Source organism: Mya arenaria, chromosome 13 (assembly GCF_026914265.1).
Source record: "Mya arenaria isolate MELC-2E11 chromosome 13, ASM2691426v1".
NCBI classification, from domain to species: Eukaryota; Metazoa; Mollusca; class Bivalvia; order Myida; family Myidae; genus Mya; species Mya arenaria.
In genome coordinates, this window is record NC_069134.1 from 26,879,911 (window position 1) to 26,951,999 (window position 72,089).

The window sequence follows — 72,089 nt, forward strand, 5'->3', positions numbered from 1 at the left end:
TGCCCTAAAACTTTAACCGGACACCGACACCAGAGCGAATAGTATAGCCCACCTTATTCTTAAAATAGTCGAGCTAAAAAAAAAACACAAATGTGATAATATATTTATAACATGTGTTTTCTCTTCAAAAACAGTGAAACAAGGTTATGACATCACCACAAAATATATGTATCACTTTATCGAAAATACTTAAGGCTTGCTATTTCATCGATGTTATGAATCAAGACTCATTTTCCCTTTTTTTAGCCAAAATAACCTTGACATTGATCTTACCTACACTACACACTATATGTATAACTTTAACAAATACTCTTTTATTATGTTCAAATATTCGAGAATATTTTAGGTTACTGATCATACAACTTGTATTTCTATATTCTTGACCAGTGGTTGTGTACAATTTTAATCAGATTCAACATACCAGTCAGGTAGCGAGAATAACAAATTGCCTTGTATTAACTTGATGTAGTGTCAGCTAAAGCATTGAGATATGTTGTTTCGTTAAGAATCAATTGGTCCTTTCACACTTGCAATGACATTTTTTTCATTTTCAAACTTTGCTCTAGCATTTATCGGGAAGAGCACTGTGAGGTAGAAGTGAAGTGCAGGATCATCACCGATTGTTTTCAGTTCAGGTTTTGTGATGAGGAGTAACTCAACTGTTGAAGATCAAGTTGGAACAATTTCTGCATTTCATACCTACTGCTGCGCTTGATAACAACCTCAGCTGTGCAAAAGTAGGCCACTTGTGTAAGGGACTGGCTCTAACATAGAGGACATTTGTCAAGGTCCATTTACTTGTTGCCAAACTCTAAAAAGATATGAAAGGAGTTTGTTATGATATCATGATAAGTGAATGTAGCACTGAAGACCTGATAACATGAGACATGAGAAATAAAATAACTCTAAACATTAAACTGAGGTGAATTTGTTAAGTTTCAAGGTTGATTTCATAAGCTTTATTCGAAATGTGAATTGACAGGTAATTTGCAATTTGATGTCAATTCTGAATCAGGTTATACAAATCAAACATTAATGCATGAATTGCAGAATAATAATTAAGATTAAGTATTTATATACAAGTAATGATTTCATTCCTTTATTTAGCTATTGAGTTAAGCAATTTTGTTAGAAAAAGTGAAAAAATGTTATTAATTTTTAGGAAGGCTTGTTTATAGGTCATGTATTTTGTGCAAAATAAATATCAAAATGTCTAAAAAAAGATTATATTGTGAAATAATGTAAGCTTGTAGAGTTATTTTTTTTAAACATTATATGAAATTGTGAATAATTGTAAATACATTCAATTATTTATTGAAATGCATTGAAACATACATATGTTTTTGTTTTATTAAAGGTTGAATGTTAATACCAAAAGCAATGCTATTTAAAGTTGCAGTTAAAAACTTAGCAAAATATTTGCCTAGCTTTAGTTGTGTTACATAACAACACAAAATGCAGAAGGTTTGGAATTTCATTTTTAATATAAATGCTGGCTATTGTTCTGAAACCATAAAGTTAACAGGAAACTAAGAAAGAAAACAAACCTGGTTTTGGGCAGCGGGGCAGCACTGATATTTGTGGGCGGAAGAATACTCATTTCTTGCAACTCCTCAGTCCTGGCCCATTATTCTTGGTGGCCATTTTTTGCAGTTTTCATCTTGAAGATGAAGCCCTTTCTATTCAATATTTACAACTCTTGTGGTAGAAACTGGAATGTAGGATGATAAATATAAATATACATTTTATTGAGACAGAATCCCGTAAAACATGTTTATTATTTTGAACTAATGCACCAGTCAATTGTAACAACGACCCCCAAGGTCCGGGGGTATACCGGGGATAGCCGGGGAAATGGACCATGTTTTTAACTTTCAGGTGGCCCTGCATTGCCGGGTGAATGGGGTGGTTATGTCTCGTTTTAAATATAGCAGGGAATGGGCCTTACCTAGGGCCCCTGGGGTGCGGGGGCATTTGGCGAGATTAAACCATCTGTTCATTCCCGCAGGACGTGATTTTAGCCAAGATTGGCTGGACCTATGGTCAGGGTCCTCGCTATTCCCCTGACCGGGGGGGGGGAGGCGTGGTTTCAATTGACTGATGCGTTAGTCTAAAATAATAAGTTAAATAACTGGTGCATAATGAAAACGATGCAAAAATTTAATGACTACGAACAAATCACCTTAAACTCGTTACATACAGACTGACATGCAAACTTTGCGCATGCATTACAAAGAAGGGCTTGAAATATCATCCCTACCATTGTGACTCATTCAGTTAGACGCGTTAATGTCCAAATCGAACGTTTTTGTTGCAGTATTACACTTCGAATCACCCTCTCGCAATTTTGACCTTGACCGCACACTCGCCTATATCTGAAATGCAAGAAGCGTTTTCATTGGACGGCTATCATTCCTGGTTTTAATGACGCAATTTGGAAAAGCCTTCAAATGTTGTCCAAAATGAAAGTAGGAATACCGCAAAAAAAACGTGCTACTGTTTAAATCGGAAGACACGAAACCTGCTTTTAAAATGATAAATATAAAATAACAATAGTTTTTCAGTTCACTACGTAAAAAGAAAATGAAAATACCTTTCCCCAACCGCCAGCGTGTTGACCTCGAATGACGATATCCCTAGTCTACTGGACGCTTGCATCTGACCCGTACGTTTCATAACCGGGTAATCAGATAATAGACTGGTTCACCGATTTTCTAAGATTATTGTAAGATACATTCTGCGCATTCGTGGTTTATTCTTTATGTAAAAATATTTAAATAAAAAAGAGAAGTTTTCTCAACAACTGTGCATTTATGATATTTTTTCTCTAAAAGAGTTATTTAAAAAAAATCTCTGGTTTTAATTTGCCTTATATTTTCAAAGCTTCACATATTAGAAGATTACCAATCTTCTATTGCAAAATCGAACAGGAACTAGTCTAATGGCGAACTGCTTCGGAATTATCCGAGAGCGGACGGTAAGAAACGGCGCATGCGCGATCAAAACAATGGAAACGCCGCATGCGCAAGCCCATTGCACCAGGGACACTTCTAAAACAATCAATATATGCGCCGGGCGCCGATGCGCCCGCGCAATAAAGGACTAAATGGAAATTTGTTGGTATTCGGTTTAAATCTGCTTAATGGACTCTTGTCTGTCACCGCTCTTCTAAATGATTAACTGTGTATTTGTCCAGCGAACCCTTTGGCAAAGGTGGCATGAGTCTGGATACTTAAAGTACTAGTTGTCATATCCTTTCGAACGCTTGTACATTATTACGAAACATGTGTTAAGTGGGATTCTTTCATCGAAATATGCTTTCAAATTAGCAAACGCTGTCTTATATATGCGGCATTTTAAAAGAAAAGAGAACATGTTGTTTTAAGCTATCCGAGTCTCTAACTGCACAAAATTAGATTTATTTGCTCGAAATAGTATTGGTAACCTCAAGTGCAGATATGTTCATTTAAACGCAAATAACAACATGAGGATTTTACCTATGGGTATAAACTTGTATGAATTATTGAGGTGGGGTAAATTTCACCCGTGGTATTTCATGTGATGTAAGCACACCAGTTGATTTCGGTGTATTTTTTTAGTTTGGCAGGGGTTTACAGTAAAGAAAAGTTATTAACAAAGAAAATGTTATTAATACAACTTACTGTAAAACCTTTTTTGAGATTTACCGGATTTCCCTTTGTTTCTATATATAAAGGATTAAAATGTTTGAACTATCATGTAAATTTTGAGATGAATATTTTGTTTTTATCATTAGCTTTCTGTCCGTTTTGTAGACTCTAAACTATCACAATGAAATGCTAAACTTTAAAAAACATTTTCAATTAACATGACACGACCTGTCAATCACCATCTAAATTAGGCGGGGCTTATCAGTAACCGTTACCATCTGTCATGACCTCCAACAGTCTACACTTATCAACAGTAGTTTATTTTCGCTTTATATGCAAATATTTTCTCGTAACTGAAATATAGTTAAGACAATTAAAGAAATCCGAAATACTGACATTTTCCCTTAATTTTGCTCAAATTATGCATTTCATTGTACTTGTGTGATAACAAAGATACATTTAAGTAGACTATTTGAACCCTCCAAATGTATTAATCGTTAATTTAACCGTACATAATATACGTATATTATCCGTTAGTAAATAAATAGGAAATTATATCATTATCAGTATTAGTGTAGAATATTGACGATATCATGCGATTTTTTTTTTCCTTTTAAAATTTGTCTTCTTTTTGTACGTTAAATTTTGAATCCGAACATATACATTTACTTTAAGGTTTTCCCGGACATACCTTGAGGAGAAACGACTAAGCTGATTTGAGTTACATTTTTTAATTTAGATAAAAAGATTTAATATCATCACGGATCTATAGCCTATAGGTTCGTGCTATCATATAACTTAAGATCAAAAAACGTATAAACGAATAGATAAAACAAAATCATCTTTGTAAATAACGCAGATCGAATTATAAACATGTGATAATGACTATGATAATTCCTAAATTCCTCGTTGCTTGTAAGAACAGTTTTGCAATTCATTTAATATTGGTATTTGTGAAATTTAATGTTAATTTTGGCTAGAAGCACGTATTACCTGATATTGCCAATAAACTGAAACAGAACTCGAAACTGATATTGATACATTCAGATACACATGAAGGTAGTTATATTTATACTAATAATTCATTAAACTTGTGAAAGATCAGGTGGTTTTAAATGGAGAAAGGAAGGAAAACAGCAAAATCCGTTTGAGTTTTGACATTTGATATAAGCAAACGTCGTTTTTTAACTTTCGTAAAGGAAATTAATACAAAATTTGTTTCCCTAAATTTGAGTTTTAAAAAGATGCTTGCTGTAACGAAATACGGATGTTATTTTGAAATTATTAGTTTTTAAATTTCGACATTAAAACATTTCTATCTAAATCATACATTACATTCGCTAAATATTGATAAACGGATTTAATGTTATCCTTGCTTTAAATGCTATGTTTAACCAAGTTCCATGCTTTTTTTTATCTGATTGTCAAGTAGTATTTCTATATTATTATCGTCTGATTCTGCCTATTTATCGGAGGTTCCTTACAAAGGAGTCACGCGACACTGTAGGCGTAGCCTTATCGCTATCGGCGTAGTGTCAATTGTGTCTTGGTACCTGCCACCATTGTTTCTGGGTAACTGCCCCCAATGGGTCTGAGTACCTGTCACCATTATGTCTGGGTAACTGTCCACATAAGGTCTGGGTAACTGTCCCAATTACGTCTGGGTACCTGACCCCATTAAGTCTTGGTTACTACCCTCATTGGGTCTGGGTAGCTGTCCACATTGAGTATGGGTTACTGACACAATTGAGTCTGGGTAACTGCCCAAAATGAGTCTGGGTAACTGTCCCGATTAGGTCTGGGTAACTGCCCCGAATGGTAATGGGTTACTGCCACCATTAAGTCTTGGTAAAAGTACACATTACCCTTGGTTTCTGACAACATTGGGTCTAGGTATCTGACCCTATTGGGTCTGGGTAACTGTCACCATTGGGTCTGAGTCACTTTCCATAATAGATCTGGGTTTCTGCTCCAAATCGGTCTCTTTTGCTGCCCCCAATCAGAATGGGTCTGGGCAACTTTCCCCATTGGATTTGTTTTACTGCCCCAAATGGGTATGGGGTACTGCCCTAAATTGGTCTTGGTTGCTGCCCCCAATAGGTCTGGGTAACTGCTACCATTTTGTCTGGGTAACTGTCCCCATTGGGTCTGGGTGACTGCCCCCAATGGGTCTGGGTTACTGCCATGGGACTGGGAAACTGCCCCAAATGGGTCGGGGTAACTGCCCCAATTGGTCTGGGCTACTGCCCCAAATGGGTCTGAGTAACAGTCAACATTGGGTCTGAGTAATTAACCACATTGTTCCTGGGTAACTGTCCCATTTGGGTCTGGGTAACTGTCCCCATTGAATCCGGGCAACTGTCTACATTGGGTCTGGGTAACTGTCCACATTACGTCTGGGTAACTGTCCACAATGGGTCTGGGTAATTGACCACATTGGGTCTAGGTAACAGTCCACATTACCTCTGGGTAATTTTCCCCTTTAGATCTGGGCAAGTGTCTACATTGGGTTTGGACAACAGTCCACATTACGTCTGGGTAACTGTCCACATTGAGTCTGGGTAACTGGCCCCATTGATTCTGGGTAACTGTCCCCATTGAGTCTGGGTAACTGGCCCCATTGAATCTGGATAACTGTCCCCATTTAGTCTGGGTGACTGTCCCCAATAGGCCTGTGTGATTGCCTAATTGAGTCTGGAAAACTCTCCCCATTGAGTCTGGAAAACTCTCCCCATTGAGTCTGGGTAACTGTCCCCAATGGGTCTGGATAACTGCCCCCTAATAGGTCTGGGTAACTGCCCCTTAATAGGTCTGGGTAACTGTCCCCATTGAGTGAAGGAAACTCTCCCCATTGGGTATGGCAATCTGCCCCCATTGAGTCTGGCAACCCGTCCCCATTGGGTCTCGCTAACTGTCCCAATTTAGTTTGGTAAACTGCCCCCATTGAGTCTGGCAACCCGTCCCCATTGGGTCTCGCTAACTGTCCCAATTTAGTTTGGTAAACTGCCCCCATTGAGTCTGGCAACCCGTCCCCATTGGGTCTCGCTAACTGTCCCAATTTAGTTTGGTAAACTGCCCCCATTGAGTCTGGCAAACTGCCTCCATTGTGTCTGGGTCAGCAATAACTAAACAACATTACATTAACGATCTTGTAAGGTGGAAGATAATCGGTCACAAAAAGAGTCCAAAAGCAATCTACAAATTAATGTCAGGTGCAAAAAAAAATAAGAATAAGACGGGAAAACGGAAACGGAAATATCTCTTTTGTCACACGTTTTTGGAAATATATCGATGTACATGAACAATGCACTCCTGAAAAATAAGTCCATCATCAATCTTATAGTTAAGTTATAAACAGTACAATGTGCTAAGAAATGTTTGAACAACAAAATATCTGCACTTGAAATCAGAATTGGTTAATTAATAAATACTGGCTATAAAAAAAGTTACCTATATTTACCACAAAATTGTGTAACCTTTGTTTATTTTATCTAAGAATTTTAAACTTTTCTGACAGGTAAATAATTTTGTTTTGTGTATCTTAGTTACAGTCTGTAAATAACTCATACATTATGTAACGAATAAACTATTATTTGCTGAGATTTTCACAGATGTGCAGTAGTTAACTGGTTTTGCAGGACATGTGTGTATAAATGTACCAGTGGATCGATACATGTGGATGCGCTACTCTCCAGGTTGTGCCTTAAAACAATGTCATCGTTAATGTTTAGACTTCTGGTCATCTCACTTAATGTTTCATTGCTGTCCCGGTTGTACCTTCAAACACTAAATAAATAAACAATGTCGTAGTTAATGTAAAGACTACCTGGCTTCTCCCTGTATATTTCATTGCTGTCCCGGTTGTACCTTTAAACACTAAATAAATAAACAATGTCATAGTTAATGTTTAGACTACTGGTCATCTCACTTAACGTTCCATTGCTGTCCCGGTTGTATCTGTAAACACTAAATAAATAAACAATGTCATGGTTAATTTTAAGACTACCGGGCTTCTCCCTGTACATTTCATTACTGTCCCGGTTGTACCTTTAAACACTAAATAAATAAACAATGTCATAGTTAATGTAAAGACTACCTGGCTTCTCCCTGTACATTTCATTACTGTCCCGGTTGTACCTTTAAACACTAAATAAATAAACAATGTCATAGTTAATGTTAAGACTACCGGGCTTCTTCCTGTACATTCCATAACTGCCCCGGTTGTAACTGTAAACACTAAATAAATAAACAATGTCATAGTTAATGTAAAGACTACCTGGCTTTTCCCTGTACATTTCATTACTGTCCCGGTTGTAACTGTAAACACTTAATAAATAAACAATGTCATAGTTAATGTAAAGACTACCTGGCTTCTCCTTGTACATTTCATTACTGTCCCGGTTGTACCTTTAAACACTAAATAAATAAACAATGTCATAGTTAATGTAAAGACTACCTGGCTTCTCCTTGTACATTTCATTACTGTCCCGGTTGTACCTTTAAACACTAAATAAATAAACAATGTCATAGTTAATGTAAAGACTACCTGGCTTCTCCTTGTACATTTCATTACTGTCCCGGTTGTACCTTTAAACACTAAATAAATAAACAATGTCATAGTTAATGTAAACACTACTGGTCATCTCACTAAACGTTTCATTGCTGTCCCGGTTGTACCTTTAAACACTAAATAAATAAACAATGTCATAGTTAATGTAAACACTACTGGTCATCTCACTTAACGTTTCATTGCTGTCCCGGTTGTACCTTTAAACACTAAATAAATAAACAATGTCATAGTTAATGTAAACACTACTGGTCATCTCACTAAACGTTTCATTGCTGTCCCGGTTGTACCTTAAAACACTAAATAAATAAACAATGTCATAGTTAATGTAAACACTACCTGGCTTTTCCCTGTACATTTCATTACTGTCCCGGTTGTACCTTTAAACACTAAATAAATAAACAATGTCATAGTTAATGTAAACACTACTGGTCATCTCACTAAACGTTTCATTGCTGTCCCGGTTGTACCTTTAAACACTTAATAAATAAACAATGTCATAGTTAATGTAAACACTACTGGTCATCTCACTAAACGTTTCATTGCTGTCCCGGTTGTACCTTTAAACACTAAATAAATAAACAATGTCATAGTTAATGTAAACACTACTGGTCATCTCACTTAACGTTTCATTGCTGTCCCGGTTGTACCTTTAAACACTAAATAAATAAACAATGTCATAGTTAATGTAAACACTACTGGTCATCTCACTAAACGTTTCATTGCTGTCCCGGTTGTACCTTTAAACACTAAAGAAATAAACAATGTCATAGTTAATGTAAAGACTACCGGTCATCTCACTTAACGTTTCATTGCTGTCCCGGTTGTACCTGTAAACACTAAATAAATAAACAATGCCATAGTTAATGTTAAGACTACTGGTCATCTCACTTAACGTTTCATTGCTGTCCCGGTTGTACCTGTAAACACTAAATAAATAAACAATGCCATAGTTAATGTTAAGACTACCTGGCTCCTCCCTGTACATTTCATTGCTGTCCCGGTTGTACCTTTAAACACTAAATAAATAAACAATGTCATGGTTAATGTTAAGACTACCGTGCTTCTCCCTGTACATTTCATTACTGTCCCGGTTGTACCTTTAAACACTAAATAAATAAACAATGTCATAGTTAATGTTAAGACTACCGGGCTTCTCCCTGTACATTTCATTTCTGTCCCGGTTGTACCTGTAAACACTAAATAAATAAACAATGTCATGGTTAATGTAAAGACTACCTGGCTCCTCCCTGTACATTTCATTACTGTCCCGGTTGTACCTTTAAACACTAAATAAATAAACAATGTCATAGTTAATGTAAAGACTACCTGGCTTCTCCCTGTACATTTCATTACTGTCCCGGTTGTACCTGTAAACACTAAATAAATAAACAATGTCATGGTTAATGTAAAGACTACCTGGCTCCTCCCTGTACATTTCATTACTGTCCCGGTTGTACCTTTAAACACTAAATAAATAAACAATGTCATGGTTAATGTTAAGACTACCGGGCTTCTCCCTGTACATTTCATTACTGTCCCTGTTGTACCTTTAAACACTAAATAAATAAACAATGTTAAGAGTACCGGGCTTCTTCCTGTACATTCCAGTACTGCCCCGGTTGTCATTTAAACAATGTCATAATGAATGTTAAGACTACTTCAGTACTTGGCTTCTGCCTGTACAATATATTACTGTCCCAGTTGTGTTCGTTGTCACATTCAATGAAATACGCCTAAAATGCAACATATCAAATTAGAATGATTAGAAATGTCTTTAGGGACTACCCCGACCCCCTCTTCTCTGCTACATTTTAAACCATTTAAATTTCGGTTCTTAGGGAGGTTGCATCACAAATGGTTGCACCACTAAGCTAGGCCCCCTCTAACGTCAATTTCTAGACCTTCCGCTGGTTGTGTCTTTCAACAACGTCATAGTTAATGTAAAGACTTTTGGGGGGGTTTTCCATGTACACTCCCACTTATAAGGATGGAACCAACACGAGGAATGCTATATACATACGTCAAAATAAAATATATATTTGGCGGCGTCAGCAACACAACATCATAGAATTTGACGAGATATTATACGATTTACATGATGCCGCTACTGTAAATATAACACCCCATATAATAAATCCAACGTTAACCGAAAGTACTTAAAAATGGAACTTCCCTTTTAACTCGCGTATTAGGTGGTAACAGTACTGCTGATTATCGTTATATTATTATGAATGATAATTATAACAGTGAGTGAGTGGGCGGTCAGGTGTGTCGGTAGGTTGAATGAGTGGATAGGAAGGATCGAGAGCGAGTGAGCGAGTGCCATGCTATCACTCACATATGATCTTGTTTTGAATATCACATGGAAGGAATCATCGCTCAAGCCATTCAGCACTATATCAGTGCTTTGATTTATATACCATTCGTCTGAGTCGAAAAATAAATAAAGCATATTGCTGTGACTCGTATTTGTTGACACTAAGAAAATTGTACAGAAGGTTAAGTTTTCCTTATACTCTGTCGTACGACACAGCGGGCAAATGTCCTTAAATCTGAAATTCTTTATTTAATTTCCTTCCAAGGGAGGTAAATCAATTAAAATTACACCATTTATCTAAATGAGTTGACGTTACTCATAATATCTGATGTTGAAAGCAAGTAGGCGTATTGGGTCTATCGGAAAGGTGTTCTTGGATAGATGGATGGATGGATGATTATGGATGGATGGATGGATGGATGATGGATGGATGGATGGATGGATACACCAAAACTTGTATCAAAGTTATTTATAACTATATGTTTATTTTGTTTCCTAGAATGGTGACGAGTAATTACTTATAAAAGGCTAATTTCTATTTTCGCACAAATTGCGAAATATTTCATTTAATGTTTTTATCATAAAACGAACTGGTATTTCTACATAAACTTGGATTTTGGATTATACACGTTATATGACTGGTATGTATTTCTTAAACGTTATCCATGGTTTCTATCGCGAAGAAGCACAAATCATGTTTGTTTTTCATGTTAAATAGTTATTGAGATTTTTATAAGCGTTATTTCGTATTTGAGTAAGCATTAATCAATGAATCATTTGAACGTTTTTGAACTATCAACAATTGATAAAACTGAATATGATTGTAAAATAAAACTGCACACGAACATTGCCATTTCAGATTTAAAGATTAGCAAGGGTAATAAAATAATTCAGTCATTAGATTATTTGGAAAAAAAGTGTCATCATCCTTATGAAACGACGATGGAAGCAGTAACAGCAATCAGCTATAGTGCAGAAGACACAAGTAAGAGCATTGGTTCCATTCCATGTTGTTGCTGCCTGGGCACGATCTTGACAGTTGCCTTTGTAGCAGTACTTATGTTCGTCTACTTCGTCTATATTCGGAATGACGTCATACATACCGGGTGATTTATCAATGTATGATTGTTCCCTTTTCTGCAAAAATCCTGTATGTCATATTTATGTATGTATATACATAACTATATTAAAGCATTGAAATATAAATCATTTGCAAATGTTTAAGTTGGGGCAATTATACGAAGAAATTTTGTATCATAGATTTGCTTAGATTCGGTGCGCAATTTTACGGTAAAGTGTGACACCGTTATAGCATCTGTTTTAAAATATCCATAATTTATTTTCTTTTGTTGCGTGTGTGTTCTATATGTTGTGTGTGTGATGCTTATACGCTTGTGTGTCTTATTCATTGTCATTTGGGTCCGTGCCGTGTGCCTCTTAAAAGGGATTTTTTCCGTCACTGTAGTTTTCATTGTATTATTGAAATATGAAGAAATGGGTTTTTTAAACCTCGTACGCTTTGAGTAATATAAAATACAAGTTTATAAGGAGTGCCTGTTTTCCAATAAATCTCCATATCTGTCAGCCTTGATGTATGAACACACAACAAACAAACAACCAACAACAGACGACGTAAAATACCCGTACATACAATAGTTTAAATACGGTTAAAGAGTTCGATCAAGAGTCAGTAAAAATTGACCAATCAGAGTTCGTTTTTCACCTTTCTCCTTTCGTTAGTGTTTTTAAACAATATTGCCAAAGGCTACTTATTGACCGGTTTGCTTGAATATTGTATGAACTTAAATAAAACAAACATTCTCCTATATGGTACACATTGGTGTTCGAAATTATCTTCGGCCTTATGCCTCATCCATTGGTGAGGCTAAATTCGCCTCCTTCCTGTAGTTAAACCTCCTCGGATGATGCGTTGGGTCAAGCCATAACACGCACTGAGCAGGGGCAGACCTTATATAATCTAAAATCAATACAAATCAATACTGTAAGGCAAGGGAAGTAACCGCTGCGTAATGAAGTTGGTGACTGAACCCGTTATACGTTTAAACCGGTTTTTAAATGTCTGTCGCACACGTAGACAAAATGTACATGCGTTATTGTACATGTAGAGACACATAAACGGAGAAGTCTGAAATGAATTTAAATGTGTACCTGTATCTTATGTGATCATAAATCCATTTCCTCGTGCTGATGTATTTCTTAACTTGTACAATATTGACATAAATTGACGACATAGTGCACAAAAAAGTAGTCCACACGTACCCGTACCGGTACAAGTAGAATTCTGCAACCTCACTATGTTATGGATGTAGCGGATACGTGGTTAAGTGAAAACACACTTGACCTGATGCAGGGGTCGCTTGTTTGATTCCCCTCTGCATCACTTGATATGCTAATCTTCTTCCGGGGGACGTTAAATGGTGTCCCATGTGACAGTGCTATACATTGGAACCAGGGTAACTCTAACCAGCGTTACATTTTGTCTGTGAAATATGCTCTAAAAACCTAATATGACTAACAATTTTATAAGAACACTCACCGGATGGGATTTTCCCGAGTACGAGTATAATAAATGTACACAGTATATGGATTATATGGTACACAGCTGTACACACTATTACGTTAACCAGTTAGTATGTAACGTTTTAAGTGGAATGCGCAAGCCATAACTAGATAACCTGTTAGCGCCTAAATCTGCAATGCATTTATAGCCAAGTGATAACACGAATCTAGTTACGTTAGCCAGTTAAAATGTCACTTATTGAGTGGAATTCGCAAGCCATAACTAGATAACCTGTTAGCGCCTAAATCTGCAATGCATTTATAGCCAAGTGATAACACGAATTTAGTTACATTAGCCAGTTAAAATGTCACTTATTGAGTGGATTCCGCAAGCCATAACTAGATAACCTGTTAGCGCCTAAATCTGGAATGCATTTATAGCCAAGTGATAACACGAATCTAGTTACGTTAGCCAGTTAAAATGTCACTTATTGAGAGGAATTCGCAAGCCATAACTAAATAACCTGTTAGCGCCTAAATCAGCAATGCATTTATAGCCAAGTGATAACACGAATCTAGTTACGTTAGCCAGTTAAAATGTCACTTATTGAGTGGATTCCGCAAGCCATAACTAGATAACCTGTTAGCTCCTAAATCTGGAATGCATTTATAGCCAAGTGATAACACGAATCTAGTTACGTTAGCCAGTTAAAATGCCACTTATTGAGTGGAATTCGCAAGCCATAACTAGATAACCTGTTAGCGCCTAAATCAGCAATGCATTTATAGCCAAGTGATAACACGAATCTAGTTACGTTAGCCAGTTAAAATGTCACTTATTGAGTGGAATTCGCAAGCCATAACTAGATAACCTGTTAGCGCCTAAATCTGGAATGCATTTATAGCCAAGTGATAACACGAATCTAGTTACGTTCGCCAGTTAAAATGTCACTTATTGAGTGGATTCCGCAAGCCATAACTAGATAACCTGTTAGCGCCTAAATCTGGAATGCATTTATAGCCAAGTGATAACACGAATCTAGTTACGTTAGCCAGTTAAAATGTCACTTATTGAGTGGAATTCGCAAGCCATAACTAGATAACCTGTTAGCGCCTAAATCAGCAATGCATTTATAGCCAAGTGATAACACGAATCTAGTTACGTTAGCCAGTTAAAATGTCACTTATTGAGTGGATTCCGCAAGCCATAACTAGATAACCTGTTAGCGCCTAAATCTGCAATGCATTTATAGCCAAGTGATAACACGAATCTAGTTACGCTAGCCAGTTAAAATGTCACTTATTGAGTGGAATTCGCAAGCCATAACTAGATAACCTGTTAGGGCCTAAATCTGCAATGCATTTATAGCCAAGTGATAACACGAATCTAGTTACGTTAGCTAGTTAAAATGTCACTTATTGAGTGGATTCCGCAAGCCATAACTAGATAACCTGTTAGTTCCTAAATATGCAATGCATTTATAGCCAAGTGATAACACGAATCTAGTTACGTTAGCCAGTTAAAATGTCACTTATTGAGTGGATTCCGCAAGCCATAACTAGATAACCTGTTAGCGCCTAAATCTGGAATGCATTTATAGCCAAGTGATAACACGAATCTAGTTACGTTAGCCAGTTAAAATGTCACTTATTGAGTGAAAACCGCAAGCCATAACTAGATAACCTGTTAGCGCCTAAATCTGGAATGCATTTATAGCTAAGTGGTAACATGAATCTAGTTACGTTAGCCAGTTAAAATGTCACTTATTGAGTGGAATCCACAAGCCATAACTAGATAACCTGTTAGCGCCTAAATCTGGAATGCATTTATAGCTAAGTGGTAACACGAATCTAGTTACGTTAGCCAGTTAAAATGTCACTTATTGAGTGGAATCCACAAGCCATAACTAGATAACCTGTTAGCGCCTAAATCTGCAATGCATTTATAGCTAAGTAGTACCACGAATCTAGTTACGTTAGCCAGTTAAAATGCCACTTATTGAGTGGAATCGGCAAGCCATAACTAGATAACCTGTTAGCGCCTAAACTGCAATGCATTTATAGCTAAGTGGTAACACGAATCTAGTTACGTTCGCCAGTTAAAATGACACTTATTGAGTGGAATCCACAAGCCATAACTAGTTGACCTGTTAGCGCCTAAATCTGCAATGCATTTATTGCTAAGTAGTACCATGAATCTAGTTACGTTAGCCAGTTAAAATGACACTTATTGAGTGGAATCGGCAAGCCATAACTAGATAACCTGTTAGCGCCTAAATCTGCAATGCATTAATAGCTAAGTGGTAACACGAATCTAGTTACGTTAGCCAGTTAAAATGTCACTTATTGAGAGGAATCCGCAAGCCATAACTAGTTAACCTGTTAGCGCCTAAATCTGGAATGCATTTTTAGCTAAGTAGTACCACGAATCTAGTTACGTTAGCCAGTTAAAATGACACTTATTGAGTGGAAACGGCAAGCCATAACAAGATAACCTGTTAGCGCCTAAATCTGCAATGCATTTATAGCTAAGTAGTACCACGAATCTAGTTACGTTAGCCAGTTAAAATGACACTTATTGAGTGGAATCCACAAGCCATTACAAGATAACCTGTTAGCGCCTAAATCTGCAATGCATTTATAGCTAAGTAGTACCACGAATCTAGTTACGTTAGCCAGTTAAAATGACACTTATTGAGTGGAATCCACAAGCCATAACTAGATAACCTGTTAGCGCCCAAATCTGAAATGTATTTATAGTGTTAACGAGAATCAAATTACGAGAATCAAATTACGTTAGCCAGTTAAAATGTCACTTATTAAGTGGAATCTGCATTCCATAACTAGAGAACCTGTTAGCGCCTAAATCTGCAATGCATTTATAGCCAAGTGATAACACAAATCTAATTATGTTAGCCAGTTAGAATGTCACTTATTAAGTGGAATCTGCATTCCATAACTAGAGAACCTGTTAGCGCCTAAATCTGCAATGCATTTATAGCCAAGTGATAACACAAATCTAATTATGTTAGCCAGTTAGAATGTCACTTATTGAGTGGAATCCGCAAATCATAACTAGTTAAGCTGTTAGCGCCTTAATCTGGAATGCATTTATAACTAAGTGGTAACACGAACCAAATTACGTTAGCCAGTTAGAATGTCACTTATTAAGTAGATCCGCGTACAATTACTAGATAACCTGTTAATGTTGTACACCTAAAAACGGGTAATAAGTGTAGGTTCTGGACACGCTCAAGCCTGTATAAGTCTTAAGATATTTATCTTACCAGAAAGGTAACGCGAATATTGACTAGATAGCTAGATAGCACGAAACAATTGTTATCTTACGGCAGTTATATGCCACCATATGATTACAAGACCCGGTGTATAGTATATGCCTTAGATTTTTATGATGTTGTTCATGGGCTTAATTTGGCCTTAAAATCTTCTATAAACGTTGAGATACCCGTGACCTTGAATGTTCAATGTCCGAAACAAACAGATGATGTAAATTGTATGCTTATCGTTCATCAGGAGTTACACTGAAGAATTAGGGTTCATAAACTAGAGAGGATGGACTTGAAATCTACGAAATTTTTTGTTTCTTTTTAAAAAATTGCTGCATAAATACATGAATAGTACATGTATGAAGACTTATATGATTTTACCATAGAATTACAGAAATATTACAAATAGTATACCATATTATATGTATCATTCCAAACATAGGTAAATATGACTATTAGAAAATATTAAAAGAATAATATTTTAGCGTTATTCTTGTTAGTTAACCGGTTTATGTATATCTATCACTAGTGGATATACGGAGGTTGTGGCTGAATTCAATTTCAAGATAACTTTATGTATGTCAATAAAGGTGACAAAATAATAGATTCATTTAAATAAACACAAAAATAATAGCACTAAAATGCACCATAAAAGACGGGAAATAGTTTTTATAAATATATATTTATAGTTCGATTATAAGGGAATAGCAGGATAGTCAGATCATAGATCTGATGTACCGTGTGCGATTTGGCTTGAATTATTTATGAGGCATATTCATTGTTTCCGTGTTACCATGCTTTTCCGCAAATATGCTGACGATTGACATAATTATACCGGGTCCGCATTATCAGTACAATAATTAATGTCAGCAGTCCACACCACTAGGCCATGGAGCCTACTGACAAGAAGATTTGTCTCATGGACTATGGGCTAGCTCTAACTGATTCAGGACAAATACATAAATACAATACGTTGCTGTTTCGATGTCTTTATTGAATTGAAATTAGTCTCAATCGGTACAGTTTTAAACAATTATTTGATACCAAGATAAAACAGGTTTTCCATGAAAGTTGCTTTAAATACAGGTGAGTATAAATCATATTACCATCGTTCTAAACTAAGTTGATATTAAGTAATATGAAAAAATTGCAATCAATGTTTGAGTAAATATTATATAAACTATTTATTAAAATATGCAAGGTGTGTATTTCAAAACCCTTGATTAGAAACTGCAATACTACCAAGATAAAACTTATTTCAAAATAAGGTCAGATATTACAAAATATGTCGATAAGTCAAAAAGCACACTTGCTGGTTAATTATCAAACATTAACAAAGAGATAACGTAAAAACAAAACAAATATGGAGTTGAGGAAAATAGTTTTTATTGTTTTAATCGTTGCTTTTGTTTGAAGATATGGTAATTTTTTAACTATTCTCAACGCGAATAAAAAACAACGCAAAACGACAAAAAATACTTGGGCATAAAGGTATATTTTTTAACCTAAACTTTCTGTAGCATTTGAACAGAGTCCTGGGACTCAGAACCTTAATCGGGGGCATAGCTAGACCTATTTTTATTTGGATTCATATTTGTTCGAGGGGGGCATGCATCCCCCCCCCCTGAAATTTATAAAATACAATGGGGCAATCTAGTGCATAATGACTGCTTTGAGGTGCTTTATTTAGTACTGCGAAATGGACAGTTTAAGGATATTTAATATAAAAAATCCTTTACTCGCAGATATATTTCTCTAAAATAGCAATCATAAAAGCCGCAGTTATGTTAATAACAACCATATTTTCTAACAGAGGTCTAAATTCCCATCCTTCTTGCCTTTGTACTGCATAATTCTATTCTCAGTGTCAATGCCCTATGTCTGTAACATCATGTAAAGCCAAATACGAATACTGTAAATGCTTTGTGAATTGTTTTAATTTTTGTCAGAATCATGTGTATTCAGTCTGGAACTCGGGAATAGGCAGCAAAGCGCCGGTAAATAGTTCCTTTTTAAATAGCGTTAACAGAGAGCTAATGGATGTTTATGTTTTCAGTATTGCGATTCAAAATAGAGCATATTCTGTCGCATTTATAAAACAATTATTTATATCTGAGCTAGCATAAATAATTTACGATAATTTGTCGTTGAAATAAGCATTTTGTTGACATTTTACAACAATTAATCACAAACAATATCTGGTGATCGAATCCCTTTCATTTGATTGCTAATAAGGCGTAAAAATGTTCCAGGTTTCAATAATAGGCTAGTGGTCGAATTTTTTTATTAGGTCAATTGTTTCTTAAGATTTTTCTGTTACCAAAAACTATAAATTATATGCTTAAGAACGTCTATTCAATCGGCCATTTAATGTTAAGGGTCGGGGCAAAAGGGGTAGTGAGCAACCTGAAACAAACATTAATATATTACGCCTTAGTACCTGTAGGCAAGTACCTGTTTAAAAACATACCAAATAGCAAGTATATTTAGCTAAAGAAAATATATTGCATAAAATATAAAACATCTTTTAGCTCTCTTTTGGGGAATACAGCTCTATATAAGTTAAATCAAACTATTCATACATTATTTGCAACAATATTTCGAAACCAAAGATTGGAAACGTTAATACTACCCGGATTTGTCGTATTTCAAAATAAACGCAACCATTTCCAAATATGTCGATATATAAATAGGACAAGTTGTACGATGTGTTTATAGTTTAAAAACACATATGGCGCTGAGGAGAGGAGTTTATATACTTTTAATCGTTGCTTTGAGCATTTTATTTGAAGGTAATTGTTCTTTTTATTATCAGTATTGCGATTATAAATAATTTTCTTCATCGCAAATAACATATATAGATATTGCTAATAGTTCACGTTAAAAGAAAAAGTGCATTGAGAGTGTTGTTAAAATAAAATGAAAGTATTTTTTATAGTGTGTTAAAGTAATAGATATCTATAATGCATAAAAAATAATCAATATAAGTTGTATATTGGCACTAAATTGCTGGATTATTTTGCAAACAAAATATGTTTATTAATTCAAAAACTTCTTCATAAAAAAGTTTCCATGTATTTTTTGTTCAATGTCTTTTCATTTAAACAGACGTCCATCCAAAACCGTTCAAAATACTATTCAAATACCCGTCATCTGGATAAAGGGTCTGGAGCCGTTTTGATACAGATTGATGAAGTTAAATTATCTTATTGCCATAGTTTTATTATTTTGCAACATATTTGAGTGAAATTAGCTATAAACAGTATATGAAATGAACACAAACATGAGGAAATAAAAATAATCAAATGTTACAATTTGTGACGTTTATACAGATTTCAGTTATTTGAAAAAGGTTGATACATTTTTTAAATTTCAAACATTATCATGATTAATATAACTTATTTGACTCAAATGATGAAAAACGCATATAATATGTATACAGATAAATAGGTATAGCGATATTTATTTAATTTTTTTTTTTGGGGGGGGGGGGGGGTGGGGGGGTGGGAGGGGGTTAACTTGGGAATTTGTGGCCGCGTATTTATTCATTAAACGTAGTTGTTATTAATAAAGGATGCTATTTTTTCATCTGTACACAAATCAAATTTTCTTTGTTTTGTTTTGATCATTTAAATGTTATGAGTTAAACATGATAAAGCATTTTTTCATTAACCTTTCTTGGGCGCCTTTAAAGTTACGACAATGATCCTGTTTTGAAATGACCCCCTGTTTTTCTTTGAACATTGCTCTTCTTATACTAATAATCGCGGCTATAAAAATAACTGCAGAGTCAAAGTATTTAGCTCATCAACCAGAATTAAAACATTGCTCTTAATGTCACAAATAATAAGGTTTCCTGATTAATTTAATAAATGATATCGATAAAAGTGTATTGGGTATGAATATACGACATACCTTGATAAATTATCTTGTAACCTTTGGATGAACTGTGTGCTCTCAAACTTAGGCCAAACCAATTATTAATGTTTGTTTTTTGGTCGATTTGATTGGAGTTATTAACTGAGACATTTAGCGCCATCTTATATGGAATTAGTGAAGTACAACAAAATAAAAAATAACCCTAACATATAATTTATCAGAGTTTTATTAAGAAAAGATTTTGTTAAAACGCACTCTTACTCCCAAATAAGACAAACCACAACTAATTCAGTTGCCTAAATTTACCGCAAAGGGTGAATATATACAACATTAAATCAATGGTTCTTATGAAGAATGTTTTTTGAGAGAAAGGTGCAAAGCCGCTGTATTTCTACCTTTTTTGTTGTGACGATAGTTGTTCACTGTTAATATGTAAGCACTCCCCAGTCATTTAATGTTTGCACGTTTTCAACTATTAAATACACGGTAAAAATCTCAATGTGTATACCACGTGATAAATTGCGTCATAAACGCTACGTCGGAAGGCAATATTTGGCTTCGACTGAAGACTTAAAACAATGATAACTTTTTATTTACTTTACCATTTTACATGAAACATAGCACAGTCTATGCCGATAACGGAGCCCCGCCTCTTGTCATTTACCAAATTTTGATTGAGAGTTAAGTTTCTTAAAACACTTTTTCACGATTCGGCTGTCTGACGGAGCACTGCCAAAACATTGTTTTGGAAACAGGTTTGTCGAAGTGTTTGATGAAACTATCCACCTTATCAAACTCCGGTTATAAAACAAAGGTGGGGCTCTTTAAGCCGCATAGACCGGCCTTTGTTTCATTTAAAATGGTGTAGTAAGCGAAAAGTTATCTTTGATTTAAGTCTTTAATTTAAGCAAAATATTGCCTTCCGGCGTAGCATATATGACGTAATTTATCACGTGCTATACACACACTGAATCTTGTTATCAGTTATTCATAGAGTCCATTAACTTTGGAAACTTCAGTTTGGAACAGTTTTGAATAATGAAAATTTGGCATATGCTGTATAAATTGTAGTTAATTCCAGCTTACCTTGTGTTGTTGTTTTTTTTTTAAATCACATTGAAATCTGTCTTCATTTTGTATTGTCGATTTCCAATGCAGTTAACATATACATATTATCAATTGAAGTCACAATAACTTGTATTCACTTTAAAACGTAAAACTGAAACACAAATGACAACAATTCATTTAACATATCATAAAATAACCCTTTGTTAAATGTTAATATATTTTTACGGGACTTGCTCACACAATACAAACAATAACAAGATCAATGATTTCCTGTTTATTGTTAAGAGATGATTCGCGATCCGAATAAATTATAAGATGTTCCGTTCATCGGATGATAACCGCAATTGCCCAAAAGGCAGTTCATTAAAGGAATGAAAGTTGAGGTGCAAATTAATATATAAACGGCGTCAGAACTGTCAGTGGTGTCCATGAACATTTTGATAACCTTGGTTCGTGTGTCTTACTAACGGCTTCCAAGACTCAAAACCGGAAGGCGGATACTGAACAAACAAAATCCCGTGAATAACGAACATACTAATGCCTTTTAACTAACCGTTTACAATACTTCCTACAGTTAGCGAGGTCGATTGTCGTGGCGGGCGTGGTGGCGGAAGCAGAAATGGTTCGAGGGTGAGGGGATATAGGGGTGGAGGCGGCGCTGGGGGCGGAACTTTAGCCTGGTACTGGTACCTCGTCATATTTGGGGGCGTGGCTGTCATAGGGGCTGCAGGCTATTTTATTTTGAAGTTCTGCCTCCGCAGATGATCCGGATGATGCATGCTTTAAGCTTAACGTAACTTATAAATCCCCTACACCCCGAAGCTTGTACCCGAAAAGTGTTAATCTACAAGATTTAAATGCGGGCAACCATGATAACCATGCCGCTGCATAGTCTTTGAAGAATTGTGTTCCTTATTTTAATGTGCAATTATCCCAAACTGTGACTGTAGCCGAACTACCTCGTTTTATCACCAGGAGGTGAATGTGTGCGGACAGACAAACATTCAATATAATTATGGTTTAGTGTATTTGAGTGTATTTCATTTGGACGCATATTCGGTATATTTTATCCTGTTTTATCAAAAAGCTGTAAAGTATACTTGTATACTGCTACTTCTTCATATTTCATACAGTTGTCATTAGTTATACGTTATCTCTTTTAGTCTAGTCATTTTAATAAGTTGGTGCTATTTTGGTTTGGTCGTCCTTAAAGGAACTCGCTCATGTTTTTGGACAAGCCATTAGTTGTCCCGGTAATGCAATTGAAAACACTTACTGTATCACTATTTTACTCTGTGTATGATATCGAAATTAAGTTTTAAAAGAATGGTTTTATTGGGGTGGGCTGGAACAGTCAGAAAACTATTTGAAAACTGAAAACAAAAACTCACGCACACAAGGACTCATATACAAACTCAAGGATAAATTAACTAGTAAGCCTTTTGTTGAATCGCGTGACTAATGCTATTAAAATCGTGAACTTCAAACACATTATTTAAGCATATACGTGTATCAACATTTGTTGAAGGGATCCAGTCGTCAGTATCTTAGTTGCATCTCTCCTAATGATTAGCCACACTTTTGTTCGTTATACAAAAGAAAAGTGCATTTTTTTTACAAAAACTTGAGCGAGACCCTTTAAAGATGGTGCTGATTATGAAATGACAAGGATTGCGTCGTTCTTTAAGTGCTCACCAGCTTCTATTGTTGCTGCATGTCATTATATTCTCATTTTTTAACACTTGTAGTTTATGTTTAAATATGCCTTCCACTAATCAGTTGCCATTTCAAATTTAAGGCAAAATCGGGCAACGATCGACCGACAGCTCTTTAAATATTTGTATTCGCTTGCTCATTACGTAACATATTCGATTTTTTATTAATATTATACTATATCCTACTCACTATCCAACTCTGATCATGAAATATTAATACATTTTTTAAATATGTTTATTATACGTACATTAAAATACATGTACCTCCTTTTGATTTCTATTAATATTCGTTATACGTACATTAAAATACATGTTCCTCCTTTTGATTTCTATTCATATTCGTTATACGTACATTAAAATACATGTTCCTCCTTTTGATTTCTATTTATATTCGTTATACGTACATTAAAATACATGTTCCTCCTTTTGATTCTACTTATATTCGTTATACGTACATTAAAATACAAGTTCCTCCTTTTGATTTCTATTCATATTCGTTATACGTACATTAAAATACATGTTCCTCCTTTTGATTTCTATTTATATTCGTTATACGTACATTAAAATACATGTTCATCCTTTTGATTTCTATTTATATTCGTTATACGTACATTAAAATACATGTTTCTCCTTTTGATTTCTATTTATATTCGTTATACGTACATTAAAATGCATGTTCCCCCTTTTGACTTCTATTCATATTCGTTATACGTACATTAAAATACATGTTCCTCCTTTTGATTCCTATTTATATTCGTTATACGTACATTAAAATACATGTACCTCCTTTTGATTTCTATTCATATTCGTTATACGTACATTAAAATGCATGTACCTCCTTTTCATTTATATTTATATTTATTATTCCTTATGCTGGTTATTGTGTTCATATTTACTTATATTAAAACCGTAGTGTAAAATGTCATGTTTATTGCAAGTCACATAAATTTGCATCATATTTACCTCAGGCATATGTTAACTTTAATATTTATATGTAATAAACGTTGCTATCTAAATAGTAGTTTTCACTTTTCTTACAAAACAGTGATATATATACACTATGGGCATATTAATTAATAAATCAGCCTGTATAATTTATCTTGATAACATCAGTGGTCGGAATTAGCACTAGTGCGACAGCAAAACAAACTACTATATTTTCTCTTGGGCTAGCGAAAATCCTCAAAGTACTAGCCCGAAATGTTAGTGACAAAAATCCTAATTTCACTTTTGTACCAGCCAAAACCCTAATGTTAATGTGCTGGTTAATACTTTCACTCTGGTTGACTTACAATCCGGCTCATATCAATGTGATGCTTCCCAATATCCAATGGTGATCGTTGTTTATAAATACAATTTGCGACTGAGATCACAATGCAAAATTTATTTGATTCTTAAACTTTCGGAGAATTGTCATCCTTTTTTTCAACAGATGGATATGGTGATATTCATTTTGATGATGTTAAATGCCAAGGAATTAGTGTCACATCAAAATTGCACCAAGATTTGAGGCTTAATCCAATAGACACGCCCATTGAAGCTTCAAGATGTGTTTCTCAAAAAGAGGTTGAATTTGATCAAATGTTAATTAAATTCAGAAATGGCCACACAATTGCAAAGCAATACATACGTTGTTAACTAGACAAAATGAGGGGTTTATCATTTCTTCGTTGAAAAAGTGAGCTCAATAAAAACGCAGCATCATCAGTTATTTTAACCCGTTGACATAAGAAAAATATTTGGGCTAGTGAATTTTAACTTAGGCTAGTTAAATTTGTGATTTACTGGCCCGACTAGCTGGTGACTACATAGCTTAATTTCTATGACTGTAACACATTGTCATATCAAATGTTTACTTATGAGCTAACAGTGACTTTATGTGTGCGTGGGGTTGGGGTCGGGATAAAACAACGATTTCCTATGGTATTTACATGTTAGGGTTATATTTACTGATAATGGACAAACATGGTTTTACCCAAAACGTTTGACATTCACCAAGTTAAAAGTATGTTTGATAAGGCGTTTCAAATATTTGTTATTGATCTTAAGATGGTCACATGGTAAGAATCTCTAGGTCAATCATATTAAAATGTTATCGTGAGGCGTAATGGCATTTAACATAGCTTAAGAAGAGTTGGTTGTGGAATGCCATAGTCGAGTGTTAACAATGCCTCCTGTCAATTTCGGATACTCATAACTAAGTCATCTGTCATCTGTCATGACTCATATATCAAGTATACATTTCTATCACGAGTATTTTACAAGTAAAAGCCGTTTTCGATTTAAATACTTCTGAAATACTATAAAAATGAACATGCAGTTTTAGTGGGTGTCTAAAATGGTAAAGGAGCCCTCTTCAGAATTAAATATATCTGCCTTCGTTGTTGGATCCTTAAGCGATGTGTTCGAGAATTATATGTTCGAAACCTGTCACTCAAACATGTTGGGTACCGTAAAACTCACCAGCTGAAATATAAATTGTGATGTCCTTTAAAGGCTTACCACATCTACAACGAAAGACACGCATTGAGACATATAGCTGCCTTGAAAATCATACAAAACGAACAACAAATTAAAAATAACATGACCTCATATACAATCATAAGGTAACCTCATATGATAACAATAAGGTTACCTCATGTCAAACCAAATATTATCCACATATCAAACAACACTGTAATCTCATACCAAACCATAATTGAACCTCATACCAAACGATAATGTAACCTCATATCAAAACATAAGCTAACCTCATATCACACCATGAGGTATCCTCATATCAAACCATGTGGTTATTCCATATTAGAACTCTTATCAAACCATAAAGTCACCTCATATCAAACAAAATATAACCTCATAACAAACAAAATATAACCTCATATCAAACTATAAAGTAACCTATTATAAAACCATAAGGTAACCTCATACCAAACCATAAGGTCACCTTATGTCAAACCATAAAGTAGCCCCAAACCAAACCATAAGGTAACCTCATACCAAACCATAAGGTTACCTCATGTCAAACCATAAAGTAGCCCCAAACCAAACCATAAGGTAACCTCATATCAAGCAATAAGGAAACTCATACCAAACCTCAAAGTAACCTCATATCAAAACATGAGGTAACTAAAAATTAAACAATAAGGTGACCTAATACCAAAACTTAAGGATGCTTCAAAACAATAAGGAAACTCATAGCAAACCATAAGTTAACCTTACACCAAACCATAAGGTAACCTCATACCAAACCGTGAGGTAACCTCATATCAATCCTTAAGATAACTCATTTCAAACCTTTACACGAGGTTACCTAAAATAAACCGGAAGGTAACCTGATGCCAAAACAATAAGGGAGCCTCAAACCAAGCCATAAGGAAACCTCATATTAAATCATGAGGTTACCTCATATTAGGCCATATGGTAACCTCATATTAAAGCATTTGGTAACCTCATATCAAAACATGAAGTAACCTTAACCAAACCATAAGGAAACCACATAGCAAACAATAAGGAAGCCTAAAACATGAGATAACCTAAAACCAAACCATAAGGTAGTCTCATACCAAATCAAGGTTAACTCATACCAAACCATACGGTTACCTTATATGCCTCAAGGTTACCACAAGACAACACCACTATCAACCAGATACCAGATAACATCAGCAACACAAGAGTTACAGACATTCATTGTAACCACTGGCGTTAAACAGCACCACCCAGCCATCTCCTTCCAGTGCGGAACTCAGTTGATAAAAGTTTAAATATTGAATATTGTGTAAATGTGCGTCGACATCCGGTATTAGTCCTTGAAGTTTTTGTTGGAAGTGAAATTATACCACTTTGTAATATTAATAATTCAGAAATCTAGTCCGTCATTTTTTAAGCATATGACTATTGTAGCCAACCAAATGATTTGAAACTCTAATTAATAAATATTTTCATTTTAGAAACACGATCATTATAATCAAACAAGGAAACGTGAAACTCTCGAACATAGTAAAAACAATTAAAAACAATTATATCAAACTGTACGATTGATAAAATCAACCTAGACTGTCATCTTGCTATCATAACGCGAGGATGTGAGTGGTTTAGTTTATTGTATGCCAAATAATTGTTAATTAACCACATCTGTAGATAAACTACACTCTTTGCATGATCCTGTAATATCGATATATATATTTCCAGCGAGTAATGTCCAGTGTCGCGGAGCGCGTGGTGGAGTGAAGGGTGGGTCAAAAAAGACAAATGTGGTGGGTGGTTCAGGCGGAGGGGGTCGGGGCGGAGGTGGCGGTAACTTGTGGTACTGGTTCCTTGGGATAGTTGGCGTCCTGCTGGCATTGCTGGCGCTTGTTTACATCGGGGAGGCTTGTGGTTGGAAAGTGTGTTTTATGTAGCTGAACATCAAAAAAGTCATCGACATATATGTTGATATTCAAAACCAGTTGACGTTTCGATAGGCGGTAGTCCTTCGCCTTGGTATCTGGAGAAACGTTTGTCAGACCATTAGTTTATCAGCTTGTGCATAGATGCCGTGGTTGGCATTAGCTCCTTATCTGCTTGCTATCAACCAATGAACTACATTGAATTCGGATAGTGAATAACATTGAATTCGGTTAGTAAATATCCTTGGACTCGTTAAGTGAATGTCATTTGAATCGGTTATTAAATATCATTGTAATAATTATATAATGTGAATAACATTGGAATCGGTTAGTGAATGTCATTGAAATCGGTTAGTGAATATCATCAGAATCGGTTTGTGAATATCATTGGAATCGGTTAGTGAATATCATCAGAATCGGTTTGTGAATGTCATTGAAATCGGTTAGTGAATATCATCAGAATCGGTTTGTGAATATCATTGGAATCGGTTAGTGAATATCATCAGAATCGGTTTATGAATATCATTGGAATCGGTTCGTGAATAACATTAGAATCGGTTAATAAATATCACTGCAATCGGTTAGTGATATCGGTTGGTTGAGCATACACCTATGTTATCAGAGCAAACGCAGGTCCATCGTTTATTCCTGCCATTATACATGGAGAATTGCTGTGTGTTGAAGTACTGTTTGCAAGGTGTTATTGTATAGTTCACATACAGGTTGTGGTTCAACACGGCAGTTTGAGGTACTGTCTCTTCCAAATAATCAATACGTGAATTTTTCTATTTATTATGTGCCAATTCTATATACTGTGATATTTTGTTATCAGCTGATCAGCTGCCCGACACGATGACTATGTGAAATGTCAACTTTATCGGTTTGTCGGACTTAGTTCTACCTTTTGTAACTAAACCATCGGTAGCTTATTTACTCAATTATGTTATGTTCAATTCAATTAAATTCAATTCAGTAATCTTTATTTCCACCAGATGTTGATGATTATGAAACACAGTAGGCGTACCACAATACTACAAAACACAACATATATTTAAGGAATGAATTGCGGGGTTGATGTCATTATCGAGGTATGAACGCAATATGGCTGGTCAAAGTGTGTGGAGTCCAAACCATATGCGGGGGCCGTTCGCCTGTTGGCGTTTGACCGTGAATTGTCACTCAGCAAATTTATGTTGTTGATATTTAAAAAATCCCTCCATTTATACTTTGAAATTGAAAGTGAGGCTTTCTTTCATTAGGTGCCAGCCTTAGGAAGTACTTCCGAACTTCCTAAAAATCTTTCATTTTCAACCAATATACAACGTTTATCCAACGTCAGTTTCTGACGTTGTTACAACGTCTTTCCAACGTCAATTGTTTGCTGGGATATATAATTTTCCTGATTGACATTGGATTTAACAAAAACATATGCGGGGGCCGTTCGCCTGTTGGCGTTTGACCGTGAATTGTCACTCAGCAAATTTATGTTGTTGATATTTAAAAAATCCCTCCATTTATACTTTGAAATTGAAAGTGAGGCTTTCTTTCATTAGGTGCCAGCCTTAGGAAGTACTTCCGAACTTCCTAAAAATCTTTCATTTTCAACCAATATACAACGTTTATCCAACGTCAGTTTCTGACGTTGTTACAACGTCTTTCCAACGTCAATTGTTTGCTGGGATATATAATTTTCCTGATTGACATTGGATTTAACAAAAACAATGGTAAATAACATGGGCCTTTCGGATCGTAAAATTACACAAAAAATACTAGTATTTACACACATTATTCAAGAGAACAATTAAAATTGGTCTACAAAAAAGTACAAATCGGCGCGATGTCAATTGAGGGCGAATCGGGTTGAATTACATGTATGCTAACATTTCATTGAAACAACCTTGTAAAACACCAGAAAATTATTGCTATAAACCGTTCATCATGCATTGTATCAACTTACCTTGTTGTATTATTTAAAATATGAACGGTCGAGTCTCTCTAATAGGAGTAATTGACTATTTCTCTCTCTTCAATATTCGTACACCTCATGAGCAATATGGCGGATCAAAATGGGTTCAAAATTGCGCGCGTCTATTTTAAGATAAAGAATTAAACATCCATTTTTTTCGGAATTATCTAAATGACATGATTAGAAGCTATCGATATAATTATTTATGCTAATTTTTGTTTAACAATATGAATTTTAACAACAACAAAAAAAAAAGAAAAAGGTCTATAAACATGCGACACTATGCGGAAATTCCAATTACAGAAACCAAGGGCACAGACAAGGGAACCAACTTGAATAATAACATGATCGAATTTTATTATTTATTTGCAGCAGTTTCACAATTTCCGAGCAACTTCTTGTTACATCATGTGTATATCATGTATTAACTTGAAAAATACAACCTATTACAAACAATAACCAAATCACAACGTCGGTTCGATGTCTAATTGCGACGTCGGACTGACATCGTTGATACAACGTTGTATTTAAGTCGCCGACGTCGCGACCTAAATCCAACCTATATCCGACGTTGATCCAACGTCATGTGTTTGCTGGGATATATTGTTATCAAATTTATATTATTATGTACCCCTTTCTGACAGGTTTATGACGGATGATGTTATGCCTAGCTTTACCGTGAAGGGAAAAAGGAGAAAATGACTTTCCAAAGTTTTTCAAGGTGTTCAAGGTAATACTTGCCAAGTCAAATCTGCTTCTTGACAGTAATCATTTAAGTACTGGTATGTTATTATTAAAGTGAGTACCAGGTAAAGTCTTGCGCATTCACCTCTTATAAAAATAGCACTGGTGCCCGCTCTAGGAAAACAAAGCAATTATTCACTGAAAATGATTTAATCCGCGATAGCTTTGATCACAGATTCTAGTAACTGAAATAAGTAAAACAATTAAAAGATAATGAAAAAATACAGCAAATATTGTACCAAAACTGGAGAAATTTTGTTGTGTGGAATTTGATATCAAAACTTTATTTTCAGCAGTTTCAAGTCCATATAATTTTATTTGACAAGATGGTTATGTATTTCAGCAAGTGTTTACTGCTACTGAACATGAGGTTGATGGGGCAATTGGATCCTGTCTGAAGTATGCTCCAACGTTGTTACAACGTCTTTCCAACGTCAATTGTTTGCTGGGGTGTTGCCTGCTACGCTTCAACAGTCAAATCGTTGACTGTCACGGAAGAAACCTTCTGAAACACTCAGACTAAGTAAAACTGAAAACATGATAACATCAGTTTTTGAGCCGGGAAATCAAAGCTTTTGGATTTTTTTGTTTAAAAAGTATTATAAAGTTGAACGGAAACTAATATCACAACTTTTTAGAGATTATTTGGCATTATTTGATAAAATAATGTCTCCTGTTAAGAGAAATATTCCGGACACTGGCAATTCGGATAGACAAAATGATAAACACTTTTGTTAGGAAATACAAAAAAAATGGGGATTTACGAACAAGTTTCACTGCTTCTTCTTATACCAGCTAATGCACTTTATGCCATTGAAAACGTTACGGATTCCTGGTTTGATCTTCCAGGAGTTGCTTGGTACGGATCATGGTGTGCCAAATTTTGCGACAATATAGGTGAATGCCATTTTGTTCCAACATTCTTCACAAATAAGCCAGGTAATTGTATAATTATATACCATTCATTGATCATATTAAAACACATACTAAGTCTTTACCATGTGTGCGGCAGTTAATACAATAATACCTCTCACACACTAGGGTTAGCTAACTTCATGCAAAACGGGCAGAGGAAAAAGAATTATAGCAATTTACTGTAGTTGTCATAATCGGTTGATATTTTATATCACCCCCGCCATGTAGAATTTGAGAAAAAAAGAACATTCAATGAGCGTCCATACTGTTGTATGTATGAGTGTTGTTGGTTGTTTTCATTGTGTGTTTATACATCAAGGCTAAGAGATATAAAGATTTATTTGAAAACCGGATTCTTTATATTATGCTTGTATTTTATATTATTCAAAGCGAACGTGGTTTGAAAAACTTAATACTTCAGAATTTAATCATACAATAAAAAATTGTTTAGAGGCGCGCGGCAAGGACCCAAACGACAATGAATATGAGACACATATAAACAAATACAAACACAACAAACAGAGCACACACGCATCAAAATAATTTGAGCGATAAATGATTGGATTACCGCCCTTGAACGGTAATTATCAAAAATAAAAATAAAACAACATATCCGTTAAATATGTTTATGTTTTGTAACACTTTTAATAATTGAATAACTTAAATCATTCATAGTTTTAAACAGATCCTATGACCGTGTCTGTCGTGCATAAAAAGTTATATTGCAAATATATGTATGCATTCAATGAAAGTCCAACAACATTAATTTTGTACTATAAGTTCACATCAACTGAATGAGCTTACACAGCGCAATAGTGGGCTATCTAGAACGACTAACGTCTGGACCAATTTTAATATGTTGTTAAGGTTAAATAAACACGCATTATACACACACATGTACTTCCGCATACATATGTAGGTTTTACAGAGCAGGTCTTTATATTTACGTTAGAATATTGATGTTTTATGCCGAAAAACTTTTTCTAAAGCGTTAGTAACGTTTTTTGCCATAACACTTTTAATTTCGAACGTAAATATAAAATCTGCGATCTGATATTTGGTCAGCAGTCTTAAATCACTGGTTTCCAGACATTTACGCTAAAACGGTTCATTCAAGGACAAGAAAAAAACGTTGTCCGAACAATACATCTGTGAGAGTGCAGCTTTACGGGTACTGCTCGTTTTTGAAAATATATATCATCAAGACATTTGTCAATTAGATGGTCTTAAACCTTTGACCCAGAAACATATTTATACTGTTTCGTAAAATTGCATGCAAAACCTAAACTCTGATACAATATATGTTTTAATGTTTGGCCTGCAACACCCACCTTTGTTGTGTGGAATTATCTTGATAAGACTTATTTTGATGCCGGGCATCAATTAAAGACGTCGCGAATGTTTTTGAAACATGACTTAAAGGAAGCAGATGCATTAAATCAGGATATCAAGTTTAAAGAACGTGGATAAAAGCATTCTTCAGTTATTGAACGATATCAGGTTTTAAGCTTAAGGTCACCACGACCTTGACCTTTGACCAACTGACATAAATATAGTTAGGGTACTGGTCATGTTTCAGGGATCTCTTCCAAGTTCGAGGTACTAAGCGTTTTTCATATATTGATTGGAAACCGATTTTAAGGTTATCACGACATTGACCCTGAAGGAACATATGTCGACCATATCTCATTATCCGGGAGTGGTCCCAGACCATATTGATATGGAAAGTGCGACTCGACAATTTTACGGAAGGGGATGGGGGTCGAGCGACCCGCCACTAGACCCTAGATCGAAATGTATATTTATAATAAGAAATCTATGAGTTTAATCATTGATGATTTAATGGACTTTTACTAAACTAAGATTTACACACGTGTATGTATACATATCCATACCTTTTCTTCTTTATTAAATATCACTTCAAATCAATAAGATTTACCTTCAATTTTATCACAAATATACAAGATACAATATTTTTTATTTAAAGTCGAGTATATATGATAGCAAGTAAGATGGATTTGAGCACTGAACACAGTACGTGGTAACATCAACTAGTTTTCCCGGCTGTACGGGCAATCCACACGCGCCCTGATCCGCTAGTTGACATACCACTGAAAAATGGTAAGTTTTTGCAAGAGTATAACTTAAAGGATAATCTTAAACATTTAAATAGCTAAATCATAAGTAGCATTATATACATCGGAATTACAGCACGCTACATTGATGTGTAGTTGGTAGAATATTATAATTAATATAGCTTGATAGGAAAAATCTTTGGAAGGTGTTACAAAGAGGAGGTATTTTATTTATCGTGTAATTTAAATACTACTAGATTTTGCTAATATAATCAGAAGCAGTAGCGTGTAAAAGCATAGCATAGTGTCTCCCATGGTTAGGTCAATCCCTACCCACAGGTAACCACCCAAACCTCTACCCGGCCACTGTTCTGGCAATATCAGCACCAAACACTGTGTAAGAATGTTAATATGTTGGTATATGATTATACGTATGAACCCCAGACACCAACACTCCTTCGCAAACTCTATTGCATATTTTTATGAACATTTAAGTGTTTTCCGGTTTTTCTGTTTTCCAGTTACCCACCGACCCCTTTCACAACAACTTTTTCTTGTGGGTAATCTTAAGACGGACGTATTTTTAACTGAAATTCCTTCGATTTGATTGGCTGACGGGTTGTCGTTTGAGCCTATGTAAATGTTGGATGACGTACAGTTCCTACATAATATCATTGGTATTTTATGGGTAATGAATGATCATTGACTTTTCATAGTTACCCATTCATTAAAAATCAGATTATTTACATCTTCAAACGTTTTATTGAGCTTTGATGAGCCGGGACTTAAGGTAAACCAAAATATAATAAAACCCATAGCCTTTGAGTTTGAGGACGAGTTATTAAATACCCATTAAATGTGCCCAAAGATTCGTAACAACGTTTTTTGGTAACTTGAAGTTTTCTTTTTCTTTAATCAGTGTAAACAATTATTTGTTTATAAAGGTTGTTCTTTATCAAACAAAATTTATAGTTTTATTTTATAATAATAATGTTGGCTGATCCATTTTGATATTCCATGGTACAACATTGAGACCTATCCCAAACTGACGTTTTATGTCAATGCCATCCCACGCTTTCATTGCTTGTCATAAAGAAAGACACGAATAGTAAAAACATGTCACATACAGAAATATTTCAGAAAAAACAAAAACAACAATAATACATTGATAAATCAAGTGGTTTGTACAGTCATATTCATTTTTTGCAATTATTATTGATAGTTCAGAAACGATCAAATGATAAAATGATTAATGCATACTCAGGGAATACGAAATTTAACGCTTTTAAAAATCTCAATGACCATTTAACATGAAGAAAACCATCATGGTTTGTGCTTCTTAAAGAAACAAACCATGGTTTACGTTTAACAAACTTTTTGATAATATAATATTTATTCTTTGGTATGTATAGATGTATACAGTATGATTCATTTATAACATAACGTCGTCAGCGAAAATGAGTCCTGTTGAGGTAATCACGTTACTGAGATAAAGCGAGATTAAAAAACAACACGTTTTCTGAGCAATTATCGTTTTGTCAATTAACTATTTTGGCATTATTTTTCAAAGTATTTACAAAATCGAAGTGTATACACTCTATAAAGGCACATCACTCTGCTATCAGTTGAATATTGTCGATAATATTCATGCTGCCTGACCTTAAATCATGATTAACCGCCCTTTCAAGATCTGAAGGTGTCGCTCTCCGCCATATAGATGAAAACATGTCGAAATCCGTACAGAAGATATGACGGTTTTGCCGGTTTATCCATACGGCATTAGAATGCTTTTCGGATTAATTACACGGAAACAATTATTTGGAAGGTAATGTATGCATTTATCTATGTTGTCATCCTTTATTTAAATTGTCATTTGATTTTTATTTTAAATAACCTTTTGACAGTTTGACCCGGAAGTATTTTTCCGTAACAACAGACGACTAATAGACCACTAATAGCAACAGATATTATGGCGGAAAATTTGAAAAACACTTGCAAATTTTATGAATATGTCGCAGTTGAGTCAAGAAAGCACCGTCTCCTACGAATGAAGCCAATACCATTTATTTCGCGAAGAGTTATTAGAAGTTGATACAGTAGACTTTATTTTCATGAGGTTTTGTGTCCAGAGAGTTCTGGTGCAAGTGAGATAGAATTTAGTAAGTCTGATTCAGAAAATGATTCTAGCCATGAAAGTAATTCTGTCAATGATGAATCAGATGGTGATATATGTAATACAGAGACTGTTCAGTGTGAAAGTTTTGACCATGATTTGGAACCTTCTGCACAGGATATAAGACAGAGAAAGAAAACTGATGATTTCTTTGCTCATACCTGCAGGTGTAAAAACCTCTATGGCAAACCATGCAGTCAAGTTGTCGATGCTAATGATATTACTGACTTACATATGTATTCAGCTGGTATGCAGACAGATGAACTTGATCTTGTTATTACATTAGCTACAATAATGAGCAATCAGGGATACTTTTTAATTATTTTGACATTTCATGTGTATCCCTGTAAAGAGTCTGCCATAGTCTAAAAATCGTCAAAAGACTCATTGACGGCCATTTTGGTGGACTAGTTATTACATCAGCCATGTTGTGCCACAGAAAAAATGTCCAACAAACTGAAAGTAGTAAGCATAAACGGCAGAAGAGAGGGTTAGGCCCAGTCAGAAGTTTTATATTAAGGGAGTTGAAGTTTGCAGTGAGGTATTCTTTTTTGCATACAACATCGGAAAGGAGAAACTAAAAATAATTGGTTGCTCTCTTGACAATGATGGATTGATTGCTAGGACTCATGGTAATACCAAAAGACTACCTCATAATGCAATCACATTTGAGGAAAGAGAAAACATAAGAAAGTTCCTCTTCTGCTATGCATCTGACAATGCAATGCCCCTTACCGGAAGACTTCCAAACCACAGCAATAGTAAAGTGTTGTTGTTGCCATCTGATAAGTCACAAGCAGACATTCATGTTGAATATGAAAAAATAGATGGTGCTAGAAGTATAAGTCTTAATACTTTTACCAGAGTATGGCGTTAGTTGTGCCCACATATAGTCTTAGCTAAACCAAAAACAGACTTGTGTTTTAGATGCCAAACCTTTTCTTGTAATACATGTATTTCACAAAGTGGTGCCCTTTCTGAAGATGATAAAATGACACTTCTTGATGAATATGAAAGTCATGTTGAAAGTGCTAGACATCAGAGGGAGCAATATAGAATGCAGTGTGGTGACTCTAAAGTTACATGTATTGAAAACATTACAGTTGAAGGTGTGCTTTGGTTAATAAATTTCTATCCGCTATAGTTTTAGCTGTCTTATGTCATGCTTCAAGATTTTCTAGTTTTAAAATTAAAATATAATATGTTAAATTCTATTGATTTATTTTAATTAACATGCTGGATATTCAGTTATTATCCCCCGCCTATGAAATAGGGAGGGGGATATTGAAATGGCGTTGTCCGTCCTTCCGTCCGTCCGTCCGTCCGTCCGTCACCTGCGTTTTCTCAGTAACTAGCCGGTAGAATTTCATGAAACTTAAAATAAATATGAACCACTATACTGGAATGATGCCCGTCCAAAGAAAAATTTGATCGGTCAATTGTCCTTGGAGTTATTGCCCTTGATTTATTAAAAAAATCATTGTTTGCAGCCGTTTCTCAGTAACTAGCTGCTAGAATTTAATGAAACTTGAATGTTATATGAACCAACATCCTGCAATGAACTTCTTCGGTGAATTTCTACGGCTACATTTTTATCTCAACTATTGAGTACTATTTTGCAATGATTGATGTTTCCGAGTAAGCAGTTTCGGAAAAGACAGTTTTATTTAATCATCCCTCTGATTTATTTCGTTAAAGTTTTTTATCATAAAGTAGTCCCGGTCGATATTTTATAATTTGGCTCGGAAAGGAATAAACCAATGTGCTTATCTTATTCTTTCTGAGATTTTGTTTAACCTTCAAGCACAAACAAGCCATCAAGCACAAACAAGCCATTGTTGGCGGGGGATATCTTTTCACTAAAAATGCTTGTCATTTTTTAGAATGTCAGTCTGCATCAATAAAAGTGACTTTTAAATTTTACCTAAGCTTTTTTTCATGCCTGTTATTCTTGTATATATATATACATGTAAACTTTCGAGTGTATAAATATTCAAAACATGGATAAAATTCTGAAACGGAATGAAAAGATCATTTTATATTACTTATATATTTCCTTCTAGGCCATCAATTTAAATGTGATTTTTTTTTATTTATGGTGCAGAGTCATGTTCCTAAGATGCAACCGTCCACTACAGCTGGGACTTTGCACAGCAGGTTCATAGTCCACACCATAGCCAACAGGTTAGTTATTTTTTTCTATCGAGTACAAGCAAATAATCAAATGGATTTTTTTACTGAATTTATCAACTTATTGCAAGAGATAATCTTTTTTTAAAGGATTTATTGTGCAGTAATTTGCACATGATGTATCATACTTGTGAGTGCCTAAGGTTTACTGCAGTTCTACTCAAATGGCTTCATAGTGTATTTATTGAATGTTAAGTGTTTATGTTAGAATTCTTTTTACATGATTTAGAAATTTAATCTTTTAATATTTAGAATAAAATGCTGGTTCTAATTACCAGATATTGTTGTCAAATTTAATGCAAGCTTTTATCTACTACAGGTTGGACCCCTGTATTTCAAAACTGCCAGGAGATGTGAGGTATTTGGAGTTGGCTGTGAAGGATCTGGTAAGCTAATTCATTTTGACTGAGACTCACTTCTTTATATATAAATCTGAATTCACTTTTTACAGTTTTAAATTGCAATGTGTTCTCTGTCATTATAAGATGTCCTGATGGCAAATGTTAATAATTGAGAATTGAAGGAGCACTTCTTAGCAATAAATGTTTTACTTCATTCAAACAAACTGATTAAGAACGTAACATTACCATTGGTCAATAGCCATCATGCACATCTCAAAATCTGGAATTGGATGTGTATCTGAACATTTATTATGCCCCCCTTGGAAGCAGAGGGGTATATTGCTTTGCACAGGCATGTCGGTATGTCGGTCGGTCGGTCCGTCGGTAGACCAAAGCTTGTCCGAGTGATAACTCAACAATTCCTGGACGTATGGTCATCAAACCTTACATGAAGGTTGGGCTTGACCAGTAGATGACCCCTATTGATTTTGGGGGTCATCGGGTCAAAGGTCAAGGTCACAGTGACCTTTAATGATAAAATAATTTTAAAGCTTGTCTAAGTGATAACTCAACAATGCCTGCACCAATGGCCCTCAAACTTGACATGGAGGTTGGGCCTGACCAGCAGATGACCCCTATTGTTTTGGGGGGTCATCAGGCCAAAGGTCAAGGTCACAGTGACCTTGAATGGTAAAAGGTCGTCCAAGTGATAACTTGACAATGCCTGCACCCATGGCCCTCAAACTTGATTTGGAGGTTGGGCCTGACCAGTAGCTGACCCCTATTGTTTTTGGGGCTCATCGGGTCAAAGGTCAAGTTCACAGTGACCTTGAATGGTAAAAGGTTTTCCGAGTGATAACTCAACAATGCCGGCACCTATGGCCCTCATAATTGAATTGGAGGTTGGGCCTGACCAGGAGATGACCCCTATTGTTTTTGGGGGTCATCGGGTCAAAGGTTAAGGTCACAGTGACCTTGAATGGTTAAAGGTTGTCCGAGTGATAATTCGACAATGCCTGCACCCATGGCCCTCATAATTGAATTGGAGGTTGGGCCTGACCAGTAGAAGACCCCTATTGTTTTTGGGGGTCATCGGGCCAAAAGTCAAGGTCACAGTCACCTTGAATGGTTAAAGGTTTTCCTTGTGATAACTTGACAATGCCTGCACCCATGGCCCTCAAACTTGACTTGTAATTGTGCCTGACCAGTACATGACCCCTTTTGTTTTTTGGGGGTCATCTGGCCAAAGGTCAAGGTCACAGTCACCTTGAATGGTAAAAGGTTGTCCGAGTGATAACTCGACAATGCCTGCACCCATGGCCCTCAAACTTGACTTGGAGAATTGGCCTGACCAGGAGATGACCCCTATGGTTTTTGGGGGTCATCTGGCCAAAGGTCAAGTTCACAGTGACCTGGAATGGTAAAAGGTTGTCCGAGTGATAACTCGACAATGCCTGCACCCATGGCCCTCAAACTTGACTTGGAGGTTGGGCCTGGCCAGAAGATGGTCCCTATTGATTTTAAGGGTCATTTGGCTAAAGGTCAAGGTCACAGTGACCTGGAATGGTAAAAGGTTATCCGAGTGATAACTCGTCAATGCCTGCACCCATGGCCCTCAAGGTTGACTTGGAGGTTGGGCCTGGCCAGAAGATGGTCCCTATCGATTTTAGGGGTCATTGGGCCAAAGGTCAAGGTCACAGTGACCTTGAATGATAAAAGGTTGTCCGAGTGATAACTCAACAATGCCTGCACCCATGGCCCTCAAACTTGACATTGAGGTTGGGCCTGACCAGTAGATTACCCCTATTGATTTTAGGGGTCAAAGGTCAAGGTCACAGTGACCTTGAAAGCGACCTCGACAATTCCTGGACCTATGGTCATCAAACTTGACATGAAGGTTGGGCCTGCCCAGTAGATGACCCCTATCGACTTTGGGGGTCATCAGGCCAAGGTCAATGTCACAGTAACCTTTAACGCAAAGAAGTTAACAAATCTTCTCCCACTGATATCTCAACAATGCCTGAACCTATGATCATTAAACTTGACATGGATGTTAAGCCTGACCAGCAGATCACCCTTATTGATTTTAGGATTCATAGAGCCAAAGGTCAAGGTCACAGTGATCTTGAATGGTAAAAGGTTGTCAGAGTGATAACTCAACAATGCCTGAACCCATGGCCTTCAAACTTGACTTGGAGTTGCATCTGACTTGTAGATGACCCCTTATGATTTAAGGGGTCATTGGGTCAAAGGTCAAGGTCACAGTGACCTTAAACGAAAAAAACTTGTCTGTGTGATAACTTGACAATGCCTGCACCCATGGCCCTCGAACTTGACATTTAGGTTTCTGGTGACCAGCTGATGACTCTGGATTTTGAGTTCATAGAGTCAAAGGTCATGGTCATAACACACTCTATCCTCACACTTTAATGGTCATAATCTGAAAACTGCCTCAATGGCAACAAATCAGCTGTCATTTCGGTCCATGCATATTTCATTCAACTGTCCATATAATCCTGACAACATGGCGCTCAGGGGGGGCATAATGTTTGACAAACATCTCTTGTTTGGTATATGTTAGTTATGAGAAATGTTTTAAATGTTTTTACGTATTAATGTTGAATACTGGTGCTGTTAAATTTTGCTACTGTTGCTGATGATGGTGATGATTAAGAATAGTGATAAGAAGGATGAATATTTTCAGAGAAACAGGTGTTTTACCTTGGTGATGAGGGTGTTGCCCCAAGCAAAGGAGCAAACACAGTTGTCAGCTACCTCCACCATTACCTTGAAAACTACGGCCTGGGTGAGAAACATGCTCAGTTCCAATTTGACAATTGCCAAGGACAGAACAAAAATAATGCCGCTCTTGGCTATGCTGTGTGGAGAACATTGACGGGTGAGAGTTGTTGTGTTTTAGTGAAAAAATATAAATATGTTTCATGATGTAAACTAAATTATGTTATTGCTTTTTAATTATCTCAAAAGGTTTTCAGTAACACTATAGATGAGTGAAACAGATGTATAGCTTTAAAAGCTTTTGATTTGTTGGACTTAAAAAATAAACAACAGATATAGTTCAGTGTTTAATTTGAAATAAAGAGATCTTATTAACAATTAACTATTCTATTCCAGGAGGGCATAAGACAATCCAATACACACTGATGCTAGCCGGCCACATCAAATTTTCATGCGGCTGGCATTTTGGAGTTTGGAAAAACAGATGGAGACACATGGATGCAGAGACAATTGAGGTATTCAGCAGTTAGATTTTTACCACACCAATATTTTAAAACAATTACAGACATAAATTAATTACACATGTTTCAAGATTGATTGATTTTCTTCTTTTTAATACAGTTATAAACTAATAAGAAGTGGCATGAAGAAAATGGGATTTTTTATAGTTAAGATTGAAAATAATCATATATGACTAACGTTATATTAAATTTATTATTATATAAAATAAGTTCATTTATTATCATGTATATTTAGAAATAATAGGTATTTAATAAATTCACTGATGTTGTATACTATATGTAGGCATTTCAGTACTGCTCCGTATAATCACAATAGTGCAATAACGCAATAACTGCATATAGAAATAGAAGCAGATATTGAGTTCTTGCACTAAGGTGACAATATAATATATCATATTTCTGTCTGAAATTCATTCATAGTGTAATGCTTTTCTTCAATACAGGAGGTGGCTTCCACAGTAGCAATATCATCCCGTAATGGCCACAACATTCCACAAATTGTTGATGGCAACAGCAAACAAATGTCGTTCTATGTCTGGAGCACCTTCTTCAAAGGCATTTTCAAACCAATGAAGAACATTTCCAAATACCATTCATTTGAGGTATCTTCCAACGGGCCTGGGGTTGTAAGAGTGAGGAAGTTTGTTGATGCCCCTGAGGAGAAAATTAACATACTGAAAACCTGCCAAGTGGATATTGGTGTTCTGCCAGAGCAGATCTTTGATGAGGGAATAAGTGCAGAAAAACAATGGTACTTGCATGATGTAATTAGGGACTTTTGCAGATCAGATAATGCTAAAAACACAACATGCCCTTTGCCATTAGTTGCAAAAGAAGGCTATTCAAAGGCCAAAAAACAAAAGTTGAAATAGGCAACTTTATTGAGAACACTTTCTGTGTGTTTCAGCAAAAGTTATAGTTTGTTTCTTGCTATAATCAGGCGTGCATAAGTGGAAGTTTTATGTTTTCATTTACATTCAAAGAAAATATTTCTTTGTGTTACGTTGATAAAATATTAATGATCTTAGAAATGTATGGTTTCCATGGCAACCAAAAGTAACTCACTTGATTGATCATTGAATACTTCTGTATAAACATGTATTTCAATTATGGGAATATCATTGAACAGTTGGCCATCTATAAGTAAAGTATGATGGCATTCATATTTTATATACGTGACTGCAGTATAATGTGAAATTGTACATTATAAGTCTACATGTTAATAGTTATACATTAATATAGTTTCAATGTTCCTTGCATGCATATATGTTTGTTGTCAATTTTGTCAAATAAGGCATGTGTCAATGCTTTCCTTGTAAAAAACATTTCATTCTGTGTCATCTTACAACTCCAAAAGAATTAAATGAGCAAAAAGGAAATATTCTAGGTATAAGTAAGTTGCTATGGCAACCAAGTATAACATGTCTTCTTATTGATTTTAAAAATAATTGATTTCACCAGACAAGTTACATCTTTTAAATAATTGCTTGTTTTAAAAATGATATGTTTGTGTTTTGAGTAATACAAGGATAAGCTGCACTACTTTTGAACAATTAACCTTGTTTAAGAAAAGTGGAAGATTTTCTTTACAGGGTCTATGGAAAATTGCTGTAAACATTCTATTTTACTACAAAGCTGGCTGAAATTTTAATGCTGTACTAAAATATTTCCTGCAAACATAATCTATAAAATTCAAATGTGATTTTTTTGTATTTGAGCTGCTTTTGCGTTTATTTGGATAAATTTCTCGTGAAAAATTGTTGTCATGGCAACCGTTTCTATGAAATGTACATGTAGTGTTATATCCTCCATAAATGATGTTATTGATGTTATGATTTATAATGTTTCCACAGAAATAAAAAATGTTGTATTCAATTTTAATGGAATACAGACTCTTTAAATCAAGGAAGTTGTATTTACTTATGTATCCATTTCCTTCATTTTTTTCGCCATTTTATATCAAATAGTGGTATTGCGAAATTTGTCCTCAATCAGTCAATTTTAAAGATATCAGCTTAAAACTTCAGGACTTTATTTCTGAAACATAGCACATTCAGAAAATGTAAAAACCTGAAAATGTCATTTTTCCTCATTAGGACCCATTTTCGCAGACTTGGTCATGGTTGAAACCCCTATTTCGCATTGATCTACATTTTCATGTACATTTAAACTTTTTAAACATCCTCCTTACTATAGCATAGTCTTTTTCATACCCAGGCCTACGCATATGTACCAGATTTCCACTTTTCCACAAAATTTCCTATGTGGTGGCCAGTGATGGGCATTTAATTATAATAACATGGTCTGTCATGAGCTGCTGATAGTATCATCCGGGAATGTTTTATGATCCTATCAAGTTTCAAGTTTACAGACTTTAATAGCTAGGGTTAGAAAATGAACATAGCTAGAAATAACGAAGACTGCGATTTTCAATTTGGTTTAAGGAGATATTTTTTATCTCAACACTTTATAACAATTTTGTTACAAAGGTTACAAATAAATAATTATTGAATAAGTAATTGTTTGATGTCACTTACCACTCATATTGAAAATATAAACATAATTATATATTACACTAATGCTGAAATAAGTGGGGCTTTTCAAAGACCTTGAAAAAGTTTCTGAAAATAAATGTTAAGGCGCGTAGTAGGGGTTTGACATTAATGGAAGATAGATAGATGGATAGATAAATACCCTTGTCATGTGATTCCTTAAAAAATAAAAATTTACTGTTTAGCACACGCTTTTTATTAACAACTACAACGAGTAGTCAAGTAGTAATACTTTGTGCAACTGGACTGTCTGAGAACTGTTCATTCAGTGTTAAATGAATTTCAGAAAATTGCCTTGTGAATTTTCATGACGTAATGATCGATGCAAACCTTAATATATCTAAAAAAATATCATCCATTACACATGAATTTTATAAATAAATGATTAAAACATTTACGCAACACTTTAATTTTTCATTCAAAAACGTGTCGTATTGGCAATATAATATTGTATTTTTCCTCACAAAAATGATTGTTTGTCATCAGCATGCCTTATTGTTACCTTGTTTATGAAACCTTTGAAGAGAACTTGAATCAAGAGAGGGGTTTCAAGGAACCAATCTTGAATAACATCAAACAAGTTCATTGATAATGGTTTTACAAACTTATTATTTATTGTTCCAGCTACAATTTGTAAAGGACTGGGTCAGAAAGAGCACTTCTGATCCTTATGGACACTTGCATCGGCCAATGTTTAATTTGTAATGAGTATGTGTCGTATAACTACTATCAATACTAATAGTTTGTTATGAATACCTAAGGTGTTATCTTTCATATATATATAATAATATCAAAATTATTATTTTATACTTTCTGAAAATTGACTCTGTGAAGCAAAAGGGCACAGCTGCACTCTCACAGATTTACCTTTTTTCCAACTTTTTTTTTTATTTTTTGTCTTGGAATTAGATTTTTTGCGTAAATATCTGCTGACCAGTGATAAAAGAATGCTGACAAAAGATCAGATCGCAGATTTTCATTTACGCAACACTTTAAAATTTGCACGTTTCAAGACAAAAAAATAAAAAAGTTGTCAAAACGTTCAGCTTTAATATTCCTCCATAATTGTAAATTGTAAAACTTAAGAGTGACATTGACCTTTGAATAAAATATACGGTTCTTGGGCACGACAAGTCTTTGAGCATCTTATTTACCCATTAACCACCCCCCCTTTTCGGTACATAAGAAACAGACTCGAAAGAAAAAAGCAGACAAAGGACGGGCGGTGCAGTCGGTGCTATGTTTTACATCCATGTGAGGATAAATTTCATTTGTTTCTGTTTTGTTCCCATAATTACCATTCAACATAAATATTGATAAATTATTATTTGTATATTACAGTATACAAATTAACTAATAATTAAAACATAAGACAATTCTATTCTTAATTAATACAATCATAAAAACACAAACATGTTAGGCTTTGACTAGGTTGAGCGGGTGTGACTATGTTAGGCTTTGACTAGGTTGAGCGGGTGTGACTATGTTAGGCTTTGACTAGGTTGAGCGGGTGTGACTATGTTAGGCTTTGACTAGGTTGAGCGGGTGTGACTATGTTAGGCTTTGACTAGGTTGAGCGGGTGTGACTATGTTAGGCTTTGACTAGGTTGAGCGGGTGTGTCTATGTTAGGCTTTGTCTGAGTTGAGCGGGTGTGACTATGTTAGGCTTTGACTAGGTTGAGCGGGTGTGTCTATGTTAGGCTTTGTCTGAGTTGAGCGGGTGTGACTATGTTAGGCTTTGACTAGGTTGAGCGGGCGTGACTTTGTTAGGCTTTGTCTGAGTTGAGCAGGTGTGACTATGTTAGGCTTTGACTAGGTTGAGCGGGCGTGACTTTGTTAGGCTTTGTCTGAGTTGAGCAGGTGTGACTATGTTAGGCTTTGACTAGGTTGAGCGGGTGTGACTATGTTAGGCTTTGTCTGAGTTGAGCAGGTGTGACTATGTTAGGCTTTGACTAGGTTGAGCGGGTGTGTCTATGTTAGGCTTTGTCTGAGTTGAGCGGGTGTGACTATGTTAGGCTTTGACTAGGTTGAGCGGGTGTGTCTATGTTAGGCTTTGTCTGAGTTGAGTGGGTGTGACTATGTTAGGCTTTGACTAGGTTGAGCGGGCGTGACTTTGTTAGGCTTTGTCTGAGTTGAGCAGGTGTGACTATGTTAGGCTTTGACTAGGTTGAGCGGGTGTGTCTATGTTAGGCTTTGTCTGAGTTGAGTGGGTGTGACTATGTTAGGCTTTGACTAGGTTGAGCGGGCGTGACTTTGTTAGGCTTTGTCTGAGTTGAGCAGGTGTGACTATGTTAGGCTTTGACTAGGTTGAGCGGGTGTGACTATGTTAGGCTTTGTCTGAGTTGAGCAGGTGTGACTATGTTAGGCTTTGACTAGGTTGAGCGGGCGTGACTTTGTTAGGCTTTGTCTGAGTTGAGCAGGTGTGACTATGTTAGGCTTTGACTAGGTTGAGCGGGTGTGACTATGTTAGGCTTTGACTAGGTTGAGCGGGTGTGACTATGTTAGGCTTTGACTAAGTTGAGCGGGCGTGACTTTGTTAGGCTTTGTCTCAGTTTAGCGTGTCTGACTTTATGAGGCTACGTCTGAGTTGAGCGGTTGTGACAATGTTAGGCTATGTCTCAGTTGATTGGCTGCATATTTCAACATGATAAGTAAAGACACAAGTTTTATAAATATAATTTAAAAAAGATGATTAGAAAATTATGCAAATAGGCGCTTGTTTTTAGACGTCTTTCCTCGTGACTGCCTTCTTTTCCATGACATTTGACATTTATCTCGTTTAGAAGAACATATATACCATGTTTCAATAACATTTTTCAAGGGGTTCATGAGATTTGGAACTGACCGTCAATCTATGGCTCCAGCCTTTGACCTTGACCTTGAACTGTGAGCTTTACCTTCAGCAGGGCGGATAGAGCGTGATTTTATGCATATCGTGTAAATGTTATTAACACGTTTGTCATGAAAATCATTCCAGTAGTGTAAAAGGTAAAGAGCATACGGAAAAATGCATACAAATTATATGAGCTGAAACTGTGACCGATCAATTGAACAACTTTTATTTTAATTTAAGGTATTAATAAGATATTGAATCAATATGAAATCTATTGCTCGAATATTTGGAGCTGAGCTGGGGTTAAACACGTCCTCTCAAGGTAGTGAATAATTGACCCTCATGTCATGAAAGAAATCGTTTCTGGTGTTTAAAAGATATTGAGCGGACAAGAAATATTTGACTTTGTTATTTGACAATAATATGTGATTTTGACCTTGACCAAGCGCGCCTGTAATTTGGATTCTGCACGTCGTCTTGAAGTAGTGAATTATTTAGCCAAAATTCATTAAAATCCTTATAGAGGTTTTAAACCGTTTAGGACTTAGAATGTATGGTTCTGACATTTAAATATTTATATCTTATCATAGCAGTCGTTGAGAAACTCATCAGCATTAACTGTTGAGCAGTAATGGGGTCCTTTTAACGGCTAATTAATTTTGAAACGTCAGAGATCGAATGTCCGTGGAAAAAGTCACACAAATGTTTCAGAAAATAAAATAACTCAATCTAACAGCTAGCTTCTTTATACACAAAGCCGAGTCCAAGCTCGAGCCTTCAATATCCTACACCGGTTAAATCAAGAAATATTGCGTTGAAATCCACCGATCTTAACTTTTCAGAATGCATCCTGGATTAAGAGACATCACTTATACTTGTTCATGTAGTATAAATGTAAATAGGGGTTAAGAATATCAATATTGCTAGTTGTTGAGGGAGGGGGGGGGGGGATTCTAGCGCGTTATCAACCAATGATTCGCTATTATGTCATATTTATCAAAAGCAATTCAGAAAAACGCATGCCTTCTAAATAACTCCTTAAAACGTATTTCAAATTATATACAAATCGAATTCATTGGCAAATAAATGAAGTTCAATCTCTCTGCACTTGTATTCCTTAAATATCCTCCAGAGAATCAATATAAATAGGGGCCGCCCCCCTGAATCCGCTAATGGATATTAGGTCTAAATTGCCTTGTTTTACAGATTACAGATAAATCTAAATACCATCCTCCTGTTTCAATTTATCTTTGGTATTTGTCTTTGATATATTTTCCTATAAAGCATCGGGCATTTTTATACATGAAACAATTTTATTTTCTTAGTAAGACGCTAATTCATGTGAGTACGAGCTATTCAATCGGAACAAAAGCTTGAGATAATTTAACAATTTTTCGAAAGAATACACGGAATATAATACTTACAAAAGAATCCTTACGGATCATGGGAATAACCTGATTTTTCCATTGAACAAAGAAAAGTCTTTCAAATGCAATGTCTTTTATCTGTTGAGCTATAGCACAAAACAATAGCGCTATCACCTAAATGTATAGACACTACATATTTTTTTTAAATAAATATGAGTATAGTTTATAGGACTTAAACGCATTAAAGTTCACCATATATCAACAATGATTTCAAGTATTGACCTCAAACTTGACCAAAATGTTAGAAAGAAACTACAGAAACAGATAAAGCAGCCACTATTAAATGAAAAATTGGTCTAAGGTGGCCTTGGTTGTAGTCTAACGGACACACAACGAGAAAAACAAACATCTTTCAAAAGAACACAGAACGACAATTTGTTTATTTTGTGTTTATCAAAGTCTGCCCGCGCCCATTGGCTTCATTATGGCTTGACCCCGCCGTGACGACTTAAATTGGGTTTAAATGCCATAAGTGACCCGAGATAGAAGTGACAGCAATTCGCAGTCAAATCCAGATATTGTAAGACTTGAAGAAACATAGTGAGATACAAGAGATACAGGTGCGTTACCCGAGCTCTTTGCGAAGAAACCTTTTGGTTCTTTAACGTGCTTGGTGTAAAGCACCGATGCACGGGATACAACTTTCCTGAGTTGAACCAGTACTGAGTACACCACTTTCCCAAGCACTACCCTTTAAATACCGAGCGCCAGGCAAGGGAGCTACTTGTACCAACTTTTAACGTCTTTCGGTATGACGCGGCCCAGGATCAAACCCACGACCTCCCGCTCCATAGGCGGACGCCTTCGCCACTAGGCCACGGAGACGGTTCACAGAATGACAACATTTGCATAAAAATATTTGTAATAGTCCATGCTGGAGTTGCCAACTTTGGACGGTCAGCGAAAAACGAGTTCCAGTAGCAGATCTAGCGGGAACTGGGCACAAGGGTTGGCCGGATAATGAACCCTAAACACCTAATTGTGACCTTAAATTGATATCTTAAAGGGACAGCAGATGATATAAGTGCAAGCAAGTTTTTTTTTGTTTTTTTTTTTACAAAAATGACATTTAATAGATATCGTTGTGTACACTGCATTGAATCTTAACTAATGATGAATTATTTCGCTAAAGGCACTTGCATCTTTCGCAGTTCCGCAGTAAATACAATTAATTCTTAAAATAACGGAGGTATGTATCTGTACTTATCACTTGAGCTTAAGAAAGAACATATTTTAAACTTTGATACATATATGTGTTGTTTTTAAAACGTATTATTTTGCTGAGGCAGTGATATTCTTTCATTCATGTAAATAGATGCACTATAGGCATCATAATTGCTCGTATTGGCGATTTTAGCCTGTATTTGCCGATTTTTGACCATCTGGTGTCTAGTCGCTTTAACAATTAAAACGCAGTAACTTCAAAGTCACGGTTACTTCATAAGAATTTCTAATATATAAGTTATTAAAGTGTTCTTACATGCATACATAACTATAATATTAACTTTAAAAAAAACAACAAGATTTTTGTCGGTGAATCGCTGAACTGAGATGTTTATGGTATTAGTGTTAGAGAACAAGCTCACGTGCAAATTGATGTGGTTCAGCAATTCACCGACGTGTCATCTTTAAAGAAGCAGGCGCCTTGCCACTTCAAAGACGGCACGTTTCAACGTTTTAAAGTTTTAACAGTTATCAATGCATGTATACATTACATCTGCATATAATTTTAGAAAATGAAATAATATTTTATATATACATATAAATATAACCTGGTAATTATAAAGATTTAATATTTCTTGCACACACATAAAAAAAAACAGATATCGATTGAATATTTGAAAGGCCATACCAACTTGTTTACTATGTTCAAACATAACCTTATATCTTACAGACTCTCAGGCAAACAAGACAAAACTCCCAAATTATTCAACAACAACAACACCCCCGCCCCCACAAACACACTCATTTTATTTTTGACTGTAATTCTACGGTTCGTCAACCTTCCTGTTTTAATATACATTAATAACCTTTCAGAGTTTTCGGCTATTAAAATACTTCAAAATAGTTGATATATCTCAATGAAGGAAATCCCAATGGTTCCTTTTTTGGAAGCCTTAAAAAAATCAAGTTGGAATGACCTTTTAGTCTTATTATCTATATTCTAAAGAACACACAGTATTTTTAAGTCACAAAGTCAGACTAACGGTGAGAACACATTCTTCGTTTTCTCTATGTAGATGTATCTGACGTGCTCATGTCCACCTGAAAGAAGATAATATTCAACGTGCATTATTTCAGAAACTATTATTTCAATGAAATTGACTGGGTATTTTGCATCATCATCATCATCATCATCATCATCATCATCATCATCATCATCATCATCATCATCATCATCATCTATACACAGATAACAATCACTTACATAAAGACGCTGTTACGCTCAGCTCCAAACCCGAAGTTGTGGAGGAGGGCTATGCATGTGTCCATGTTTTCTGAACTTGTTAGGTTACCAACATACCACAAGCGGCGATAGTTGCAGGAGACTGAAAAATAGAAATTCAGTCAGTAATCAATTGCTATCTTGTTGTGAGATTTTTCATAAGTCACTTACTTATTTAAAGCGTAGTTTAACACTATGTATATTTTTATCATTAACTTATATTCATCATCATCATCATCATCATCATCATCATCATCATCATCATCATCATCATCAGCAGCAGCAGCAGCAGCAGCAGCAGCAGCAGCACGTTAGTAATACACATCAATATGCATGACAGACAATCACTTACATAACGCCTCTGTGACGCTTATTTCCAAGCCGGAAGTTGCGGGATGCTGGCTTTGTATAAATATATGTGGTCTTAAGGATGTGACGTCATCAACTAAGCAGAGGTCGAAACAGGCCTGTCGTATCATACTAGTTGGAGTATTTGCAGAAACCTGAAGAATAACCAGTGCAAGTAAATATTTGCTATCTTGGTCATATTATTTAAGAACATAGCTTTATACTGTGCTTTTTTTTCAGTACATGTGAACTTTTAGAATACGCTATTATTCATTCAGAAAACGTATACTATAAGTCGAAATTGCTATTATGCAGAAAATAAATATTGCAGCGAGCAAGAACATTAGCGCAGGTTCATCTAGCACTATTCTGTAGCGCAGTTTCATCTAGCACTAGTCTGTAGCGCAGTTTCATCTGGCGTTCGTCTATAGCGCAGTTTAATCTAGCACTATTCTGTAGAGCAGTTTCATCTAGCACTAGTCTGTAGCGCAGTTTCATCTGGCACTAATCTGTAGCCCAGTTCCATCTGGCGTTCGTCTGTAGCGCAGTTTTATCTAGCACTGTTCTATAGCGCAGTTTCATCTGGCCTTTTTCTGTAGCGCAGGTTCATCTAGCACTATTCTGTAGACCAGTTCCATCTAGCACTATTCTGTAGCGCAGTTTCATCTAGCACTATTCTGTAGCGCAGTTTCATCTAGCACTATTCTGTAGCGCAGTTTCATCTAACACTAGTCTGTAGCGCATTTTTCATCTGGCGTTCGTCTGTAGCGCAGTTTAATCTAGCACTATGCTGTAGCGCAGTTTCATCTAGCACTATTCTGTAGCGCAGTTTCATCTAGCACTATTCTGTAGCGCAGTTTCATCTGGCGTTCGTCTGTAGCGCAGTTTTATTTGGCGTTTGTGTGTAGCGCAGTTTCATCTAGCACTAGTCTGTAGCGCAGTTTCATCTGGCGTTCGTCTGTAGCGCAGTTTTATTTGGCGTTTGTGTGTAGCGCAGTTTCATCTAGCACTGTTCTATAGCGCAGTTTCATTTGGCCTTTTTCTGTAGCACAGTTTCATATAGCACATTTAATAGCGCAGCTTCATCTAACGACTTTCTGTAGCGTTAAATATATGTAAACTAAAATCAAGAGAGATATTAAATATGTTCAAAAAAGATTTTTACCTTCATAAGACTATAGGTTTTATTTCGCGTTTGACACATATCTGGTCTGATCACATATTTAGCCGATGCTGGATTAATATATTTTCTGGGGCAGTGATTAAGAACAGCCTCAATGAGTTCAGTCTTAAGACTTATTGTTGCAAAACATCATTTTATTGTAATCTTCCTTTTATTAGAGCATTAATGGTGAAATTTGCTGAAACATATTGCTATTGAAATATTTAACTAATATTAACCATTTTTTGTAAAAAAAATGAAATAAATATGATTTGTTCTTCCTTTATCAAAATGTTTTTCTGAGCTTGAGTCTAGACTTGGACTTGAGACTGTTTGTAATCACAACCCCAGATCTTTTGAAAAGCTCTTAAGCATGAAATATATGATGAGAGTCTCCTAGTTATTCAATATTTCAAAATTTAACTGCAGATAACAAATAAACATATGAGATAATAAAGCAAATATCGGACCGTTATCGGAGGATCATGTGCCGATATACAGATAATTCGACCAGATATCGATACCTATCCGATGTGGCTATGCTCACTGGGGAGTAGCAGGTACAGTTACTGTTACAGAGTAACAGGTACGATAGCAGGTACAGTGTGGCCTGTACGGTAGCAGGAACAGAGTACCAAATACGGTAGAAGTTACAAGGTGGCAAGTACTGACACAGAAACACCGCAACAAGTACGCGCAGCATGTACAAAGTAGCAAGTACAATAGCAGGTCCAAAGCAACTCATTCGCTTGCAAGAATAACAGTAGCAAGTTTTGTAGCAGGAAAAGAGTAGCAGGTAAGACATAAGGGACAGAGAAGCAGATACGGTAACAGGCAAATAATTGCAGGGACTTTTGTAGATACGGTAGCATGTACAGAATTGCAGGGACTGTTGCAGATACGGTAACAGGTACAGATTTCAGGGACTTTTGCAAATACATTTACAGGTACAGAATTTCAGGGACGTTTGCAAATACAGTTACAGGTACAGAATTTTAGGTACGGTAACATGTGCAGAATAGCAGAACTGTAGCAGGTGCAGTATTGCTGGTACGAGAGCAGATACAGAGTAGCAAGTATATTAGTAGATAAGAGTAGCAGGTGCGTTCGAAGGTTCATAGTAGTAAGTTGGGAAGCAGGTACAGAGTTCCAGGTACGGAAGCATGTACAGCTTTGCAGGTACGGAAGCAGGTACAGCGTTTCAGGTACGGAAGCAGGTACAGCGTTGCAGGCACGGAAGCAGATACAGCGTTTCAGGTACGGAAGCATGTACAGCGTTGCAGGCACGGAAGCAGGTACAGCGTTTCAGGTACGGAAGCAGGTACAGCGTTTCAGGTACGGAAGCAGGTACAGCGTTGCAGGCACGGAAGCAGATACAGCGTTTCAGGTACGGAAGCATGTACAGCGTTGCAGGCACGGAAGCAGGTACAGCGTTTCAGGTACGGAAGCAGGTACAGAGTTGCAGGTACGGAAGCAGGTACAGCGTTTCAGGTACGGAAGCAGGTACGGAGTTGCAGGCACGGAAGCAGGTACAGCGTTTCAAGTACGGAAGCAGGTACAGAGTTGCAGATACGGAAGCAGGTACAGCGTTGCAGGTGCATAACCAGGTACAGAGTAGCAGGTACGGAAGCAGATTCAGAGCTGCATGCGGTAAAAGATACAGAGTTGCAGGTACGGAAGCAGATTCAGAGCTGCATGCGGTAAAAGAAACAGAGTTGCAGGTACGGAAGCAGATTCATAGCTGCATGCGGTAAAAGATACAGAGTAGCAGGTACGGAAGCAGGTTCAGAGCTGCATGCGGTAAAAGATACAGAGTAGCAGGTACGGAAGCAGGTTCAGAGCTGCATGCGGTAAAAGATACAGAGTAGATGGTACGGAAGCAGGTTCAGAGCTGCATGCGGTAAAAGATACAGAGTTGCAGGTACGGAAGCAGATTCAGAGCTGCATGCGGTAAAAGATACAGAGTTGCAGGTACGGAAGCAGGTTCAGAGCTGCATGCGGTAAAAGATACAGAGTAGATGGTACGGAAGCAGGTTCAGAGCTGCATGCGGTAAAAGATACAGAGTTGCAGGTACGGAAGCAGATTCAGAGCTGCATGCGGTAAAAGATACAAAGTTGCAGGTACGGAAGCAGGTTCAGAGCTGCATGCGGTAAAAAATACAGAGTTGCAGGTACGGAAGCATGTTAAGAGCTGCATGCGGTAAAAGATACAGAGTTGCAGGTACGGAAGCAGGTTCAGAGCTGCATGCGGTAAAAGATACAGAGTTGCAGGTACGGAAGCAGGTTCAGAGCTGCATGCGGTAAAAGATACAGAGTTGCAAGTACGGAATCAGGTACAGAGTTGCATGTACGGAAGCAGGTTCAGAGCTGCATGCGGTAAAAGATACAGAGTTGCAGGTACGGAAGCAGGTACAGAGCTGCATGCGGTAAAAGATACAGAGTAGCAGGTACGGAAGCAGGTTCAGAGCTGCATGCGGTAAAAGATACAGAGTTGCAGGTACGGAAGCAGGTTCAGAGCTGCATGCGGTAAAAGATACAGAGTTGCAGGTACGGAAGCAGGTTCAGAGCTGCATGCGAATCATGTCACGTGGTTGAACAGCTTCGACGTCCAGTGGTCTGAATAGATCTTTTACGACACGGACGCCGTGGGAAATCGGGGAAGTCCTGGAACATAAAACATAAAAACAGTTACAATTTGAACGTCGATCAATGAACTCTTTACAGTTATACAAAATACACATTTACCAATAATACTAATCCTCTTTAAAGCTGCCCTCTCACAGATTGAACGTTTTTACAACTTTTTTTTTATTTTTTGTCCTGGAACGAGCCAATTTTTTTGCGAAAAGCCATGGAAACGAATTGTATAAGTCTGTTGACAAAACATTAGATCGCAAAATTTTACATTTAAGTTGATAAACCTCTTCTAAACCGTTTTTAAACCGTTAATAACGGTTTAAGCCATAGAACATTAATTTTCGAACGGAAATATGAAAGTCTACGATCTGATTTTCTGTCAGTAATCTTATATCATTGGTTTGCATATTTTTACCCAAAAATTTGCTCTTTCCAAGACAAATAAAAAGTTGTAAAAATGGTATATCTGTGAGAGTGCAGCTCTAAGATGCAATATTACTCCAAAATACAATTTACCACAATTAATAATATTGTTTCAATATATCAACCACTGTGACAATTTATTCAGTTATTTCAATATGTCAAAAAGGATGAATAGTTGTCAGAAACAATGGTTCTTGTTAAGAATACCAAATTTAATTGGACAGAAATGTGCAGAAAACAAGCAGACGATAGATGATCACAGCAAATCTTTTAGCACTCACCAATCGTTTAATATTTTTGCGTTTTCAGCTTTTAAATACACGGTTACTATCTTGTTATCAGTTATTGATATGTTCCATAAATGCATAATTTAGTAAGTACTTTTTTTGGTTTGTCAGTCAAAATTGATGTTTGTTATACATGTGTATTTATTGATTTTGAATAGGAGTGTCACTTTAAATGTATAGTTATAATGATTCAAAATGTCATATGGCCATCATTACCAAGTCCATTCGGAACACCTCGGTTGTTGCCGGTACATAAGTAGAAGTAGTTCGGAAAGGTTTAAATCATAGTTATAATTAATTGTAGTGTTTAACGTGTATTTTTTATTAGTAAGTTTAAATTGATTGTCTGTTAAATGTATTCTTGCATTTTTATTTAAGATTCTTCACAAAGTCATTCGGGTCGTATTATCAACAAGTTTAACTGCTCTATTGAAATTACTACGCGATCTACTTGCAGCGTAGTAACACTGCAAAGAGTTCTGACATTGTAATCGTCCATATACATCAGAGGTTGTTTTCGATGGAAAATGGCCGAGGTATTCCGAATGCATCAAGTCACTCATCCTTTATCACGTCCTTCATAACACACACTATCGATCATTTATATTGATAAATAAGGAAAATTAAATGTAAGGTAAATCAATTTCCCATTATCCAAGTACAAATTTCACGAAAACATTTTTGATGGGTTGCAGATCATTCTTTCCTAATTCTTGCGATTGTTTGCGCTAATATGCAATGCCGCCTAGCTTATTTTTTGAGTAATACAATTATTGCTTTTAAATACAGTTTGTTTTCTTTCCCCGAATATATGATACAAACGCGTGTTTATAAAAAAGTCATTACATCCCTTACCAATCAATCCCCTGCTGGTTATGTTATTGTGACTATGGTAGTGCTCAGGTGACCCTTGGTCCGGCAACGTCATTGGTGTGACGTCATCAAACAGAAGCCTGCTGACGCAAGCACCGAGTGTTTTCCGGGTTGGTGTCGGCTTCAAGTTAATGGCGGATTTTCTGAAGAAAAAATACAATAACAACAGCATACGGCATACCAGTCGTTTAACATTTCGGTTTTATTTAAGGCTGACAATCAATGTTAATTGTTTGTGTTAAAACGACAACCATATATTATGTACAACCTAAACGTATTTATACTATCATACTCAAAACACTAGTTGGTTAAGTACATTATATTAATATAAAACCAAGAACACCATGGATCGAACGTGAACGGTCGTCTGTTATAAAAAATATCATCTTTATTAGTCGAACAAAAGACTTTACTCAACAATTATTAAGTCAAAGTAATGCATTTTGCTTTACATGGGCGTTCTTGCTCTGGCAACATTTGCACCAAGTTTCATCTGAATCTTTTGAATTATTTCTGAGTAATGGCCTTTGTTAAACCATGTCATTTTCTGCAACGCCCATATTTCATGTATTTATTTTAATCAAATAGAAAAAGTTTACTTGATTATTTCTTGCCTTTTTTTGTTTTAGCTGATTTGTTCAAAATTTATTTGATTCTGTTTGAAAGTGGCATAAACATTAAAATCAAACTAGCATTTTCTACTACCCGGGTTCGGTTATAAAGAAATATTGGGAAAGATGCTAGCGCCATTAGCATTTTAAATGTAAGATTGCAATAACCAGCAGAAAAATCTAGTTTGAGTTTAATGTAATAGCATCTAAAATAAAATGGAAATTTCGAAACTAAAACTCATTTTTCTTTTCTTAAAGAAAGGATATTTTTCTTGTAAAGTATTCATCAATCCCAAATATTTTATCAACGAGGTCCAATAATTACAATTAATTTAAAATAAATCATAAACATAAATATTATCTAATGACAATGACGGTAAAGTTGGAAGGTAGTTTGTAGTTGGTAGTTGGGGATTCGAATATTCAACAACCTGCTAGTTGCCAGTTGGGGATTCGACTAGTCTAAAATAATAGACGTGTTATACGGGATTCTTCCAATCCCTAACGTCTAAACGGGAATGTGCAAAAAACGGGGGTGTTTTAAAAATATTGAAATTGTTTTAAGTGAAGTATTTTATGGTTGAAATTGATCATAAAGAGTTATATTCATATTTTACCATGTAAGTGAAATGTTATTTTGCACTAAACAAGCATTTAATGCATTAAAACAAGTTGTTTACCTTTCCAATAAAACGAAAGTTGACTGACACAAAAACAATTATGCGAAGGGGAACAACTCGATACAATCGTAATAACTCGGCCTCCTCCGACAAAGCTTCGAGGTAGACCTCGTTGTACAATCGTTACAACTCGGCCATGGCCGAAATGTTCCGAGCGATTTAAAACTGTGCCCTGAAGCCTTGCAGGTGCCCTTCATGTATATATCGTTATGTTTTGACAGAATGAAATGAAAAAACGCCATCAAACTCATAATTATAAGTTGGATATTTATTTTTTTGTGTACGGAACTAATATAAAATAACATTATCTGGTAATATTTCTTGTTTTTATGATATTTTATAGACTCTATATGCTTTAACCCGGAATCCTGATCGGAACAACTACCCACTTTTGATACTAAACAATTTGTACGTGAAGGATTTGCCATATCAAAAATCTAAAAAAAATCCGCCAACGTACAATTATTTGGACTAGGGATTCGACTAACACTGTTTTAATTCACTTTTATTCGTATATTCGCCAGTCGGATATTCGACCATTTCCAGTCGATTATTCGCGAATTTTCAACTGCAAAGTGGGGAATTCAGTTTATGTATTTATGTATGATTTTAAAGGTCACATATGGGAAAATTAATCGCCAAATGTTTCTTTATGCATGAACGTACACATATGTTTCCAGTCGATTATTCGCGAATTTTCAACTGCAAAGTGGGGAATTCAGTTTATGTATTTATGTATGATTTTAAAGGTCACATATGGGAAAATTAATCGCCAAATGTTTCTTTATGCATGAACGTACACATATGTATCTTTGCGACAAACACTGTTTTAATTTACTTTTATTCGTATATTCGCCAGTCGGTTCTGAAATTAAATAATATTGCACTCAAAACAAATATTGAAAAGCAAAGGAAAGACAAAATAGTACATAGATAAACGGAGTCTGGTTTACTGGCCCCTACCTCTTTGTTTACTTCATATTGTCACATAGTAGAAAGGGAACCAGACATTCTCAAACAATGTAGTAGTTATGCACCAGTCAATTGTAACCACGCCCCCTCCCCCCATGTCCGGGGGTAAACCAGGGCTAGCCGGGAAAAAGGGCCGTGTTTTTACATTTCAGGTGGCCCCGCAGTGCCTGGTGAATGCGGTGGTTTTGTTTTCGCCTAACCTTGGGTCCCCGGGGTGCGGGAGCATTTGTCGGGGATTTTAATATCTATTCCTCCACGCAGGACAGATGTTTAAGCCGTGGTCGGCTTGACCGAAAGTCAAAGTCCCCCCCCCCTATTCCCCAGACCTGGGGGCCGTGGTTACAATTGACTGGTGCATTAGATGACATGAAGTGAATTCTTAATTATAAAGAATTGGCGGAGTGAGCGTAGTGAACGAGTTCTTCTTAATTATTAAAAGTTCACTTCATTTCATTTAACTGACTTCGAATACAACCTCATTAGCTGATCATAAATTGACGACGCAAAATCTGACGCAGGGAGTGTGTATCGAATGCTTGGCAGTCAGCAGACGTTTTAACACGCGCTAAAGTTTAAATTCTAAATGGCTAAGTCTACTACTTAATGGTTGCCTTTCTGTAATTTCAATGGCGTAAAAAGTAGGTTGTATTTTAAGTACACATACTGTATATTGATAAGGACAAGGCGGAAATCAAAATCTCGAAATGTCTTTAGTCTTACACGCTAAAAGTTCTTAATTTATTTATTTAATCTTGATTCAACAAAAAAAATATTTTTTTTTATGGTCACCTTAATGGGTTCGCTCATGGTTTTGTAAAATGCACCTTTTATGCATGTTTGAATTATGGCAAATCATTAGGAGAGTCAAAACTAACATACTGACGGCTGGAATATTTCAACAAATGTTGATTTATGCTCATGTATTATCTTTGAAGTTAACGCGATTCAACAGCTGACTTTAAGGTTCAGTTATCCTTATATTTGAATACGATTGTAGACGTGAGGTTTTGTTGTCAGTTTTTTTTTGTACCGGCGCGGATTCGCACCCCATTAAAACCAGAATATTTATCTTATACTTAATGGGCCGATTGTACAGACCTTTGTTAAAGTTAACATGTGATTAATAATATCGTTGTTAACTTCTAAAGGTAAACTAATTGGTGATGTGCTCACCTACTTAAAATAAAATCAAGTACAGCTGAAACAGTTTTTTCTATTTTTGGTAAAATACAGCAATAACAAATGTATCCATTAAACTTCCGAAGCAGTATCGATCTGAAAGTTAACAACGATGACGTTCATAATGTTGTTTATTTTAACAAAGTTCTGAACAATCGGCCAAAAGTGGACTTTTTTCAGTAAGTTCGGATTAGATGCCTTACACGAAAAATAAATTGTGCCAAAGCATGAACGAGTCCCTTGAAGATATTTTATCTTTAAATGTTTCAAACCTCTATGAAATGGGATGTCTATACAATTAATTCAACAAATTGTGTTTGCTTAGCTTGATCCTGTTATAAGGGATTAAATATTCTTCGTGGATTAGGCTTAGTTCGGTTATGTAGCTCCTTGAATTTATTCCGGCGGTTATGTGTTAAAGCCCTCATCATTTTCTTCCAGATTATCGTTGAGAGATAACTTTACAAAACGAAATATTTCCAGATTGTAACATACGGACCTGCTATCAGGAAGACGTGGGGTGCCGGAAATTTGGTCTGCCGGGGCGGGGCAGGGGGAAGGGGACGACACGGTTTCCCTCCGCATTTAACATGACTGATGGCTACCCAGTGCTGATCGGGTGCACGTAAATCTCCTATGTCGTTTATTTGGAGGATTTTTCTAATAGAGACACATATAACGCGAATAACTATTTCATCAGCGCTGTTATTGATCACTTATAATCATCATCATCATCATCATCATCATCATCATCATCATCATCATCATCATCATCATCATCATCATCATCATCATCGTCATCATCATAGTCGTCATCGTCATCATCATCATCATCATCATCATTATCATCATCGTCGTCATCGTCATCATCATCATCATCATCATCATCATCATCGTCGTCATCGTCATCATCATCATCATCATCATCATCATCATCATCAATCAATCACATTACTTACCGAAGAATTTCCTAGTCGCGTTGTTGTCGTTCCTGTGATGATGTGCACGTGACCTTCGAGTGGGCGGTAGATTTCTTTGACGTCTTATACTGGCAGGCTTGTTCCTGGGCTTTTCCGATGCAATGTCGACTTTCGGTGTTAAGAAAGCTTAATTTTCAGAAATAATGACAGTAATGGCGGCACAAAAGTTGTATGTTATTTTCAATTTCTGCTTTTCACAAGTATTACTTATTGGTAGATGAAGGGCCACCCAATGTGTATGACTGTATAAAAAATGATGAAATAAATACATTAAATGTTTACTAAGTTCAATATCCAGCAACGTCCATATTCATGTTTGATTTTATTATTATCTTAATTTTAACAACAAAGTTGATATTCTGATTATTTTTCTTTCTTTGTTATGTCTCAAAATGTATCTATATCACCTAACGAAACAAAATGGAAGCAATTTTGTAAACAAGATTTGCCTATCAGACTGTCACATTTTTGTGTGAAAGTATCCCCCATTTCGTGCCAACAAGGTGGCGAATAACATGAAAACGAAACTAACATGTTCTGCTACCCGGGTTTGGTTAAACAATCTTGGGAAAGATGCTGGCGCTTGCACTTTCATTGTAAGATTGAGAAAACCAACAGAAAATGCCAGTTTGATTTTAATGTTAATATTATTCAAAAAAATGAACGACGAATTTTCAACATACATATTTGGGTTTGCTTTCGAAATAAACAAATGTTTCCCGAAACTTAAATACCATCTTTAATTTAACATATTAAGTAATAACATAGTTTTGTTTGTAATTGTTTTCATACCCTAAGTGTATTATTTAGCTTGTCCACAAAATACAAAATAAAAAATATATAAACTATTTCCAATTAATGAAACAATTTCTATTTTATAATTATGAATAATGAACGTCGAGAACAGAATTTTTTATTTACGCATTTAAACAAAACTTACTTATAAACATTGCTATACACACGTGTTTCTTTTCGGATGTTCTTTTAATAAAACAATATCGGAACCTTCTAATTTGTCAAATATAGATGAAAGAGAACTGTCAAACTCGTATATGAAATAAACGGTAAGCTTGTGTTGCAGTTTCCGCTCAGGTGTTTCCGTGATAACGTTCGGTCAAGATCGTATCAAGACGGGTACTTTCGGCAATTGTCGACTACAACTGTACCAATTCGTGCTGGCCGTGATCGCGTCATGAGAAAACCTGCCTTAATGACATCTAGTGCGTCATCGGAAAACCTGGTTGAAATGACGTCAGAGTCTTTACCTGATATCCGGTGTTGAAGGTTATGTGTCACACATTGTGTGTTTGTTGTTTACCAGTTTTAACAAAAGAAGAAAGAAGAACCGAGACAAAATGGAGGAGGAATTAGAGGTCAATCTTTTCTCTTTCCCTATATAGCGTTTTTTTCAGTGATATTGCTTCAATCAGTTATATTTTTGGTGAAATTCCGGACAGGTTAAACTAATAACAAATATTAATAAGGCGTTGTTTTTTTTTAGATTTAAGGCAATTAAAAGCCTATTAATTTAACATCTGCAAGATGATAAAACCGATTAATAAGTTTTAAGTGACATTCCGTAGTTATTATTCAATATGTAAATATTATAAAAAAAAACAACGCTTTATAATTATTATTTGATTTTCTAAAAAGCTTTAATGTTCATCATAAACTTGTCACATGTAGCCAATATGAGTAATAGTCAACTATATTGAACTTACAAGCATTGCATAGTTATTATAAATGATAGAGAAAAGGATAAGGAACGTGAAATGAAAAAAAATCATGGAAAAAAAACGATGTCACAAAGCCCGTCAAGCTCAATTAGGAGAGCGTTGGACTACTTATCCATACACTGCGGGTTCGAACCCGGCAGTTTCTTATTTGATTTTTTTTCGCACAAAATTTTATAAAAATGGAAAGAGATACAAAAGCATTTATAAGTCGGTATTTTTTTCTACTTAAATACAAAGAAGTTTATAAATTGTGCATTCAAATTTGTTCAATAATAATTTCATAGCATTAAACCTCAATTGAACGAATTTAAATTTAATATTTTCCAGGAGCTTGAAAGTATCCTATCGGAGCACTTTGGAAGAACACCACATGGATCTCAGGAGTTAGAAGAAGATGATCAAGTTCTATGTGAGCCACCGGATAACGCAGAGGCACTTGTACAAACAAAAATGCGTGAAATGGTTTTATCACTAAATTCAGAGAGTGGTGAAAGCAGCAACGAGTGTACATATGATTCAGATTGCCAAGACTATTTAAACACAAAACGATTCATGGAAGACTGCGGATGCAAAAAACAATGTCAGTCTAACTTTACACTTGATGAGGCTTATAACATTGTTCTCGAAAGTAAGGAGAAATCAAAAGAAGAAAAGGAACTATTTCTTATGGACGTTCTTAGTGCCGAGAAGTATGATTCTGTAAAAAACGAAACGAGGCAAAAAGCGGGTGCGTGCCAGAACAAAGTTCCACGTTGATGGCAGTGCTGTGTGCAGGCAAACATTCCAGTTATTATATGATGTGAAGCGGACAACGCTAAATAATATTATCCAGCACATGAACGACACCGGCACTGGACCACGAGTGCATGGAAATACATGGCGGCGTCCGAAGCACGCACTTAATTTCGATGATGTCCAGCGCGTCGTGCAATTCATATTGAATCAGGCCGAAGAAAAGGGTATCCCGTATTCAGCAGCACCACGCGGCCGTGACAACCTGCCTACAGTGTTTTTTGCCATCCGATGCCACGAAGCTGCTTCTCCATAAAGACTACTGTAGTATCTGCACGGAGAAGAATGTACGGCAAGTGAAACTGTCTGCATTTAAAACAATCTGGTCATCATGCGTCCCCCATATTAAAATAGCAAAGCCAAGAGATGACGTGTGCGCAACATGCGAGAAAATGAGACAGCAGATCGCCAACGCCGTAACTGAGGAAGAGAAGATGGAGGCAACAGGAGTCATACGCGCCCATATCATTGAGGCCCAACAGGTACACACTAACGTTTGTACAATAAGTGTTTGACTGACAGCTATCATACAATATGACTCGTTTTAAAGATATTCAAGTAAGAAAAGCATTCTACACGATATTTTTGATATATAAAGTGGTGGTATTTTTATTCACGTAAATTGTTTAATAGACAAAGTTGTCATATTGAAATATGCAGGCTATATGCCGTACAGCAATGTTAACAGAATTACAAAATATCATACCTTATACATTTGCTGAGCAATCAATTAGCCTTGCATTCATGTTTTTACATTATAGGAAAGGGAGGTATATAATGTTTGTGTAGCGAGGGCTCAGATGGAATCAGACACTTTCCACAATTACACGTTTGACTTCAGTCAGTGGGTCAGTCTCCCCCACTACAGTCGTCAGATGAGCCCAATATTCTTCCTTTCCCTGCGAAAAGTACAAATCTTCGGATTCAGAATCAGCGCGAGGAAACAGCTCAATTTCTTAATTGATGAAGCTGAAGCCATGGGAAAAGACGGGAAGGAAACACATGGACCCAACGCCGTATTTCCATGATCGACTATGCGCTCGAGTCTCACTGTGTCCCGGTCGAAACGTTCACTATTCATGCCGACAATTGTCCGGGTGATACTTTTCATTGCTAATTTCGAATGAATTTAGTTATTTGGTAAAATAATTTCATGTAATGTTATGTACATTAAAAAACTTATATAATTATGTATCGTATTTCATTCGTGATAAAGAAACATTTTTTCATGAAAATCATGTCATAACGTTTTCTTGTTGCAGGGCAAAATAAAAACTTATCACATGCTTACACTTGTTTTCCGTGTAATATACCCATTACGAAAATTTTTATCTTACAAATGTGTAAGATAACCTATCAGACATTTCGATTGACCATACTAATCACACGCAACCTAGATATCCCTCCGCATTGTTTGTAAACAAAATGGTTTAAATGCCAACAAATACTTACCGTAATAATGAAGCTGTAAGACTTTCGGGAGAGAAATGGCTAACGAGTCATAGTGCCAGAAAGCATCTTGTACAAAAACTTTCTGATAACAATGTTCCGCCAACCAGATAATGCAGATTACTAGTCACAGAAATATCCAGTCAGTCAACAAATATAGCCACAATATACTGACAAACACCACAAGAACATTTCAAACATCTCCATCTTGACCAACACAAGCAATATGCAATCAATGCCATTTGCTTGCCAATTTAATCAGCTGTCGGGTACCGAAAACACAAATACGAATTCCGCAGCACAGACATCTCATTACGCATCCCATGGCGGCTAGAACATCATGTTCTCTGGAAACATTCCTGGTTTTCAACAGCAACATCCATGCAGTACAGAGTAAGGCTTCGCCGTTATCATCTGCATGTTGTGAAACACCATGTACATCAAGAAAACGCTGCAAAATTATCGTAAAAAGAGACAGCGAATAACTTTTAAATCCGTACACACAGAAAACTTGACAGACCGATGTAGGTCACATAAACCGCGTAAATGCATGTACTCTGAGTGTGACGTCATCAAATTGTGTACTTATTGGGTTTTTTGGTTAAAATCATTTGTTATTCATGTTGTTGGATATTTTACTACACATTTTTATATTTGTGACTTGTTAAGCGCTTTATCAGCTTTTAAAACTTGATAACTGCTAGTTACTTTTGTCATTTTAATTTTGAACTATTTATATGGCGCATCATTGACATTCTACTCTGAGTACTTTGGCTGTCAAACAATCGGTTCAGAAAGTGGAACTTAATTGGTAATAAAAACACTGTTTTAAGCATGTGATAAAAAGATCTGACACTCGTTGTCATTTAATTCTAGAATTTTATTAAACTCGTCCATGAAAGTTGTTAATAAGCTCGCCAGAGGCTCGATTACTAACAAATTTCATGAACTCGTTAAATAAAATCTTGTATTAAATGACAACTCGTGTCAGATCCTATATATGTACGTCATTGGCTACTTCCTATGGCGTGTTATGACCGGGCAGCAGACAGGGATCGAATTCTTGATGCAAATACGAGGTACGTTATTTCATATCAAAACTTTAACAAAATACATACGAAATTTCGAGATAAGTTCCCAATTTGTTTTAGTTGAAAAAGTCAGGAAATAAATTAAATATTTTGCAGGTCATGCCAGGTGCCATGTGGACAGTGGCTTTGCGACTCTGAAGAAGGCATACAGACGTCATAATACAGAGACGCTTGACGAGCTGGCAGGAGTGGTTGACCGGTCGTCTGTGACCAACGTATCGTTGCGCTACCCGCAGTGGATCTGGAGAGATTGGAAATCGTTCCTATCCAGGCATTTCAAGTCATTTGTAGGAATACGGTAAATATTTGTGTGTTACGTTATTATTGAGATTTAGGTTTACTGTATTGTACATTTATTTTTAATATATTAAAATATTTTTCATTCTTTTTTAGGAAATACCAACATTTCAGGTTCACAGCCGGTCTGCCGGGCATCGTGATTGTAATGGAAAAAAGGAGTGGCGAAGAAACACATGTCAACCTCCTTAAGGACCGCTCTTTCAGGTTTTTAGTGGACACCAGGCCGGAACCAGTTCAAGCGGCTGGTCTAAGCTTGAACAGGAAAGAATATCTCCGTCGGAGTGTAAGCAAACACGTGTCCGAAAAGAAGCGGGAACAGTTTTGAGCGGGGGTTGCATCTTAAAAGACGTTCATGTAATATGCAGTGGTCAGATTATAAGAGACACTTGAATATTTATCAATTAAGTTATTCCATCTGTTTTATGATAAAAAATATTATTGTTTTTTACACTATTCCATATATATATATATATGTGTTGTCGAATGATCCATAGTCGTTAAACAATGCTTTTGAAGACACGCATTACATGAAAAATATTGATAGAAAATTAACTTCGAGATAATTGTAGGTACACCACATACATGATTATTATATAACGTTCATGTTAAGATGTATGCTTGCATTTGGTGTCAAATGTAATATATTATATTGACTGTCACCCGTGATCCAAATCTTTTGTTGTAAATTAAAGAATATTGCTTGTGAATCTTGTTTGATTTATTTTAAAATTAAACACTTTAAAACTGCGCATCCCGTTGGAATACTACACTTTAGTAAAAAAGAACAACCACAGTTGCCTAGCAACCCACGTGACGTCATACTGACATGTATCGAACTTCAACTGAATGTGCAATTCTTTTACGATAGTAATGGAATGATAGATCAAAATTTTAATTTGTTTTTTCTGCCTGATTAAAAGAAAAGAATCAGAACATCTAACGCCGTAAACGTGACGTTGTAGAACAGAGAACGTTCAGAAAAATGTTATACGGTTGGCTCATTTGAATGCATTTTTGTGTAAGTAAAAATAGGCGCATATAAATAAAACTCATATGGTTAAGCTCATAAATAATTACTTGTTCCAAATATGTAAAAAATAATTCGTAAAAAATGTCATTAAAGCAGGTTTTCTCCTGACGCGAATCAATTATATATATATGCGAACAACATTATAGCGATTAGTGACCGATTGAGCAATATGCTCTTAAGCGCAGTTTGACAAATCAAAATAAAACAGAAAATAAACTGGTATTGATGACTCGAATGTACACTGCAAGCGTCAGATTGGTGCATTTTTACATTCATTGGCCAATAATCTTGGATTATAAGTGATCACTAGTTTTGGTCCATATCCCACTTTAGAAAATAATACAGCCCGAGCAAAACTGAGCAAGTTTTAATAAGAAGAAGTTTAATCTAAACTGAGAAATAAAAAGCAGCTTCATATTTGATACATACATGCACACTTTTGAATGTCCAAAATGTATCCGATTTCTTTTTATTGTCAAACAAACTGATCGGAAGCTTCCAAGATACCGTTTGCACATGCGCAGTGCCCATTTGGCAAGCTGTCCTCAGGTAATCAAATTTCAAAACCTGATGAAATTACCCGCGGACATTGAACAACACAATGAGTGTGGAAATCGAAATGTACTAAGCATAATTCACGGATGTTCTTTTGCTCTAGATCAGAAGTGTCATTGGCTCTTTTTATACGCAGCTCCTAAAATAGTTGGAGCCACTGTTTCGCATCCATGTTATTGAGATGGCCGAGTTGTTAAGATTGACACAATACAGGTGTGAAGAATATATATCAAATATTCGAAATTTAAAGGTTTTATGCCACGAGAATTAATTTGTTATTTATACAAAACTGTACATGGTTTTTATCAACAATTAAATGTATCAGTACCCTATATAAAAACACTAATTTATTCTAAATGTAATAATTTTTGATTGTCGCGGATTCGTCGTCTAGTGGTAACGCACTTGACTGTCAATTCAGGGGTCGCAGGTTCGATTCCCCGCCGCACCACTAAACAAATACTTATCGCCTTCCGGGAGGGACGTTAAATGCGGGTCCCGTGTGACAGTGCTATACACTGGTGCATGTTTAAGAACAAATGGCATATTTGGAGATTACACGCAGTCTTAAGTTTGAAAAAATAATCCATTTATGTCTCTTATTACAGCCTGTGATTGGCACCCCTGGTTCTAACGGCCGAACATAGCAATCCGGAGCGTCCGGCCTCTGACCGCGCCGCAAGACAGTCACTCAAGGGAGATAAACAAGAGGAGAAAAAACCTGAAATCTCAGAAAAAGAACAGAAGAAAATAGAAATGAGACGACAAATTGCAAACAAACTGAAGGCAGAATTGATGGGGAGTAGCAATTGAGATTGGAATGGTTTAATAGGCTGTATATTTAGGCTCGGTTATTGTAAAAGCAAATCATGTGTACTTTATGAAAATACAATGCGGCTTCTGAATACCTCATGGTGTTTCAAGATTGATTGATCCATTTTTAACCTGTGTGTTTTTAGATTTAAAAAGTATAGCTTTTGTGTAGGCAACGTTGGCTTTATTGTCAAGCAAAAGCTCTAACCCTTCGGCATTACTAGAAACACCAAGATATTCAAATAAAACTTGGTATACATGTTGCCAGAGACAATACGCACATGTACAGCAAGGCGCATATCTCTGACTTTAAACACTATGTATCTCTGGCTTCATAAATTATTGAGTTATGCCCCATTGTTTGTCTGATTTATTTTTTGTTAAAATTGAACCTGAGGAGTAAATGAAACCATTTCAAAACTCAAATAAAGCTGACTAACTTCAACTTAATGTATCCGATAACTAGTAATATCAGTCCTCGTCTTTCCGTATGTCTGTCAACAATTGGTTGAAAGACATGTTCGTGGAAACCATCTGGCCATATTTCGGTAAAACCCCACAGGAAGCTTCCTAGGGCAACGTTCTTCAAAACACAACAATACGCCTCAGTTTGCCAACAACAAAAACAAAATAAAAAATTTCGACTTCCTGTTTTTTTCTTTAAAAGAAAATGTCGTCTGAAACTATTCAGTCAAATTTATTAAAACTTTTGTTTTGGAAGTTTTGTTTGGTGATCATCTTCAAGAATACAAGGCGTCTCGATTGACATACAACAGCAATAGCAAAAAATGGCTGAGTTTCTGTTTAAACTTAAAATCTATCTGATATATCATTTTTCTCTAGCTGTATATAATATACTGAAAATTCACTATTACCTTTTTATTTTTCAATAGTTAAACTTTACTCTAGAAGCAAGGGGAATCACATTGTAGGTCTTTATAGGTTAACATTTTGGCTAAGATGAAGGAACATTAATTGATGACGTCGTTCAATCTAAATCTCCTGCAAGACTTTTGTGATGCAAATCAACATTTTCCACCTTTCATATCATATAAAACTTAATTATGTATCTTCTTTGAGAATAAATATTATGGCCTGTCGGGTATATTTGTATATAAATTTCCTTCACATATCAGGTAAGCGAATCAGGGCCATCATGGGACTCTTGTTTATAAATCAGGCTGTGATTTAAGGCTATTTTTAAGCAAATTAACTGTTTGCATTGAGTCTGAGTTAATTTTTTTTATAAGAACAGTAAAATTACGCGTCTTTCTGGTGCTTCAAGCTACCGAAAATACACCAGGTGTCATAAGGCATTTTAAAGTAGTGCCCGGTGCAAAATTAAGGGCAGAACGGGCAATCGGAAACAAATATTTCTTTCTTAACATGCTTTATTTGCAATCGGAACACCTAGGCCAGATTCCAACAGAACTGAAGGTTCCCTGAGCTTGCCGGAGATGGCCGAGTTGTTACGATTGTGTTTATTTGATGTCATATCGAGTTACTTGACAGTGTTATTTACGGAATACCGTTAGGGCCATCGCCGATGAATGAGTTGATCCGAAACGCGATACTCGACAGTACGATGATGAAAACGCGATATCACGAAACTACGATGGTGAAAACGCGATAGTACGAACTATCGCGTTTTCATCATCGTTCTATCGCGTTTTCATCATTGTACTGTCGTGTGTTTATCATCGTACTATCGCGTTTTCACCATCGTACTGTCGCCTTCTGATGCACATGCGCATCGTTAAGAATTTCCCCTCCATGTGACAATTAAAATGTCGGATTCATAGTCTGTAGGTAAACATTTATTCTGATTCATAAATCTATTGATTTAGATCTTATCAGATCTTTGTCATTAACGGAATCAACTTTGCCGTCTTTTATCTTTGATGTATAAGTTTGTGTTGTGTAATGTGCATCTTAATTCTAACTATGGCTGGCGAATACTCGTATCATATTAATATATTAAAGTTAAGTTTTGCAGTTTCTGTGCCGTTTCATTTGTAACCAATTCAAGTATACAACAGTTATTTCCCTTAGTTTTAAGTCTTTCACTAATATCATTCTTAAAGTGACATTTTCTTATGTTCAGTGTGTGATTGGTGAGGTTTTGTGTAATAAAGGGATATGTCCCATAGTTGTAAGTTGATCTACGAATATTTGTTATTGATACACAAAATTATTTACGAATAAACCTAAAGAAAATGGCTTATTTTACCCCCATGCATCCTAACATGATGTTTATGTAATGGTCAACTGTTAATAATTTAATGAAAGTGGACTTTTTCGCATTTCTTGAAAGAACGAGTATGAAACTACAGTAAACTTCTATTACATTTTTGCATTAGTGCAGAATCTTTAACCTGCTTTTAACAAAATCTAAAATTTTCAAAATCCTAAGTTTCCAGTAATTCTTGCACTTTTTCATTTAATAATAATGTGCACCACACCACAAGATTAAAGTTTCAACTTTATGTATCAACTTATGTTTTCACACCTTAAAATGGCGTAAATGGAACCCACTATAATCCTTCCATTTTGTTACCAGCTTTTGGGACAGTGAAAATAGTGTAACGTAAAGAGGTTGTTCTTAAAAAAAACTAAAGAGAGGGCTGCTGTAAAGGTTGCTGTTCAAAAGAGGGCCAGTGAAAATGCCATCCTATAAATTGCTGCATACTTTTTCTCATGATAACACTCAGTCGCAACAACAACAACAACCATCAGCACCAACTGATGTTGCTGACAATACTTATCAAAATTATAACACAACATCACTATACCCGGCAGACAGGTCAAGGTACAGTATATGTACCTCAAAGCTTGGATCTATGAACTGATATATGATGCGTTTTGTGGTGTGTTGTATATATATTTAATAGTGATATTTCAATATATTAATTAGGTAAATATTTAATTAATTTTCTGTGCTGTAAATGAAAATCATAATCTCCTATTCATAATCTCCTATATTGTGTGAAAGTGATATTTGTGGACAATATCTACATATTTCTACAAATTGAATGTTAATTGGATATATCAACAGCTATCTGCAGTATGAAAACAATTCACGTTCGTTCAGTTCTGATGACATTTTGGGGGGAATTCAAGTGACCTTATCTAAACTGTTAACTTTGAGTCAGAAAATTCTCATTTATTTCCAGATAAATTCTGCTGGAATAATAAATCGGTAAAGAAGATTCAAGTTCTGCTGAGGTGAAATTATATTAATGCTAGGGTGTTGACCAAATTACTTTAGATTAAATGTGTTCTTTGTAAATTCATAAATTTGCTAATTTGTTTTAAAAGAAGACAGCTGTTGCATACTTTATCTAAATGTAACTAAGGGACAAAAATCTTGATATACTAAAGTTTATTAAATTTTCTATCATACTGAATACCATGTTTCATATTATAAAGCTAAGCCTGTAGTATTGTATTTCACTTGTTATTCGGACTTCAAACAGTGAAAATGTAACCAAAACCTTGTGTCTTTGTACATCTTACAACATCCCATAATGAAGCCCACTATGCAATTCTCCTGTCTGAGGGGAATATTTATTTTCTCAATTAAAATTAGTCTGTTTGTAAATTAATGTTTGTATTTTACTTTTTATAATATGTTGTTACATGTAGTACTGGTAGATCATACTGATTTTTTGTTTGCCTAGATCTTAAACTATATTTCCAGATTCTAGCTTTGATGAACTTCTGAGACGTCTCGGGTACGGGGAGTATATTGCTGCATTTGAAGCTCAAAGGTAGATAATTAAGGCTTTTCTATATATTTAAAATGTTTAAATTGTATATTTATTTTTAACTGCCTCTGGTCTGCAGGGGAATGTAAAATTATCTGGTTGCTGTCCTGTG

The 72,089-nt window shown here is 35.8% G+C and overlaps 1 protein-coding gene and 1 pseudogene across 1 annotated transcript; both read left to right on the plus strand.

Annotated features, from left to right (window-relative positions):
* Positions 1–11,458: 11,458 nt before the first annotated feature.
* On the plus strand, positions 11,459–43,012 carry LOC128215170 (uncharacterized). The gene is made up of 8 exons (XM_052921883.1): positions 11,459–11,501; positions 27,174–27,359; positions 35,200–35,490; positions 37,363–37,427; positions 37,753–37,819; positions 40,479–40,673; positions 40,910–41,028; positions 41,478–43,012. The coding sequence occupies exons 1-8, from the start codon at positions 11,459–11,461 to the stop codon at positions 41,904–41,906; spliced, it is 1,395 nt and encodes a 464-aa protein (XP_052777843.1). The 3' UTR covers positions 41,907–43,012.
* Positions 43,013–63,847: 20,835 nt separating this feature from the next.
* LOC128215172 (uncharacterized) lies at positions 63,848–66,137 on the plus strand (annotated as a pseudogene).
* Positions 66,138–72,089: the final 5,952 nt, after the last annotated feature.

Coding starts and splice junctions, on each gene's coding strand:
- LOC128215170 (XM_052921883.1), top strand. CDS start 11,459: ATGGAAGCAGTAACAGCAATCAGCTATAGTGCAGAAGACACAA. Junction 27,360..35,199: donor TTACATCGGGGAGGCTTGTG/GTTGGAAAGTGT, acceptor TTTTGTGTCCAG/AGAGTTCTGGTGCAAGTGAG. Junction 35,491..37,362: donor CTTACATATGTATTCAGCTG/GTATGCAGACAG, acceptor CATGTTCCTAAG/ATGCAACCGTCCACTACAGC.